The sequence below is a fragment of the Lynx rufus genome, unplaced genomic scaffold, assembly GCF_022079265.1.
Source record: "Lynx rufus isolate CCGP_SWC_20201006 ecotype Redwood Valley unplaced genomic scaffold, mLynRuf1.p SCAF_9, whole genome shotgun sequence".
NCBI lineage: Eukaryota > Metazoa > Chordata > Mammalia > Carnivora > Felidae > Lynx > Lynx rufus.
In genome coordinates this window covers 92,536,679-92,608,767 of record NW_025814897.1, presented here as the reverse complement: position 1 = coordinate 92,608,767, position 72,089 = coordinate 92,536,679, and the positions used below count along the sequence as shown (strand labels likewise).

Genomic DNA, 72,089 nt, shown 5'->3' with positions numbered 1-72,089 from the left:
CTGGCAGACAAGATAGAGGGGCAAAAAAGGGAAAAGATAGGTGATAGAGACAGATGGAGAAACCAAGATGGAAAAATGGCATTAATACAAGAATGTCAGGGGCACAAATCCTATAATTTATGAGCAGATCCTGTAAGTTAGGTATGGATGGTATTAAAATGATTACAATGCAGTAAAGATTATATTGCTGAGTAACTGACAGTGAAAGAGAAGCAGGCAGATATTAGCAAATATAGGAAATGTAGATATAAACAGAATGGAGGAAAATTGGTTAAAAATAAAAATAGAATGATGCATAAGCTTTATGTTTCCTCACTAGAACAGCCATATCTAAAACAGTATAAATAAAACCCGAGTCATGAAGATTGTCCTCTATGCAACAGCATTTAGATAAAGAAGTCCTTTCCCATTTAGATAGGCCCACATATTTTCTGTTAGTTAGGATTGGTATTAAATCAGTTGTAAACCTATGAAGGGGTAGCTCTGTTCTGCTTAAAACTTACCTGAATGTATAGGACAGGGTCATTATGAAAACCAATTTCTGAGCCCCCAGATTTCAGGGCAGTGCTAAAAATATGGTCCATGTCTGCAAGACACTGACCGTTAAAATATTTACTGAGTTATTACGACAGACCTGACATGGGCTTGGCATAGAGGATTGAATTAGAAAAAGCTGTGGTCTGTGTTCTCATGCAGCAATAGTATAGTGAGTGAGAAAGAAACTAGACAATTCCAGAAATAAGTGTACTTTATACAAATTGCGATAAAATCTGCAGGAATAATACAAAGTATCATGTGAATCTATAGCAAGGGAGTGGTAGGGCTAGATTTGGAGACCGGAAGGAAGGCTGTCCTGAACTATGTACTTTGATTCAAGACCTAAAGGAGAAGTAGAAGTGGGAGGAGAAATGGTAAGATGATAGGGGTTGGGGTAAGACAAAGCAAAGGTCCATGTAAGGCCTAGAGGTGAAGGTCTTGGAGAATCAGAAAGAAACCAGTAGGTTAGGATTGATGGAGTGAACGGATATAGGATCTAAGACTGGAGGAATAGGCAGAGCTAGATCGTGAAGGCTTTTGTAAGCCATGTTTCAATAATCGAGGCAATGACATGTGTACAAATTATAACGCAGATTAAAAAGCAATGTTCCTAAAGGCACTAGTACCATGCCCTCAGGAGAGATCATTCTTCCTGATAGTTCATTGAAGGCTTTTTGGGGGAGTTCACATCTGTGCAGGGTCTTGACAGAGGAATGGTATCATAATTGGAAGATTGAGATGAGACAGACAGGTGGAAAAGAACAGTTGTTACAAAAGCACAGGGGAAGATATAATGTGAATGATGAATAAAGAAAGGGCATTATTGGTGACACAGTTGAAATTATAGGCTGGAACCAGATCGTGGAGAACAATGCTGGTTACATAATTTTTTTTTTTTTTTACTTTATTTTATCCTACTCCGTAAGTAGTGAGAAATCTATCATACTACTTAGAACTTTGTGTTTGAGTTCCAGCTTTGTCACTCACCAGTTGGGCAATTTATCTAACATGTCTGTGCCTACTTTTTCAAACACAACATCTTTGGGATGATGTAAGGCTTGAATAAAGATTCATAAGATGATGTATATAAAGTCTTAGTTCAGTGATTTACATATAAAAGCTTCATGAATGGTGAATATTTTTACTATTACTATTAATAAAATAATTCACGTTGGCATGTAGGATACTTAGTAGAGAGATCTTTGGGCTAGGGATTGAGACCATGAAATTAAGATATGCAGCCTTCTGGGTGGCTCAGTTGGTTATCGACCAACTCTTGATTTAGGCTCAGGTCATGATTCCAGGATCCTGGATGTAGCCCTCCGTTGGGCTCCATGCTGGTTGTGGAGTCTGCTTCTCTCTCTCTCTCTGTCTCTTCCTCCCTCCCTCCCTCCCTCTGACCCTCCCCCTGCTCCCCTGCTCTCTCTCTAAAAAGAGAAAAAAAAAGAAATTAAGATATGTGGCAATAAGAGAATTTGAACTAAGAAGGTCATTTGCAGTGGAAGGGATGGCAGTGAGGTCATATGGACAAGATGCAGGAAAACAGAATATGGCTATGAACCATTTAACAGAATAAGGGCAGAATGCTGTAAGTCAGAAATGACTGAGATTAGGGGGGTGGGTTAGGCACATGGTGTTTGCCATGAATCGAAATCAGAGCATCAAGAGAAAAAACCTTTCCGGGGAATCAGTTTGTGAGTGTGAATATCATTCTCCGACTAGGAAAATGAGACATGTCTGATAAGAGACAATATATATTACCCATGACTCAAATCTAATTCACTCATGTATCTCTTTAAGAACTGTCCAACATAAAAACATTCTGGTTGAAATTTACCTCGTGATTTCTTGGAACCTGCTCTTGTAATAGCTTGATACGCACTGTAGAACACATATGTACACATACATACACGTACACACACGGATGTGTGAAAGTAGAATGTGGTGTTGTGTCCCTATCTTTTCATTTTTTGTGGAGTACAGTGTATGAAAAAATGTATGAAACATAAAGGTACAGCTTAACAGAGTATAAAGAGAATTGCTCAGGTAATCACATCCAGGACAGAGAATATTACTAATATTCAGAAACCTCTCTCCATACCCCTCTACTTCCCCCATATTCTTAGTTTATATTAATTACTTCCTTCCTTTTATTTTTACAATTTTGCCACCTAACTATTCATCCTTAGACCCATTCTTTTAGTCTTGCCTATTTTTAAAGCTTATGCAAATGATATCAATGATACTATGAATTCTCTTTTGCCTACCTTATTTTCTTCAAACTGTTTGTATAAGATTTATCTTTTGGATTGCTTATTCTTGTAGCTGTATAAGTATTTCCCTGGATGGATAAACCACTATTTATTTGTTAATTATATTATTCAAGGGCATTTGCATTATTTCTTTTCACAGGATATTTATATTTATAATATTATAATATTTTAATATCTGGTTTGAATATTTTTATTTAAGCCTGATAGTGCAAAATGCATTCACTTCTGTAGGGTAACCATATTGTAATAGAGTTGGGAGAGTTTGGCATAAATGTGTTTTTGACTAGACACTGGCAAACTATTTCCCTAAATAATTAGGACAGTCACCCTCCCATTACCACTGGATGCCATGGATGAGTGTTCCTGTTTTTACATATCATAATCTACCTTTGGCATTATTATTTAATAGGTGTGTAGTGGTATATCATTGTGAGTTTGAATTTTATGAAAATGTGTTGTCTATCTTTATTGATTGCTTATAGTTTTCTTGGTAAGTGCCTAAGTCTGCTGCCAGTTTTCTACTGGGTTTTCCATTTTCTTCCTAACTGATAAACAAAAAATTATTTATATGTTATTGTTATGATTTCTTATTAGCTACATATGCTGTAAATACCTTCTCCCTGTCTGAACATAAATTTTAATAACTCCATGGTGTCATTTGGAAAGGTAATTCTTTTTTTTTTAATGTTTATTTACTTATTTATTTATTTTTGAGAGAGAGAAAGAGAGAGCAGAGGAGGGACACAGAGAGAGGGAGATACAGAAGCCGAAGCAGGCTCCAGGCTCTGAGCTGTCAGCACAGAGCCCGATGGGGGACTTGAACTCACGAACTGGGAGATCAAGACCTGAGCCGAAGTCAGACACTTAACCAACTGAGCCACTCAGGCACTCCTTTTTTTTTTTTTTTTTAAATTTTGCTTGAGAGAGAGAGAGAGTAGAGACATAATTCTTAATATTTAATCAAATTTATTAAACTTTTCTTTATGGATGATACTTTATTCTCCCGCTTAATAAAGATATTTTCTTATAAAGCTAATATCTCTATATTTCATATTTAGGTTTACTTAGACATATCATCTGAGATTAGTGATAGAAATATGATTTGGGTTTTCTTTAAAGAACAAGATAACTCTATTCTATTTCTAATTGCTTCAAAATTTATTCCCATTTATTATGTATGTTCATAATTTTTTTTTCTTCTTTCTGTTAATGTGGTCATTCTATGCATTCCTTCCCTAATATTAAGTAAACATATGTGTTCCTGTGATAACCCCGACGTGGACATGATGCATTTTCTTTTATGTTGGGGTCCTATTTACTTAGTGGTATTTTTGTTAAGAATTTTGCATCTAATTTTATGAGTGACATTACAGTGTAATTTCTGTTTTCTTGTTTTTGTTGGGTTTGGGATCAAGGTTATGCTAGCTCATAAATGATGGGAGAAGATATATGGTTACTCTCTTTTCTGGGAGAATCTATAAAATCAGTATTATTGACATTATTTATTCCTTACATATTAGAATTCAACAGTGAAGTGGGGTTTTCACTGAGGCAAATTTTTTAATTACATGTAATTATGAAAATATCTATATTATTTATGTCTATAATATCTACAGAACTATTTAAAAATGTTTATTTATTTTGAGAGAGAGAAAGAGAGAGAGCATGTGCAAGTGGGCAGGGGAAGTGCAGAGAGAGAAGGAGAGAATCCCAAGCAGACCCTGTGCTGTCAGTGTGGAGCCCAACATGGGGCTCGAACTCACGAACTGTGAGATTACCACCTGAGCTGAAACCAAGAGTCAAGACGTTCAACCAATCGAGCCATCCAGGCACTCCTATAGAACCATTTTTAATATGTGGATTTTTATTGTAGTAAAATATTCTAAAATTGCCATAGTAACCATTTCAAGTATACGATTCAGAGGCATTAATCACATTCTCAATGTTGTGCAGCATTAACGCTATTTATTTCCAAAACTTTTTCATCAATCCAAACAGGAACTCTGTAACCATTAAGCAATGACTTTCTATTCTCCCCTCCCCACTAATCCTTGGTAACTTCTAATCTATCTTACGTCTCTATGAATCTCCCATTCTAGATATTTCATATAATAAAAATTATACAATATTTTTCCTTTGTATCTGGCTTCATTCCCTCTCCTATCGTCCCTTTTTTGTCAATGACAATGAATTTTTTTTTCACTTTTATGTATTTATTTGCACAAATTTGTACAAACCTGATCTCATTCACCAACACCAACCATGCAACCAGGACACATACACAAGATCTTAGAGAAGGCTGTCAGGTACTATGAAGGACAGAAAGGGGTGAATACAGTGGAGTGGGCATTTCATTTCAATTGCAGGGGTTTGAGGAGACCTCTAGTCCCACACCTGAGAAGTAGAGGTATGAGAGGCAATAAATAGAACCCTGGGCCCAGCCTGCTTTGGTACATGGTGGATCCATTCCTGAGCACCTGTCCCTGGCCCATGACCAATAGTCATGAGCCAGAAGCAGGGCAGCGGGTGCAGGCAGACCAGACAGGTAGCCAAAGGTCCTCCTCCAACAGCCCCCAAACAAGCCCTGCAAGACATGAAGACTGGACCAGGTTCTGCAGACCCTCGCTGTCAGTGCTGGAGGGCACTGCCTTTCACCTTGTCTGAACCTTCAGGGAACACAAGGTGCCATCTTGCACCGGGGGCTTCCTCTTGTCCACGTGCGGGCTCTGGCTGCAGCTCAGAGACTTCCTTTGGCCAGGCTGGTGGCTGGTTGCTGGTGGACTGCCTCTGTATCCCACTAACGTTCATCCTCTGTGTCACTGTCCTACAGGCTTTCTGCCCAGTACCTGATGGGTGGCCTGATTTGGGTTTTCTCTAGTTTTATTTTGATGGTCTATGTGTAGATTTCTTTACAGTCACCTTACTTGGCATCATAAAATTTCTTGAAATAGCAGACTGTCTGCATTTTGGTAAATTCTCAGATGCTGCCTCCTGTATTACTTCTGTCTCATTCATATGCTTCTCCACTTCAGAGACTCTAATTAAACATATGCCAGAGTTTCTCCTATATCCTCTTTGTTTCTTTTCTCCTTTATAAAATTTTCCAAATTTCTGTCTCTAAATGCTGCATCCAGCTTTGTTTGTTTTGGTCAAATTTCCAATTCATCATTTCTTTTTCACTTTCTATAATCTTCTCTTCAGTGTATCCATTGATCCCTTATTTTATTATATTATTATTCACTGCACTAAATTCTATAAAAACTTTTCTTCAATATGCTAAGTCTCTATTGTTTCCAGTACTCTGCCGGAGCTTAGCTTTTATCTTCTTTACTGCATAAATACATATTATCTTCAGTCTGAGCCTGATAATGCCACTATTTGCAATTTCTATGTATCTGCGTTTGTAATTTCTATGTATTTATTTTTTCTCATTTCTGAAGTTTATTCCATATGTCATCTCACCACCTTTTTTTCTTTGCATGGTTCATTTGATCAGGTGTGCTGTATATTGTCATTGAAAAAGATTTTATAGAAGAAACTTGAGGATTAGGATCATGTTACCTATGATACTATTTTACTCCAGAAAAGGATTCTCATTTACTTTTGCTTGTTATCTGTGGATTTTAGCAATCCTTATTTAACTCAATACAATTGCATGGTTTGAGATTTTCTGCTCTATTCATAGTATTCCGAACTGGCCTTCATTATGTATGAGGGCTAATTTCATTCTGCTCAACTTTGGAGTAGAGCTTTTGGAGACATAGGAAGGAAATGGTTTACCAAAATCTATTTCCTTTATTGGCCTTTGCCTCTACTTGTATTGTTTTAGTTCTGTGAGGTTATATGTTTCAGACTGGATGCTTAAGTCCTCCCAAAATTTGTATGTTGAAATCCCAACCCTAATGAGATGGTATTTAGGAGGTGGAGCCTTGGGGAGATAATCAGGTCATGAAGGTAGAGCCTTCATGATTGGGATTCATGACCTTAGAAAAGGACCCTAGAGAGCTTACTTTCCCTATTTTCGTTCTCTGTTATGTGGAACATAGTGAGAAGACAGTTTTCTGTGAGCCAGGAAGTGGGCCCACACCAAACACTGTATCTGCCATCACCTTGATCTTGGGCTTGCCAGCCTCCAGAATTGTGAGAAATAAATGGTTACTGTTTAAGCCGTCTAGTCTGTGGTAATTTGCATGGCAGCCCAAATGGACTAAGACACTGTCAAAAATAGAGTTCCTCTCCACTGCAGTACCCAGGACAAACATAATTTTAACGCTCTCAATCCTTCTTCTCTCCTTATTTGAAGCTGGCAAACGCTTCACTATCTTGTTAACTCTTTGGTTTATTTTATTAAAAAAGATTTAATTATCTGCTAAAAAGTAATTAGAAGTGGAAGTTCTATGATATTTTTTAATTAATAGCCCTTTGATGAATTTCAAACTCTCAATAATTGTCTTCATAGAAATACCTTTCTTTCTTATCCCTCAGTAAGGCTGACTTCAACATTACCCTCATCATTTTATTTCTAATGCAACCTCTCTCTCTATATTTTAGTTGAAAGCTCTTTCCTATTAAATATAAACCCATGTATTTCAAATGCATAAAAATATATAGGACATTTGTGGATTTTTTTCCAGAAAGTAAACCAAAAAATGATATTCTAGGCTTAAGCATTATATAAATATGGGATATTTTAAAGCTATACATTATTGTTTTGTTAATTTTTACATAGTATGATATAGCTTATAATATTCACCTGAAAGAGCAATATTTTATCATGATCAAAATCTTTGTAATCATTTGTAATCTTTGCTCCTTCTGTGGTAGGTGCTCTGCTAGGGTCTTTTTACACTCTCTAAAACTCATATTACATAACTGGAATTTAGGGGTTGAGAATTTAGTTCCCTTAACCCTTCAGGTTAGGAAAAGTGAGATCTACAAAGGGCAACCAACGTGCCCCAAGGTGCACACTGTGTTAAAATAATAGGGCAGACTTAAAAAATTATTTCTGCTTGACCCCATTAGAAACTCTATAATTAATGAAATCAAGTTATTAAAGAATAGTTTTAGTTGCTATTGGGTGAAAGGGAGAACGCAAAGTTAAATTGTACTTGAATAATTAAATGTGATTTTTAAAAAAAGAATTGCATTTTATCCTCTTTCTTAACTAGCAACATGGCTATATTTAAGAAACTTCTAGGGGTGTCTGGGTGGCTCAGTCAGTTAAGCCCCGACTTGGGCTCAGGCCATGATCTCAGAGTGCAAGCCCCGCATCTGGCTCTGTGCTGACAGCACAGAGCCTGGAGCCTTCTTCCAATTCTGTGTCTCCCTCTCTCTTTGCTCCTTCCACACTCATGCTCTGTCTCTGTCTCTCAAAAATAAATAAACATTAAAATAATTTAAAAAAATTCTATCCTACATGTTTTTCTCAAAAATTATAATAGGGTGCACTTCCTGGAAACTATGTTATTTTAAGATTTTGTTTTATAATTATTTGTCAATAGCAATGTTCACTGAAGCAGCATGACACAGACATATCAGTAACAGGACATATGTTTAAGACACATAAAAGTCAGATGAACTTTTTCTTCTTCAAGATTTAAATCTGAATCCCAATTTTATGTGAATTAGAAAATACTATCACTTAAAAAAATGAGAAAATACTATCACTTTATAGATCTAAATTAAAACATGGAAAGACCAATTATTTGCTTATCAGCTCTGTATTAATTTTGCCCTAAGTTTGTTTACGTGAATTATTTCAATGAAATCTCACAGTGGATATGTCATTCATTATATAATCGTATTTTTCCTTTTCCCAATGCAGCTCAGAAATGTTAAAAAAAAAAATGCCTTACATCACCAGGTGGCTATGAGGGCCAATTTTCCCATCCCCCAACTTCTACCATTGTGTCTTTCAAATATAGACCACAAACCTGTTCAAAAAGAAAAAAAAAATAAAGTTTGTTTATCTAATGTAGCAGCAATTTTTGCTTTCTGCATCCCCTTTCCCACCATTGCAAAACTATTGTTTGTAGCCTGTCAGTCATGATTTTTCTTCACCTCCTATTCAGATCCTTAATATAAGATTTATATAAATTATCAAAGAGGTAGGTTTATTTTCTATGTTTTATATGGAAACGGTTTCTCAAAGAGATGATGTTACTTAGTGAAAGCTAGTAAAAGAAGAATAGAACTGAGGTCTCCAAAGCCCGTTACTTTCCTACCTTATACAGATCAGGGTGAATATCAAGATCAGGCCAATTGATTCTTGATCTGATGTTGAGGCACGCATGATGGATATGGATTATTATGCTCCTCTTGGGTAGGAAGTAGATCTCTTTTATTCAAGATATCATTTCTTGTTGCTAAAAATCCCGAACATACTTTATTACAAAGCTGATGAAATCACATAACTCAAGCGATACCTCTTTCACCTCCGGATAAAATTACCCTCCTAGGTTACCAGTAGCAAAGAATATTTAGCATTTATTGTGCTAGTTCACAGAAGGAATATTTTACCTAAATAACTAAGCAAGCCCACCTTCCTTCAGCATGTCAGACTAATTATGCTTACCAGCTACAGTTTATGAGTGCTTTGTGTGTTTGAATTTCATAAGGGGTCAACCAGGCTTAGACAAAAGTGCAGTCCTGCCTGACAAATATTTTTCTTTGTGCCTTGTACTGAGGATAAAATGCAGAGGTGGATGCAGTCTCCATTCTTTAGGATATCTTACTCTGCTACAGAGATTTTCATTATTTAAAAATTCTAATAAGGATGGTAATAATTTTTATCTTAGAATAAGACTTTGCTTTATTAAACAAATATATAACTATGCTAGAGAACAGAATTTTGTTAATTTGTTAGTTTTATTTCCTGCTATGAACATTAACAATAGCATTAACAAAAGCATATACACAGTAGAATTAATTTTTGATGCTAAATCATATCTCAGAGCAATATAACTGAAAGCATTCTGCCTACCATTGGAGAGACCTAAGTTCTTGCTTCAGCTATGTTGGTAACTGGCTGTGTGATTGTGGAAAGTTATTGGATCTCATTCCACATTCATAAACTAAGGAACATAAAATGGATACTACTTAAAAATTTATTAGGAATTCAAAAGTTAATAATAAAAATATTTTAAATTGTTATTTAAATATTTATCAACATCTAAAGCCTACCTAATTGCAGTATATTCTCATTGCTATTTCCCCACATAAATTATATTTCTTAGAGGGGAGAATTATGTTTTCTATGGGGTTTGTTGTTCACTGTTATAATGTCTAGCACATTGCTGATTGTAGAATATGAGAATCAGACAGAACTATGTCCTCTTTTTGTATAAAGGAGAAAACTCTGATATCTTCAAAGAAAGACGAAAAGATGTTTGACATAATTTTCTCTGAACTTAATGACTTCATTTTTAAAATCAGAAAAAGCTCAAATTCAAATAAGCATTTTCAGTATAAGTGGGCTATTTTTCTGACTAAACAGAAACATCTTAATCAAAGTTTGATTGGAAATTTGCAAAAAAAATATACAAGTGGTTGCAAGTTTCAGGAGTAATGAAGTTGTTAAACTCTTAATCATTCTTAAAAGATACTTTGCCCTGATTAAAAGGATAGTGAATTTCATATCTTCCTAAAAAATATCCAGTATCCAGTATTTGTTGACATAGTGAAATGTGTGTTTTTTTATGTGAATTATATAAGCATATATATGGGGTATGGCTATATACATATAGTGAGGTACCAGATGTCTATTTCTGGGTAATGGATAAAATCTAAATCGAGCAACTCTGTAAATATATGACAAAAATAAAAAGAAAATATGGTATTTGGAAGAACAAAAACTCTCCAAGAACACAGAACTGGCATATTCAGAATGTTCAGGCACATTAATTTCTTCTGGTACTCTCTATGGTGTGTGGAAGATGAATGTAAGTTTGAATGGAAAATAATATGGTTTATTAAACTGAATATGTTCCTAAGGTTTTTTGCAAAATTGAAATAATGATCTTAAATTATTTTCAAATAATATATCAATATCAAAATACTGATATTTTGTGGACGGGGGAGGAGGCTACGTACGCATAAAATGTATAGTGGAATGGGAAAAATAAGAAAATCTTTATGTGGGAAAAAATGACAGGTATTTTAAGAAAAATAGAACTTGTAAATATATTATCATTAGTAAGTAATTTTATTTTCAAAAGAATCTGAAATTAATCTCATGGACCCACATGAAATTAAATATCAACTTGAATAATAATTTGAGTCAGAATATTAGCAGTAATATTTTAATAGTAATTACTAATGACTTAGGACTTCAGGTTTACTGTGAAAAACTTGCCTTCAAAGGATGAAAAAGGGGACTTATAATTCCCAGTTTATGTGAGAACTTTTTGTTTGAAGAACTGTCCTTATTTTCTTTAAAAAATAGTAGTAGTAGTAGAAAAAGAAGAAAAAGAAGAAGAAGAAGAAGTAATAAAACTAAATAGGTTTCTGGTAGCAATAAACTAAGTGGGATAGTAGTACAATTAGCATTAATAACATTTTATAATTTGGTTCACTATAGAAGGTTTTACATAATAACGAAGTGCATCTTACATCCTCCAATGTAACAAGTTCAATGTGAGATTGGATGGATAATCTCCCTATAATGCCTGTGATTTTATCAAATTCTGAGTGTTTTATTATTTTAAAAAATAATTTTCATTTGAAATGCTGCATCAAAATCTCCTAAGTTTTAATTTTGCTCTGAAATTATTTTTAATAGAAATTCAACTTTATGATATATTTTTCCACACTATTTGAACATCCATATCAAGTGGTGAACAAAGAATTATTCAGAATCCAGTCTTTCCCTTTGTTTGAATGACACCATGAAAATCAGAATGAAAAAAAAAATCATATCTCCAAAGTTTGATTTTGTTAAGCCTAATTCAACTGAAAAAACTACATTTCTTTATAATTTGAGAATTATGTTTTCAGAGATCTTATAATGTTGACATGCTACTTTTTTAAGACACAAGATTTTTTTTTAATGTTTTAAATATGTATCTCGTGTGTGTGTGTGTGTGTGTGTGTTTGGGGAGGGGATTAACTTAGTCTCAAAAAAGACATGAGGATTAGAAAAAGAGGAGACTAGAAATACCTAAAACATGCATGTCCATTTCCTTCTAGTCACCAAATATCTTTGTCAAAGAGAAGTTGACATGACATGTATATATCTACATGTATTGCATACGTAAAAGTGTTTATGTACAGTACATGTATGTGTGTGGAATATGGACATGAATTTGAAGTAAACTGAGAGGTGCACTGTAGCACATGATAAACAAGTCTAAATAAAATGCAGTGCACATTTAGGCATCCTCTGATCTATCACATCATCATCTTTGAAACTCCTGGGTCTCCTCACTTTTTATCTTCTTATACGATTTTAAGATTTATTAGGTCATCGTCTAGACTTTATCAATTCTTTTGTGGGGTAACACACGTGTAAGACTCGATAGTTGAAAATAAATAATGCATTTTTCTGTATCATATGGTAATTTCTGTACATGCCTATGTTAATCAAGAAACTATCATCCCTGAATTAAAAACATCCTGTCTTATTCTGTGTATTTCTGACTCAATCAAAATATATTGGTTGAACGTAGGGAAACTTCTGCACACTTGAAGATATGTGAAGCAATTCCCCTAACTTTGCATTTAAAAAAAAAAAAAGAAAATTAAACTTAAAAAAGGTGTGCAATGTTGGAGAAAATCATCAAATGGACATAGTTTTTAGTTGACCTGTGAGCTGGACTTAGGTAATCAGAGGCTCCTTGCCCTTCCCCAGTCCTTAGAATGTGTGCTCCACTTGCTTTCTTTGTGCTAGTAGCTGCCTAAGAACATAGTCTTAGGACAATAATGTGGCGTCGAGACCAGGGGCACAGTATACATGACAGAGCTCACTTAAGGCCTCTGTATTAACTCTTGGGATTTTTTAATGTTTGCTTATTTTTGAGAGAGTGAGCATGGGAGGGAGAGGGGCAGAGAGAGAGGGAGACATAGGATCCACCGTGGGCTCTGTGCTGACAGCGGAGAGCCCGCTGTGGGGTTTGAACTCACAAACTGTGAGATCATGACCTGAGCCCAAGTCAGACACTTAACAGACTGAGCCACCCAAACAATGCTAAACTTTTGAGGTTTAACACCCACTGAGCCACCCAAACAATGCTAAACTTTTGAGGTTTAACACGTGGGTGTGAAGATTTACGTGCCTTATCCTGCCCAACACAAACCTCATATTAAGTTCCCTTGCTTAGTAAACCTACCACCTATCAACTGGGAGTGGACTCTTTCTTTGGTTTCTCCAAATATATATTTCACTCCCCATATATGGGTCAGTTTCAGATTACATTCAGGAAGCTTCCAAAGTTATGAATCAACAATTGGCAGCCTGCCAGGAGAGGAGAGAAATAGGCCTTGGGAAAGGCAGCTGCGAGGCAATCCCAAGCTGGCCATCCACCTGTGTGTGGGGAGGGTGTGTTATTCGATGTTTGTGGATTGCCAGATGCTCCTGGCAAACTGCAGCTGATTAAAAAAACTTTTTTTTAATGTGTATTCATTTTGAGAGACAGAGGGAGGTAGAGAGTGAGTGGTGGAGGGGCAGAGAGAGAGGGAGACACAGAATCCAAAGCAAATTCCAGGCGCTGAGCTGTCAGCCCAGAGTCCAAAGGGGGCTCAAACCCACGAACTCTGAGATCACTACCTGAGTTGAAGTCAGACACTTAACTGACTGAGCCACCCAGCTGCCCCAAACTACAGCTGATTTAATGCATTTGAGTAACTGCACAGAGTGTACTGTAGCAAAGAAGGGAAACACATGGTTGTTGTGGTGGCTGGCCTCTACTGTAAGCAGTTTGTCTGGACACCAATGCCCAACCAAAGGCTAAAACTTGGGTTAGAATGTTGGAAGAAGAGCTTAGGTTAGAGAAGGACATGTGGGTGTCCACCACTACTCTGCTAACTTGGGAGGAAGCAGGGAGAACAGGATAATAAATTGGAACCCTTGGCATGCCATTTTGCCACGCAAGATACTATTAATTACGGTCCCAGAGCTTGTGACAAAACCTGATTGGGATGTGAAGAGGTGGAATCCCAGTAAAGGGAAGATGCAATGGTGATTGACAATGAAATGAAAGGAATGCCCCCATGCCATCCATCCCCCACCCCCCAAAAGGAAAAACAAAACACAGCAAAACACAGCAACCACAACCTCAGCCAGTGGGGCAGCCCCCGGTGCAGGAGACATTCATGATGAGAGACTATACTCCCACGGAGTTTATTGGTATAGCTGCCAAGTTCCAGCAAAAGGCTGGGGCAAGAATCCAGGCATGGTTAGTGCAGTTATGTGATACAGGGATATGGATTTCTCTGACTGGGCATGAGGCAGAGAAAATGAGCAACATCAGTGGGTTTAAGGTACCCATTCCCTTATAAATTGTATTATTCCAGCATACAGGGAGGCTTGGCTCAATGAGGGAGATCTCGCTAATCATATGGGACCCTGGAAATCTATGAAGGAAATACAACAAATTCTTAGGGAATTGAGATTGGTACTGACAATCTACACCCATCATTGAAGGCCCTGACTCGGTCACATTCACTGCAGGAATGAAAGTTGGGATTCTGCAGTCCTGCCCCAACACCTGACATGGAACACTGATACCCACACTGAGCCCAGCTGTGGGACAAGATATTTATGATGTTGGATACTCTATGGCTGATCCAGGGGAAACTGACAAATCCAAGGAATGGGAAAGGCTATGGGAAGACTGGAGACAGAAAGGAAGCATAGAAAGCCAAAATTTCCCCCCAACTGCTATAAAGAGTCTGATGAAAATAACCTGGAAGCAAATGCAGTTTGACGTCACTGCTGCAGGGACCCCACCTGGACAAACAGACTAACAGACCAAACAGTGTTGGTTGGCCTGTGGAAAGCCTTAAAACCTGAACAACAGTGCAGTCCTGCCCATTTGCCCCTACCATACCTGATTCCCTACCTATTCCAACAGAGGCTTCAAAGATACAGTTCTGTTCAGAGTGGGTGGAGCCTATGGTACACATATAAGATGCAGGCCAAGACTGTGTTCAAATGAGAACTATTGGAGGTGATTGGAGGCCTCGTAATGAGCTCACTATCAACTGGGCCTCCAGAAATGAACAAAAGGTGATGGTTCTGGTGGATATGGAAGCCAAATGCACTTTAATACATGGTAACCCTCAAAAGTTTTCTTGCTCCCTCAGCACCATCAATGGTTACAGAGGAGAAACAGTTATGGTCAGGAAGACCCTCTTGACACTACAGGTTGGGTATTCTCCCCTGCCCCACCCAAGAAAATGAGGTTTTTATCACTCTAACACCAGAAAACATATTGGGCATTGATATCCTACTAGGTCAAATTCTGGAAGTCTCTATAGGTGAAGTCCACCCCAGGGTTAATCACACCAGTGCTGAGGGAAAACACCAGCTGGACACTGGGAAGGTTGCTACCCTCATGACGAATGGTAACTGTCAAACAGTATAAATTGTCTGAGGGACAAAAGAAGACAGGAGAAACTACCAAAAACTGCACCAAATGGGTATTGTTTGCCCTGCGCATAGTGCTTTCAATAGCCCAGTATAAACAATAAAATGTCAGGTGACTCATGGTGGATGACAGTGGATTACAAAGAATTGAACAAGGTAGTATCTTTCCCTGCAGATCCATGTGGTGGTGCCTAACATTGCTACCATCTTAGATACTTGGCCATGGTCCTAAGAATATACTAGACTATGCTGGACTGAGTAAATTCCTTTTTCAGGCAAGAGATCTTGCCACTGAGTCACAAGATCAATTTACCTTCATGTAAGAGAGATAGCAATTATCCTTTCAAGTACTTTCCAAGGTTACCTGCACAGCCCCACCAGATGTTATGGGATGGTAACCCAAGACCTGTCCCGTTCTTCCTGCATCAGTAAATTAGGCCCAGTACATTGATGATGTAATGTTTACATCCGATGACCGCCCTCTGCCGCAGGCTTTGCAGGAACATCTGTGAAGAAGATGGACGATGATCCCACAGGAAATTCAAGGCCCAGGCACCACCATAAAGTTTTTGCGAGCTGTGTTGTGTGGTCAGGGGAGACGTGTGTTGTCCTAGAAGATGTGACTGACAAAGTGCAAGCCTGTCCAACTCCTAAGATGGTAAAAGAAGTTCAAACTTTTGTAGGGATTTTGGAGGACTTTTATTCCCCATTTGGTACAGTGCCTCCATTCCCTATATTACCTGGTAAAGAAAGAGCACACGTGGGGTTGGGGGTCGGACCAGCAAATCACCTTTGAGAAGGCAAAAGTACTAGGGAAGCAGATTAAAATTCTAGCCATCTCTCAAGCAGGGCTACTGCAAGTGTTAAAGCATGACTCCAAAATGGATGATTGGGCACTGGGGCAGACACAACAGAAGGAGAGAGCACTCCCAGGATTTTGATCTCAATCTTGGAAGGAAGTAGAAGTCCCATATAGACATATTCCCATAGAGCAAGAGTGCTCCCAGCAGTGTACTCAGCTCCAGGTAGAACCTTTTGTGAAGGAACAACATTTTCATAGTAAGAACGTCTTCCTTTCAAGGGCTGGGTTGAAAATATGATCAATCCGCCCACTTTTGTCAAGACTCACACTCCCACTTTGACTACGTGGCATGTGTATTTGCGGTAAAGGATTGCCTTGTCCCTAGCCCACTGTCTCTAAAACTACAGGTGCTATTAAGCCCTGAGGAGTATGTAGATGTTCCAGATGCCCCCACCCTCATTCTTGCATTCTTGTGGTGGTCCCTGAGACCTGTAAAATGGGAGTAGGGGAAATACCATCCTGTGCCTGGTATATAGATAGATTGATCTAGTGGAGGCAATCTGTCCACAAGGACTGCAATGGCTATTCAGCCCAACACTGACACCATCTGGGCAGAGACAGGAATGAACCTTAGCAGCCAGTGGGCTGAACTCAGCTGTTTGGCTGGTGATCATGCATGAGCCCTAGCCACTAACTCTTTGCACTGACATTTGGGCTGTTCTAAGGAGATTAACCCTATGACTTGGACAATGGGAAACTGAGGGATGGATGATTATGAATAAGCCCTTATAAGGTCAGGATATGTGGGAAGACATTTGGGATTGCCTGCAAGAGCCTGAGGCAGTTCTCACTGACTCATGAGACATCAGCATGCCCTGGCAATCAGGAAGCTAACACTCTAGCTCAGGGACAAGCCTTAGGAACTGACCCTTCAATAGATACAGCAGATTAGTTGCATATTGGCATATTGCCAAGGATGCTGGATGGCTTCTGAAATACAGTTACTTGGTTAATGCAGTAACAGCATGCCTTATGTGTTCTGAACAATGCCCAAAGAGCTGCCAAAGGAGTCTGGAGCCATCCTTTAGATTTCCCAACCAGTGAAGGATTGGCAAATTGTGGTGGACCCTCTCTGCCAAGAGTTCTAAATATGCCTTAGTTTGTGTGGACACTGAACCTGGTCTAACTCAAGCTTTTCCCTATCACCATGCAAACCAGGTTGCCTCCATTAAGGGATTAGAGAAGCTGAGTATGGTTACCCTCATTGAAGTGACTGGTGGTCACATTTCAAAGATCATGGTATACAAGACTAGGCAAAAGAACATGACATTGAATGGAGGTCACATCTCCCCCATAACACATAAGCAGCATGGTAGGTAGAAAGGGGAAATAGAATATTAAAGTGGTAGATTTAATTATTAACAAATAATGCCAGATTGGTTGGATTTAACTAAAGTACTGTCCCAGGCTCTAATAGATTTGAATGATCAACAAGTAGGGCCTGTTGCCCCTATGCCAGACTGGGAACTTCTGCTGAGACACCCAATACCCAATAGAAGTTGTAGGAGACAACCATTGCCCTGACTCTCACTGTAAATCAATATGATATAGTGCTGAGAATACCAAAACCAATCATATCAGGGAAAGGAAATTTCTCCTGGAATTTGCAATGAGATGTCCCACTGAGCTGGGTGGGTTACTTCTTACTCCTAGGTGAGGTGCAGCTACCCAATCTCCACTGGGATCCTGTTGTCACATTGCAAGCTGAACCTGTTGAAATCCATGATACTTGGAATGGAACATGCACCATGGAAAGAAGGGAGAAGAAGGGGGGTCCTGGTCCAGAATATTCCTCCATAATTCTATCTCCTCACTCCTGACAGTGCTGCCTCCTCCGGCTGACATGAATGGTATGCCCAACCAGGTCAAATTCCTAAAGCCACAACCACATTGACGTCTAAGGATCAGTCCACAGGAGCAAGAAGGGAAAGACTCCCCATCCATACAAGTTCCTACTAAATATCTGTCTTTTGACCCTAGATTTTAGCTACTCCTGTGGTGACCATTCACAGAATGGACACCCGATAGAAATACCTTTCCACAGTGGGTCCACCCATATGCCCAGCAAAGAAATCAATCCAACTGTTGGGTATGTGGGCAACTGCTCCTCTCTAGCTCATCAGGATTGCCATGGGGCATATCACCACTCCAGGGAGGGGATGAAAAAGCCCTAAAGAAGTACATTAAGGAAGAAAAAGCTAGGCCTAGTACTCTTAATTTATCTGATCCGGAAACCTAGATTGTGGTACACACTATCAATAACACTGGACATGGTATTCTTTCTATGACAATCAAACTACATAGGCAGCTCATCAAACTACTCACTGAAGTCCTAGAAATGCCACCATCAAGAGCTATGAGTGGCTGTGCTCAGAATTGGGATGGGTTTATCTGGCTTACCCTGGGTTATGAACATTTAAACACCCAGGCATCCCTATGTTGAGAAGAAGACAACAAAAATCACTCTAAACAAAACCAACCCAATTGTACTAGAAATATGGAATGGATATCATTGGAACTGTGTAGCTATTCTGTCACATTTAAAGGCAGTTGTTGGTTTGGCAATGACTGGTTGTGCTGCCTAGATATTTATTGGATCATTCCAGATGGAACCCGGTGGTTATGTGGCACAGATCTTTAGCTGTGGCTTCCATCTGGGTGATTAGGCTGCTACACCTGGGGTCTTCCCAGGGCACAGGGGAGAATCTGCTTCATGGTAACAATTGCCAACCTTACTTTCTCTATGGCCAGATGGGCATGCTCTGGTTTCCACTGGTATGATCATTTGACCATCATTTTTGTTCCCTCCATTGGCCTGGAAGATGTTATATCACACATAAAAGCCCTTACTATATTTACACAGTAGGCCTTAAATGACAGCTTGTCCTTACTGAATACTGAAATGCCTCGAAGAGAAATGTTGTCATCCAAAATAGGATGGCCTTCAATATTATCATTGCCTAGCAAGGAGGCACCTGTGCCATTATCCAAATGGATGTTATATGTTCATACTTGATGAGTCTGCTAATAAATGATCTCCATTTAATCACATGAGGACACAAGTGAATGCCCTGTGTGATCTGACCCATAGCCTAGGGGACTTAATAAGTCAATGATTTGGATCATAGGGCTCTTGATAGGAAAAGTTGCCACTGATTTGGGGAATCAATTTCTTAATCTGTGTTTCCTCTTGCATGTACCTATATTGTTGCTGTGGCATCTGCTCCACTGCAGACAGACAGCTGCCAAAGGAGCCACCTCCATGCTACCAAAACCTCTTGCTGACTTCTCAGGACACATTGCAACAGAGGGGGGCATATGAGATCATAAGAACTGCTCATAGGGTTGAAATGTCAGAAAAGATCATGGAGTGGACACGACTGCCAATTGGCCTGTGAGCTAGACGCAGGCCTTTACATTACCCTTACCTCTACCCCTGTCTTTGGAATGTACATTCTGTTTGCCTTCCTGTGCTAAAAGCTGCCCAAGACACAGCCTTGAGGTAGTAATGTGATGTTGAGACCAACAGAATGCTATACCTGACTAAGCTCAGTTAAGGCCTCTGTATAAGCTTTCAAGATTTAGTGGGCAGGTGCAGACATCTACTCTTAAGGCCATCCAAGTCAAGCCTGGTATGTAAGTTCTCTTGCTTACTAAACCTGCCACCTAACAAATCTACCTGGAGTGGCCTGCCTCTTTCTTCATTTTCTCCTAGCCCTCAACATACAGGGTCTGGTTTCAGATTATTTCCAGGAAGCTCCTAAGGTTTCAAACTAACACAAGAATACTACAATGACCATTTATGTACTATCATCTATATATTTCTCTCTCTTCTTATTGTCAACATTCACTATTGTTGCTTTCTTTCTCCCTCCTTTTCATCCTTCTCCTCTTTCTCCATAAGTGTGTGCTTGTGAGTGTGTGTGTGTGTGTGTGTGTGTATAGACACACATTATTTTTCCTAAGAGGGAGAGCATTAGGGTTATTAGTGAGGCATGTATTACCAATGAACAAGTATATTCTCCAAAATAAAATAAAACAATAAACACACTCTGTAATAAAATAATAAAATAAACACAGTCTGTAAAATTAACATATATGTAATACTTCTACTTAATCTATAACCCAGATTCTAATTTCCCCAGTTCTCTCAATAATACACTATAGCTGTTATTTTTTTTATGACCCAGGATCTGTAAGCTAGAATCATTTACTTTTACTTGTAATGAATTTAATTCTCTCTTAATCTAAGGTAATTTCTCCAAGAATTTTCTGCCTTTCATGACACTGAAGCCTTGCAAAAGTATACAGTTGATGTTTTAATAACTGCTTTTCCCATAGAAGCATGTTTTTGTGTGTTTCATACAAGTGGGAATGTGTATGTAAATTCAGAATATAAATTAGAATGATAAAGGCTAGTTCTTTCTAGTTTGTGCCCAATTCAGTGGATAACTACTTTAAAAATAATAGCACTGTTTATTTTCCTAAGAAATCTCATTTGTGCTTTGTAATACAATTTACTTAAATGTACAAGGTAATATGAACAGTAATATTTAAAAAGAAAACAGAAAAGCTTATCTCACCCTCTTTCTTCACCATTAAAACTTTTCCACAAAAATTAAGCCTGTTGATTCCATCTGAAAAGTAATAAAGGTTTTATTTTGAAGCAATTTCACTAACATATCTCAATGCTGAAAGTGATTAGTATGATTTATTATATACCTTCCTTAAATGCAACAAAATATAATTATTGGATTTTCTGTATTTTATTGTGCTTTAGTATGTAAAAATTGGCATGCATTTATCTACCCTGTAATTTCATGGTGTTACAATGTTATTACTCAATAATGACTTAGCAATTACTCTATAATTACCCTATCACTGAATAGTAATTATCACATAATTCAAGGATCAATTTCCAAAGATTGGAAAAATATACAGCAATTTGGGCCACATAAAGTGAGTGTAAACTTACATGTATTTATAAGATTATTGTTTGCATATAAAATAAAACCAATAAACATAATTTAGAATCCTATAACAAGATTGCAAGACAAGTTGAGGATTAAGTTCATGAAAAATAAATAGTAGTGTGCTTATATTAATGGAGCAATTATTCACTCCTCATTAAAAACCTATTAGTAAAACATTGTTGTTATTTATAATAAATAATGTGCACACTTGGAAAACAGTTGGTATTAGGAACTAATAAGTGATAGTTTTTATTAGTGGGAAAACAATAAATGAAATGCCACCAGAGAGGATTCCCTTCATATGTCATTATACAAAAATATTATTCACAAGCATTAATTGTGGTAACAATTTGAATAAAAATCAAAATAAGTATATATAAAATGAAATAATTTGAGTTTCATTGTTTTTGTTTTTTGCTTGTGCTGCATGCTACTGCTGGTAAGCCTTTAAATCAAAATTCTAAAGTAAATAAATTTCATTTAAATCTAATAAAAATGCTACAGATCCCCCAGATTATTAATTCTAGAATATTACACTTTTATTTTTGCTTTTTGCATTAGAAATTTCCTCGTCCTCAACCATCTATAAAGTGTTTCCTAGGAGGATTGATGAGTCTTTTGTTCCTGCCACAAAGGACTTCAATATTTTCTTCTTTTTTTTTAAGTTTATTTATTTATTTTGAGAGAGATGGAGAGAGAGAACCAGCAGGGGAGGGGAAGAGAGAGAAAGGGGGACAGAGGGATCTGAAGTGGGCTCTGTACTGACAGCACAGAGCCCGATGCAGGGCTTGAACTCACAAACCGTGAGATCATGACCTGAGCCAAAGTCAGACGCTTAACCGACTGAGCCACCCAGGTACCCCTTTCTTCTTTTTATCTTGAAATTCACTGGCAGTGTGAACTTTTGAAAGTATATTAATGGAGTTGTAGCATGGGCAGCAGGTACAAAGAACCAAATGGAATCTTACACAACCTAACCTCAGCAGACTCATTGAACTGTCACCTGTGTGTAGAGTATGAACAAGAACATAGTCCTTGCTTTCAAGACCTTTCCAGTCATTATTCCCTCTCTGGAACCTCCTACCCCTCCATGCATTAAAGATGTTTTCTTAAAAGCCAGATCATCTCTTTTGTTTATGGTCTTATTTTCAGCTAGTGTGTTATTATTAAGAAAAACCCTGTTCCCTCGATTAAACTCCTTAACACTGATACCAGCTACTTTTGAATGACAGACTTTGAGACAGACTGTGAGAAGCCTAAAAGCAGGTCTTGTTGACAGAAAATTGGTCTTGTTTACTTCTAGAAAATTGCTTTCAATTCACTTATTAACTTTCAATTTACCTATTTGCACTTTAGTTTCTTGGAAATGTGCTATGGATGTTATCATGTAAATGTACCTGATAGGTGAACAGGTATTCAAGAGTCTCTCAATGAAACAGAAAATCAGTAGAGGGCAAAAACCCAGTGGAATTAGTAAAAGTAGATTGAGAATTGATGAATTCTAAGGATGATAGGGTGATGTGGGCAGTGGCACGTCTCCCATGGTACCTTGAAGACCAGAGATGCTTAACTCCAACCAGCAGTGCTACAGTATCTGAGGAAAATTTCAGTTTTCATCTGCATGAAACATCTCATTCATGAGACCCATACTGTTGGAAAACAGCGAGGGCTGCAGTGAGTGGTGAGGGAGGAATGGGGAGGGTGGCATCCCCTCCTAGCACCTCTCCTCTGTCTAGGGACTCAAATCATCCTCTCAGAACCTCTTGATAATCCCAGGGGGACAGGAGAGTGGGATGGCAGTCCTCATTTTACAGATGGGGTAATGCCAATTTTAAGATGCCAAGTTTCTCCAAATTGATATACAGATTCAATGAAGGAGAAATCATTTTACACCGGAACTATTTACCCACATTAAGAGATCTTATATCTTATGGGGTGCCGGGGTGGCTCAGTCTGCTAAGCGTCCAACTTTGGCTCAGGTCATGATCTCGTGGTTTGTGGGTTTGAGCCCCATGTCAGGCTCTGTGCTGACAGCTCAGAGTCTGGAGCATAATTCTAATTCTGCGTTTCCCTCTCTTTCTACCCCTCCCTGCTCGTGCTCCGTGTGTGTATGTGTCCCTCTCAAAAATAAATAAACATTAGAAAAAATTAAAAAAAAGATCTTTTATCTTATGATTTTACCTATTGATGTCATTCGCTCAATCACATTATCATTCCACTGTGGCAACGACGCAGTCAATATTGGACATTTAATATATGCATCCTTTTATGATTATCATCTTTTAAAATAGGTGTTTTATTAGGGATCTTTAAATGTCTATTTATTTTGAAAGAGAGAGAGAGAGACAGAGAGAGAGAGAGAGAGAGAGAACCAGTGGGGGAGGGGCAGAGAGAGATGGAGAGAGAGAATCCCAAGTAGACACAGGGCTTGGTCTCAAGAACCCAGATCAGGACCTGAGCTGAAATCGAGTCAATTGCTTACTGAGCTGAGCCGCTCCAGCGCCTTGGGGTTGAATTTATACAACTCTCTATCTTCAGTGTCTTGCATTGTGATCTGCACAGAGTTGGTGCTTAATAGAGTCTGAGAGTCTCAGTGAGTTAAGTAGATTAAGATCAGAGTTATCTTTTTCTCTAGCTTTATTGAGGTGTAATTGAAGAAAATTGTAGTAATCTAAAGTATACAATGTGATGATTTGATGATTTGATATGTGTGTACTTGTGAAATGCTTCTCACAATAAGTTAATTAATATCCATCAACTCACCTAATTACTTTTTTTTTTTTTTTTTTGGTTAGAATGCTTGAGACCTACTCTTAGCAAATTTAATTTATACAATACAGTATTATTAACTATAGTCACCATGATTGTACATTAGATCCTGAGAGCTTATTTTAACTGGAATTTGTATATCCTTTAACCAACTTCCCCATTTCTCCCACTCCTCAGACCCTGGTAATCACCATTTTACTATCTGTTTCTAAGAGAGCAACTTTTTTGTTGTTGTTTAGATTTCTTGTATAAGTGATATCATGCAGTATTTGTCTTTCTCTGTCTCGCTTGTTCTACTTAGCATAATGCCCTCTGACTTCATCCATGTTATTACCAATGGAAAGATTTCTTTATTTTGTATGGCTGAAGAATATCCCATTGTGTCTATAGCTAAATCTAATTTATATATCACATTTTCTTTATTCATTAAATCTTCAATGGACACTTCATTGTTCCCATATTTTGACTACTGTGAATAATGCTGCAATGAACATGTGAATACAGATATCTTTTCTTTTTTCTTTTTTTTTAATGCTTATTTACTTATTTTGAGAGAGAGAGGGAGAAAGAGAGGGAGAGAGAGAATCCCAAGGAGGCTCTGAACTGTCAGCACAAAGCCGGATACAGGGCTCAATCTCATGAATGGTGAGATTATGACTTGAGCTGAAATCAAGAGTCAGACGCTTAATTGACGGAGCTACTGAGGCACCCTCAGATATCTTTTCAAGATACTAATTTTATTTCCTTTGGATATTTAACCCAAAGTGGGATTACATGATTGGATCGTATGTTTACTCTCGGAATGATTTTTTTAAGTATATAATGGCAAAAGCACTGACAACAAATGCTAAAATAAACAAGTGGGATTATATCAAACTAAAAAGCTCCTGCACAGAAAGGAAACAATAAAATGAGAAGGCAATCTATGGAATGGGAGAATATATTTGCAAACCATACATGTGATAAAGAGTTAAAATCCAAAATATATATAGAACTCATACAACTCAATAGGCAAACAAAATAAAACCGAAGCCAAAAACAAATAACAAAACTAAATAGCCCCATTAAAAATGAGTAAAGGGTGGAGTGGACATTTTCCCAAGGAAGATATACAGATGGCCAACAGACACATGAAAACCTTCTAAATGTCACTAGTCATTAGGGACATGCAAATCCAAAGCACAATGAGATATCACCTCACGCCTATTAGAAGGCTATTTTAAAAAAGACAAGAGATGCAGGTATCCGTTACTTGAGATACTTGTGAGGTGTGAAGTGTGGAAAAAAGGGAACCTTGTGCACTCTTGGTGGGAATGTAAATTGGTGAGGTCACTATGCAAAACACTCTGGAGGTTCCTCAAAAAATTAAAAGTAGACCTACCATATGATCCATCAATCCCAATTCTAAATATAAATCCAAAGAAAACAAAAATCACTATTTCAGGGAAATCTGTGCTCCTGTGTTCATTGCAGCATTATTCATAATAGTCAAGATATAGAAATCACCTCAGAATTAGATTTTAAACATCCATTTGTAATGTTTTCAAATAATAAAAATTCTGAAGAATAAATTTAACAGATACTTGCACTAAAAATGACCAAATGAGCAAAATTAAAGAATCATGAAATCCACGTAAAGATATATCATATTCATGTACTGAAAAGCACAGCATTGTTAAGATGCCAATTTTCTACAAATTGATCTACAGATTTAATACAAGAAAAATCATTTTCCCCAAAAAATATTTAATAGAAGCTGAAAATCTGCTTTTAAATTGTATGTGAAAAGGGAAGAGCTTATTATATACAAAGCAATTTTAGAAAAGAAGAGCAAAATTTGACTTCAAGATGTACTAAAAAGATACAATAATTAAGAAAGTATACTGGTACTGGTATTACCAGTATAATAATACTTATTATGAGTAAGTAGATAAATGAAACATAGGAGCAAGCCATGAAATACATCTAAACTAAAATGGCTATTTGATTTTTGATGAGGGCACCATAACCATCCAGTAGGGAAAGGAAAAGTTGCTATAAATGATCTTGAAAGAACTGGCTACCTATGAACAAAACCCACACCTCTATACCTACCTCACATCTGAAGCAGCAGTTAACTTCTAATAGATTGTGAGCCTAAATTTGAGAGAAAAAGCATAAAGATTATAGAGAAAAAGTCGACTAATTTCTTTGTGATTTGGTAATAAGCAATATTTCTTTAAAGAGGTCACTGAATAGGGTAGCTGCATGGCTCAGTCAGTTAAGTGTCCAACTCTTGATCTCAGTTAAGGTCATGAGCTCACGATTTGTGAGTTCAAGCCGTCATTGGGCTCTTCACTGATGACATAGAGCCTGCTTGGCATTCTGCCCCTAATCTGATTGTGCTCTCTCTCTCTTTCTCAAAATAAATAAACTTAAAAAAGAACCCAAAATTAAAATAAAATATATAGAGGTCACTGAAAACAATAAACAGAAAAAAAATAATCAATCTCCTTCAAACTTAGAAATGTCTCCTCATGAAAAGACATCAATAATAAAATGAAATTATTTGGGGTATATTAAAAATTATTATAATTAAATAATAAAATAAGTGAAAATGTAGTAAAAATTAGGCAAATGATTTGAACAATCAGCTCAAGAAAGAAGGTATAAACATGGACAATAAGCACCTGGAAAAGTGTTCAGTATTATTATTTATGATGGAAATTTAAGTAGAACCATAATGAGATATTGCTACACACCTCTCAGGGTGCCTGTCAGATGGACGAAATATAAAAATCTAATAACACCAAAGTGGAACAACTGATACTTTTATCCATTGTTGGTGGACATATTTAAAAAAATACTACTACTTTATAAAAAGTTCAGTCACTTTCATACAGAATTAAAGATATACCTAGCCTATGACTAGAAATTCAAATATTAAGTATTTATCCAAGAGAAATGAAAATATGTATTCACAAAAGAAGACTTATACAAAAATGATCATTGCAGCCAAAAATTTTAAATACCCTAAATTGGAACTAATAAAGGGTGAGAAAATGGTGGTATATTCACAGAATGAAGCATAACTGACACGATGAAGGTACAGACTACTGATTACATGTAACAACACGGATGAATCTAATCTTTGTTTTTAATGTTTACTTTATTTTTGAGAGAGAGAGAGGAGAGAGAGAATCCCAAGCAGGCTCCACATTATCAGTGCAGAGCTGGACATGGGGCTCAAACTCACAAACCTGTGAGATCATGACCTGAGCCAAAACCAAGAGTCAGATGCTTCACTGACTGAACACCCAGGTGCTCCTGGATGAATCTAATCTAACTTATCAAAGTGGAACAAACCATACACACAAGAGTGCATATTCTCTTTTTTCCTTATTTTTTTCTGAAGCTCTAGGACAGTCAAATGAAATCTATGGTTAAAAAAGAGAGTGATATGGTTACATTGGGCACAAGATGGTGGGAAGTAACTGGAGAGTAACAATGGAGAACTTTCCTGGATGGTAGTAATATTCTGTATCTTGACAGGCATTTTGTTTACATGGGTATATGCATTTCAAAAAACTAAGCAAATACACTAAGATCTGTGCATTTCAATGTATATAAATTTTGCATAGAATTGATAAATAAATACTGAACATTAGGTAAAAATGAACATACTGAAGTATTTATGGAAAGTATACAGAAGCCTGCAACTTATATGAAAACAAACAAACAAACAAACATTGCCTTTGACTTCATACCATACACATAAAAATAGAGCAGCCACAGAATGGAAGAAAATATTTGGAAAGCATATATCTGATAAAGGATGTACATTTGGAACAAATTGGGGAACTTCTAAAAGTCAACAACAGAAAAACAACAACCAATTTAAAAATGAGCCAAGAATTTGAATAGTCGTTTTTTCAAAGAAAATATACAAGTGGCCAATAAATCCAAGAAAAGATGCTCAAAATCACTAATCATTAAGTAAAAGCAAATTAAAAACACAATGAAACAGCACACACACACACACACACACACACACACACATAAAAAAGCTTGTATGCAAACATTCATGCATCATCATTTGTAATAGGAACATTTGAAACAATGTTAATGTTCATCAATAGTGCATTAATATACACATTTTTATACAGACCTAAAATGGAATAATAGCATTTTGCTATAAAAATGAACTATTGATTCAAAAAACTACATGGATGAATTTCAAAAGCATTATGTGCAGTGAATGCAACCAAGCAAAAATACGTACATACTATGATTCCATTTATATAAAGTTCAGGAAATTCAAGCTAATGTATAATGGCAGAAATCAAATAATTGCTTGCCTGTTGACATGAGTGGATGTAGACATAAGTTACAACAGGGCAAAAGAAAAATTGGGGGATGACAGAAGTGTTTATTTATTTGATTATTTTCATGGTTTCAAATTTTGTGTGCATTTGTGTGTGTGTGTACACATATATAAGTAAAGATTGATAAAATAGCACACTTTTAATATGTATAGCTTATTGTGCTTCAATTATACATCGAAGAGATATTTTAAAAGACATTGTTAATGAATTAAAAAGGCAAGTCAGATACTGGATGAAATTATTTGTAAAGCATGTATCTCAACTACAAATCATTTCTGGAATATATATATAAACTCTTAAAATTCAATAACAACAACCAAAGAAGACATTCAATAAAAAAATAGGTAAACATTTGAACAGACACTTCTGCAAAAGAGTTGCAAAGCTGAGAAACTAGTCCAGAAAAAGATGCACACCTTAGTTACCGAGGAAATGCAAATGAATTCTCCAATGAGATATCCCAGCACGTATTAAAAAGACTAAACGTAAAAGGACTGACAATGCCAAGTATTAGTGTGGATGTGGAACAAGTAGAACCATCATATATAACTGATTGAAAATCAGTTTAGCATTTTACTTAGAAAGTTAAAAATATGCTTCCCATCGGACCCATCTATTCTACTCCTTTGTATTTTTCCAAGATGACACATGTCTACACAAAGGCTTGTATGCAAATATTCATAGCAGCTTTATTCTTAGTAGTAAAAAATGGGAAAAACCTCAATCCTCTGGGAACAATAGTAAACATATTTTGGTATAACCATCAATTTATAACTTGGTAAAGAAATTGTGTTTTACTCAGACAACGGAGTAATACTCAACAATAAAAAAGGCTGCAACAATGTGAATGAATCTCAAAAGCTTTATATTAAGTGAAAGAAGCCAGACACAATAGGTTACATATTATATTATCCCATTTATATGAAATCTGAGGAAAGCCAGTACTAATAGAAACCAGATTAGTGGCTTCCTGAAGCTGGGATGTGGGAATGTGGTTGAATTTAAAAGGGAATAATGAAATTTTTTGTAGTTACAGAAATGTTACATATCTTTTGTGGTAGTGGTGATTACTTGACTGTATGTATTTGTAAAATCTATTTAATTATACACTTAAACTGGGGCATCTGGATGACTCAGTCAATTGAGTGTCCGACTTTTGATTTTGGCTTAGGTCATGATCCAGGGTTGTGGGATTGAGCCCCACATCAGGCTCCATGATGAGAGTGTAGTTTGCTTAAGATTCTCTCTCTCCCTCTGCCCCTCTCCCCAACTTGTGTGCTCTATCTTTCTAAAATAAAAAAATAAATAAACTAAATTTAAAAAAGAAAATAAATTGTACACTTAAAATGTAAAAAAAAAACTTATATAAAGTATAACTCAATATAACTGATCAAAATGAAAACAAAATATTACAAAATAATGAAGTTGAATTGGCACAGCATTGTCATCAGTACATATTTAGAGTTTTCTCCAGGTCTAGCTACATCTTCTTGTCATACTATTCAGAAGAGATTTGGACATCACATTGAATTATTAAATCAATGACCTGTGATGATGGGGCAGGACCAGCAGGAAGTGGCTAGCATGAGGGAGGCCTTGGGAAAACACATAGACCCCAGAAGGTTGAATGTAAGCTCCATGATTATTTAGGAGCCTGCAACATAAGTAAAGTTGTTAGAAGTCCAGGTGTTAAGAACATACTGGCACATCCCTTATAAATTGGGAAGATTTCCTGAATCGTTCATCCCATGCCACGAGGGAAGCAAAAATCCATGGTAGGCACACATAAATTCCCAAAGCATATATATGCCATATGTAGGAATTATGTTCCAGCCCCTATATTAATTGACACTGAAAGAATTTTGCATCAGGGCCAGGCAGAAGTGAAAAGAGTCTTGTCATCCAACCCAGGTGGTCCAATAAGGCTCCCATATGTCTAATCTAACTTGGCACCTGCTTCTCAGAAACACCCTAAACTAATAGGGCATGACTCCTCCCTCTCATGGGAAATCTTTGCGCCGGCACTTACTATTGGGTTGGTTGAAACGTTGTCGGGTCTATATTTGAGTTGGAGACTCTCCCTGCCCAACTTTGCTTTATTTCCTTTTTCCTTTGCAAGCTCCAGATCTGCACTGTAGTCCTCTGCAATCCTCTGACCCACCCAACCCTTTGTTTTCCATGGGTTTTACCTCCAAGTAGAGGTTTTGCACTCCTAACTCTGTCTCAGCATCTGCTTACTGGAATATCAGAGCTGCAAAACATGTCCATACCAGATTGATGCATGACTGCTCATAGCAGTTTCTGCCATAATAACTCCAAAATGGAAACAGTCCCATCTCTTTTATTGTTGAAAAGATAAACAAAAGTAGAATATTGGCACGGTGGAATAACACTCAGTGATGAATTTCATATACCCAGTAACGTGGATAAATTTCAAGAATATTATGCTGATTGAAAGAAGCTGACCAAAATGCATACTGTATGATTCCATTTATATGACTTTCGATAAAAGAAAAAAATATAATCTGGGGCACCTGGGTAACTCAGTAGGTTAAGCATCCACCTCTTGGTTTTGGCTCAGGTCATGATCTCACAGTTGGTGAATTTGAGCCCAGCATCAGTCTCTGTGCTGACAGCAGGACCCTGCTTGGGATTCTCTCTCTCTCTCCCTCTCTCTGCCCCTACCTGCTCTCACCTTCTCTCACTGTCTCCCTCCCTTTCTCAAAATAAATAAATAAGTTTAAAAATATATATATATAATCCATTGGGCAGATGCTCTGTGGCTGCATGAAACCAGGCATAGAGTCGGGATTAACTGGGAAGTGCCACAAAGGAACTTTCTGAAGTAACGGAAATATTTTATCAATTATGGTATGGATATATGAATGCCTGTATATTTTAAAAATTCATTAAAACGTTCACTTAGAACGTTTTATGATATGCAAATCATACTTAACTTTTTTTTTTTTTTTGGTAAAGAGTGTATGTCAAGGCAGTTTGTAGTTCACAATGGCAAATAAAACCATGCATGTATGCATACATATGGTTGACCCTTGAGCAACACAGTCTGGAACTGCATGTATCCACTTATACGTGGATTTTTATTTTATAAATACAGTACAGTACTATAAATGGTTTTTTATTCCTTATGATTTTAACATTTTCTTTTTTATTGTGAGAATTCAATATATACAAAATATGTGTTAATTGATTGCTTGTGTTATGGGTAAGTCTTCTAGTCCACAGTAGGCTCTTATTGGTTAAGGTTTGGTGGGCTCAAAAGCTGTATGCGATTTTTGGCTGCGTGGAGGGTGGGTGCTTCCTACGTTGATACGCAAAAGAGAGAAAGTCTTTATCCTCAGAACCCATACTTTCATGACAAATAGAGTTCTAGAGGTGTCATTTAAAGTGGGATGTTTATGGAAAGACACTCTGAGAAGCAAATATTGGAAAAAATACATGACTTTGGCTCAGGTCACGATCTCATCACAGTTTGTGAGTTTGAGTCCCGTATCTGGCTATCTGCTGTCAGTGCAGAGATCCTCTTTCCCCCCTCTCTCGGCCCCACCCCCACTAACATTCTCTCTCAAAAATAAACAGTTAAAAATATATATTTTAAAAGGGGGCCCCATCTCTTATTAAAATAGTATTAAATAATATAATTAAATAATATATAAATGAATATAATTAATATATAAAATAAATATAATTAATTAAAAATTATTAAATAATTAAAAATTATTAAACATATTAAATAAATATGTTATTAAAATAAAATATACAAAAATAAAAGAATTTCAAATTCTTGTTCAAAAGATATGAGATTCAAGAAGTCTCTGTTACTGGAAATTATTAGGATTTTTATGGCTTTGGTGATCTAGAATATTAGCTATCAGCAAGCATTTCTAATTACCTCTATATAGGATTAAATGAATACAAATCTCACTATAAAGCTCTACTAATTACTACATAAGCTTCCTTGTTGTATTTGCCACTCAGTTTCTCAAGAACCATTAGCTATCAAATCCAGTGATTAAACAAGAAACATCTAAATAGCCAATATCTCTAACAGGTATTACAGCAGCCTTAAAAACCTGAGGTTTATTGATTTTGCTCAAATATGATGGATATCGGAAGCTTCATTAATTCTTGAAAGGCCAGGGGAAAAATGTATTATTGCTTTAGGTACACAAGAGCTGAAAGTGTTCAAATACCAGTGAGCTTCAGAATATATATCAAGATAAAAATCAATGTCTTTCAGGTTAATCTTCATTATACATTTACAGTGGTGAGTGGTTTTCTAAGTGTGCCCCAAACCTTCCAATTCAGACTAAAAAGCGTTACTTTCGGTCTGGTCAACTCTCTCATAAGAGTTAAATTACACAGTGTATTGAATTTAGCTCTGAAATGAGAACACGAAAATTGATTAGAGGGTTGCCTTATCAGGAAAGATTAAAGGGAATACATATTTATAGCTCAGCTGAAGGGGGAATAGGTTAATTTGTACACATATTTGAATAGAGCAAATGTCAAAGTAAAAGAGGAATTATTTATTTTGGTATGAGGTATTAGACAGCTGAGAGTGTTGAGATGAAATATAGAAAAAGGGATATTTGGTGAAATTTGAACTGTAAGATATACACAGTCTTTGTAGGAAAGTAGTAAAACTAGAATGGACTGACTTAGTTCTAAGACATGTGTTAAACTTTACTCAATGAGTGGTGGAAACTGGACGTTTTATGCTTTCATTGCTACTGTTTTTACAACAATTTTGTGTGTATATATGCGTGGAGAGGTGGAGGTCTTTGAATAATCTCTGAGGATCTGTTCATTTTAGATTTTAAGTAAGATGCATCCACCAAAAAAAAAAAATAACATTAAGTAATATATGGATGGTCTATGATATGTCATTTGAATTGTAATAAAACCGCATTAATTAAGCTGTATTAAATACTTCAGTGTAAAGAATTCCAATATTTGGATTCAAATGAATTTCACTCCGCATTCCTTAAAAGAGAAAAAAAAAACAGACAAAAAATAATGACACAACAGCAAACAACAGCAATAATGACAACAATAGAAAAAATTATTTTAATTCCCTTATGCACAGGAGAGAACTAAGAGTGTAAAGTATGAATTAATTGCACCTTCATTAGACTCAGTTCATGGCCCTACCACAGAATAAGCCACACTGCACTCTGTGTAAGTCTTGTGTTAAAAATAACTTTTGGGATGGGGTGCCTGGGTGGTTCAGTCAGTTCGGTCTGCCTCTTGATTTTGGCTCAGGTCATGATCTCAGGATCATGAAATCAAGCCCTGCCCTGGGTGTGGAGCCTGCTTAAGTTTCTCTGCCTCACTCTCTCTCTCCTCTCCCCACTCATGCTGTCTAGAGTGTTCACTGTAAAAAAATTTTAAAAAATAATAAAAATAGCAAAAATAACTTTTTATATAATGCAGTCTAAATACAACCTAAGGGTTGCATCTGGTACTTGACTGAAGAAAGAGAGATCTCTTTCTATGATGGAAGAATGGAGGATATATTGGTCATTCAGACATGCGTAAGGAATTCGCTAGGGTGATTTTGGTCTATAGAGAATAATGTCCTAAGTATTGACTTCACGACTTAAATCCTGTATGAGATGCAACTCCACTCTATTCAAATTAGCTCCTTTGATTCTCACACCATTATGCAGACACTTTCATTGACTCTTAGGAAAAGGAAATGAATAAATACAGAACTAATGTAACTTGCCCAAGACCAAATTAGTAATCCAGGAAGTGGCAGAGACCTACCTTATCCAACAAACTGAAACATATCTGATGTTCAAGTCTGTGCTTTCCCCCGCCGCCCCAGCCTATGCTCTTATCCACTTTCCTGCAGTTCAACATTGTGATTTTCAAACTGTAGTGTGCATCAATATCATCTACAGGCAGTGGTATAAATCACTTCCCAGCTCTGGACCCAGCGATGTTACATTTGCATCTTGAAATTGACTGTGGTGGGAGTATTTATACCACAGAAATAGACAAATACTATAAATCAGGGTCTTTCTTCTTTTCTTAAAGAAAGATTTCTGGGGCCCACCACAAAGTTTCTGACTCAATAGGTCTTAAATTGGTTCCAATAATTTGCATTTCTCAGAATTTTTCAGGTGATGTTGTTGCTGATGATCTGGGACCAAATTTTGAGAACCGCTAATACAATTAATTTTTTAATCCATATATTGATAGGTTTATTAAAAAGGCCAAATAATATATTAAGGCACTATGAATTCATAAAATCATATTTATCTTGGTTTTTAATTGAATACTGAATGATGTTAATTTAATCTTTCACTACATTTTAGGAGACCACAGACAACGTTAAAAAGTAAAAGGGAAAAATATAAACTTTCATTAATGGTATGGGGAAAAATAAACTATAGCTTTATTAGGTGATTAGGTTGAAATATATATTTTTTTATTTTATTAGGTGATATATACAGTCTCTTTTTTAATGTAATGATTTTTATGAATTTAAATTGGACTAAGCATTTACTTAATACTAGAACAAATTAACCTATATCTTTCTGTAGGCTGGAAAAAAAAAAAAAGAGCAAGTTAGTACCTGAACTTACACACTATTTGTTAAGAGTTATAAGAGAAATAAAGTTAACATGTAGTCTCAGAAGTTTTAATTACATTCTTGAGTTTATCCATAAGCTTATTTGTTTCAATTTTTATTTTCCCAAATTTCAGTGATTCATTCTCATACAACATCCTCTTTAAATAAATTTTTTTAATGTTTATTATGTTTATTATTTATCTTAGAGAGAGATACAGAGAGTGATAGGGGGAGGGGCAGAGAGAGAGGGAGACACAGAATCTGAGGCAGGCTCCAGGCTCTGAGCTGTCAACACAGAGCCCATCTCAGGGCTCCGACCCACAAACCGTGAAATCATAACCTGAGCCAAAGTCAGACGCTCAACCAACCGAGCCACGCAGGCGCCCTCCCATACAATATTCTTAAGTATGTCCTTAAAATTATTTATCTCTGAATTATTTATCTCAAAATTTTTTATCTACACCAAAAGTCAAAAGAGGGGAAATCTAGTGTTGTGAAAAATAATAAAAAAATAACTAAATATAAAATAATTGAGTAAATTTATGAATATACTTAAAGAATCGTAATAATTTATAATGGTCATTAAAATTCTGGGTCAATTAGGGGTGTCTGTGTGGCTCAGTCAGCTAAGCATCTGACTTCGGCTCAGGTCATGACCTCATGGTTCATGGGTTTAAGCCCTGCATCAGGCTCTGTGCTGACAGCTCAGAGTCTGGGGCCTGCTTTGGATTCTGTCTTTTGCTCTCTTTCTGCCCCTCCCCACTCATGTTCTGTCTCTCAAAAATGAATAAATTCTACAAAACATTTGAAAAAAAAATTCTGTGTCAATTTTTTTGTTTTTACTATCACTCAATCCTTTATGAAATAACAATGTATTGAACACAATCTGGAAGCACCTTAATTTAAGTAACTTTTTTAAAAAAGATTTTTTATTTTTTTTTTTAATTTTTTTTTCCACGTTTTTATTTATTTTTGGGACAGAGAGAGACAGAGCATGAATGGGGGAGGGGCAGAGAGAGAGGGAGACACAGAATCGGAAACAGGCTCCAGGCTCTGAGCCATCAGCCCAGAGCCTGACGCGGGGCTCGAACTCACGGACCGCGAGATCGTGACCTGGCTGAAGTCGGACGCTTAACCGACTGCGCCACCCAGGCGCCCCGAGATTTTTTATTTTTAATCTCTGTATGCAATGTGAGGCTCAAACGTACAACCCCAAGATCAAGAGTCGCATGCTCCATTGACTGAGCCAGCCAAGAGCTCCTAACTGAGTGACTTTTTAAGAAAACATTTGCAAATTATAAAATTTATAAAATGAAACTTACATTAAATTAAAAATTATACATAGAAACTCTATTGGGCATTGTCAGCTAGGTTAAGATGTACACAGGATGCTTGGTTCTCTAGATAGATCGATAGATGATAGATAATAGATAGATAGACAGGTAGGTAGATGAGAGATGATGATTGATAGATGATAGGTAGGTAGGTAAATGATAGAGATAGATAGATAGATGATAGATAGATGATAGATGATAGATAGATAAAAATAGATAAATAGATGACAGATGATAGAATGATATAAAGATAGAGGGGCCTGGGTGGCTCAGTCCTTTGAGTGTCCAACTTCAGATCGTGATCTCAGGGTTTGTGAGTTTGAGTTCCACATCAGGCTTGCTACGGTCAGCATGGAGCCTGCTTTGGATCCTCTGTCTCCCTCTCTCTCTGCCCCTCCTCTGCTCACATTCTCTGTCTCAAAAATGAATAAACGTTTATTTTTTTTAAAAAAGAGATATAGATGTATAAGTATAGGTATAAACAAAGATATAGATGAAGGCATAAATACAAGTACAGATGTAGATACATCTATACCTATATCTATATACTTATACCTACACACACATCACATATATAATATGAGGGGGGAGGTAGGGAGTGTGTGTGTGTGAGAGACAGAGTGTGTATATCTTTAACATCCAAAATATTTAGGAAAAACTTTTCTGATCCTGTCTTCTGTGCATTAGGGCTACCACATTGCCAAACTCCAGGGTGGGGACATTGTACTCACAAGCAGTACCCAGGGTACTGGCAAACATGGTGGCCTTGCCATGTATTTTTGAATGAGATGCAATTATTGGAACTGCTCCGAGAAGATCGTTTGTAACTGTTAAAACTGCATGTGTGTCAAATACATTTTCAGTGTTAAATTTAGCTCTGTCATTCTCAGAGGCATAAAATGCTGCACACCATACCCTTGTCACAGATACACGCTTATTGTTACATAATGGATAGACCATATATATCCTTGTGACTACAAGGATTAGATCATCGGGATGTTGGAACTATGGTTAGGCTGGGATTTGCACAGCCATACTGCCTACTTGTTTTCTTCTTGATTAGTAAGTTTTACAGAATTTGTTTTTTAGGGGTTGCTAAGTGAATTGTTCCTTTTAAAAATAGTGCATCCTCAGGGAACTTGAAATGTTTCAAGAATTCATGGTAAAATCATATATAATACTTATTTGAGGTTCACCAATCACCTGCACTGAAAGGCATTATAAAACAGTTAAGCTTCTTGTGGTGATAAGAGATAAATAAAATATCTTAGCTCTTGGTTCCAAATGCACAACATGATATGAGCTGGAAAGGAAGGCAGACTCATTGCTTTCTTGCTCCAAATCTCTTCATTGCTGGCTGCTGTGAAAGAAGTATGTTTTGAGCAGGCAGAAATTGACAGGAATACATAAGCTGTTTTGGCAAACATATTTGCATTTGGCCTTTTCCAGCTGATGCACCAAGATGATGAAAGCCCCAAATAAATTAACAATCTTTTTTTTTTTTATTTCCCACCTTAAAGTCAATGAAAATATAGGGCAAATTGAAAAAAGATTCAAAAATGAAAAGAAACAGTGAGAAAAAGGGATAGCTAGAAGAATGAAAAAAAAAACATTAAAGCAAATTAATTTCCACCTGATATGCTGGAAAAATAATTTAACCCTTGTTTATTCAATGCTTACTATATGTTGGGCATTGAGCTGACAATTCAAATACACAGTTCTTGTTCTAATGAAGAGTCTAAGTCACATTAACAAGCACTTATAATGTTATGAATCCTGTATTAATTGTATGAACAAAAAACTAGAAGCACATAGAACCCAGTTAGTCCCTACTCTCCTCTGCTTTGCTGTGTATCTTTCATTGAGCAAGACATTTCTTTCTTTTTCTTTCCTAGTTTTTAATGTTTATTGAGGATTCTTGTCCAAATTTGTCTATATCATGATGATTACAAACTTTCAACTCTACGGCTCCTTCTAGTGCATTTTGGAAGGGGGAAAAAGTCTCATAATCTCAAAATCCATAATAAAACACTGTTGGAAACTGCCATGAAACACAAGACAAGTGAAAAACACATCTTTTTTCCTTTTAATCTTTTTTTAAAAATATTTATTTTTGTGGGAAATAGAGCATGAGTAGGGGAAGGGCAGAGAGAGAGAGAGAGAGAGAGAGAGAGACAGAATCTGAAGCAGGCTCCAGCCTCTGAGCTGTCAGCACAGAGCCCGAGGCGGTCTTGAAGCCACAAGTCGCGAGATCATGACCTGAGCCGAAGTTGGATGCTGAAGCGACTAAGCCACCCAGGTGCCTCAAAACACATCTTTTCTAAGAGTCACAGAACTATGAATTCAGGAAGTACACAAAAAAGTAAAAATGAAGCCAACTTATCAAATTCTATGCTTTAAATGTATAGCTTTTTGTGTTGATCACATCTCATTTGAGTGGTTTAAAAAAACAAAAGACTCATGCCAAAGAAAATCATTGTTCTGGCTTAATTCTGAGTTAAGAATATTAACAATAATCTGCCCACAAGGCATGTGGTCTGCTATAAACAATAGATGATTTTATATATACGTTTAAAAACCAAATACATAATATATTTCTGATTCAGAAGTAATCTTAAACATTTTTAAGTAGCAGAAACATACATAACAGTTACAAGTGGAAACAATACGGGCAAAGTGCCCTGTGTTTTTATCCCAGAGACACAGCACAGCAGTCTCAGGTTCTTAAGAAAACATCAAAAAATGTTGTTTTTTATATTAACAGTATGTTTTTGGGAGTGGGGAAAGAATAACTGCTTTCCCTTTGGTTTAAAATACTCAACAGTTTAAGGGTGTCTGGATGGCTCAGTTGGTTAAGCATCTGACTCCTGATTTTGGCTCAGGTTATGGTCTCATGATTCGTCGGATCAAGCCCCACGTAGGAGTCCACACTGACAGCTGGGAGCCTGCTTGGGATTTTCTCTCTCCTCTCCCTCTCCCTCTCTCTCTCAATAAATAAAGTAAAACATTAACAAAATACTCAACAGCTTGAAGTCAGGAAACTGAGAAGGTAGCCACCTCCCAAGAGAATCCCAAGAGAAGGGAGGTCCAGCATGGAAACACAGCTGTTTTCCACTTCACCCCTGCCATGATGGTGGCAGCTCAGGCTCCCACTTCAATTTCAGAAGGGTAAACATTTGGTAGTATGAATGACCTTTTATTTTTATTAACTGGAATGAATGGTAATTGCTGTAATGCTTTTCCAATTTCAAACATAAGAACCTCTGTATCCCAACCCACGAAGCCTCAGGCCTTGTTGACGTTCTGAGGATAACACCTGTAACCCACCAGCTTGTGTGTTCTGTAAGCAGGAAGCATGGGAGGTGTGGAGCCGCCTTCCATCCAGCTGTCAGTGTACTATGGAGTTGACCATGGTTCCCTTCCCACCGTTAATTATAATCACAGCATGGGGCACCTGGGTGGCTCAATCGGTTGAGCACCCAACTCTTGATTTCGGCTCATGTCGTGATCTCATGAACAGTGAGATCAAGCCCTACATTGGGCTCTGTGCTGACAGCAGGGAGCCCGCTTAGGACTCTCTCTTTCCCTCTCTCTCTACTCCTCCCTTACTCCTGCATGCTCACTCTCAAAAATAAATAAAAATAAAAAATTATAATCACAGATGTACCTCTTTTCCTGGTATTATAATCTCATTGAGGCTTTTCATTAATACTTTATTCTTCTGAACACATTTGGGGTACAGCATATTGTCCTCCAGGTGGGGGGGGCAGGTAGAAAATGGCAGGCCAGAAGCCAGAAGAGAACACATACTCTCCCATTTTTCAGGCACTCAGGCTTGTTCTGCATGAAATTGCAGGTGAACCCAACCCTCTGTGTCTTCAGGCAGACTTCTCCCAATGAAACTATCTGACACCATAGGCCTCCTGTGGCTATTCCATTGTCTCCATCTTCCCAGTCCTGGTTGCAGTTCTGGACCAGGAGGTAATCACAGCACCTGGGCCCAACATTGTCACAACAGTGGTATGGATTCCCTTCAGGAGGCAGGCACCTCCGACCCTTAGGGGGAGCAGCCACTTCAGGGGTGTGCATTCCATCAGAAGATACCTTTTTTCCAGAACTTTCCAGGGACATTTCCCTCTTGTCTGTCTTTGGTCTTCTTTCTGACTGTGAGATTCCTGGCCTCCTTTGTGGTGATAGGAACATTCTTATTTTGATCAGGGTAAGCATATTCACAGAGTTGCTTACGTGCATCTAATTTCCGGCCTTTGGTGCTCAGCTTTTGCTGTTGGCACCAGGCCCACAGGATGTCTCCACGAAGCAGGTTGGCTGGTGGAACTTCAGAAAGTACTGAAGGAATCAGTACCTTCTTCCAAAGTCTTACTCCTCCATTGCCTTGTGCTGTCTTTTCTGAACAGGAAGCTTTATCTTCCACAGATCTTTTTTGTTTGGTCCTATTCACTGAGATTCTTTGTAACTTTAGTTTACTAGAAGCCTGCTATTTTTCTTTGGCTTCTCCTGACACAGGTTGGGATTTGCAAGTCAGATATTCTTCCCCTGACTTCTTCATGGAGTTCTTTTATGCCCTTTGCTCTCTCCATATCCAAAGAGAAGTCAAGGGTGACAAAAAGAAAATTCTTACTTCTGAAATGTGAGCAACACATTTCTTATCCCTGTCCAACTGAATGATGACTAGAAGACAATGTAAAGCTCCCTCCATCTCTCAGTTTAGTGGAGTGAGAAACTTATCTCTGTTCTGTACTCTAAGGAAGATATACAGAATAGAATCATCAAATTAAGCACACACAGTGGTCAGCAAGAAAATAAATAGAATGGGTATACATCTGTGGGATATTCTAGGAACTCTGTTCAAATGGAGAGCATATGTTTCTTCGGAATGCATTCAAACTAAACAACGACAACAAAAAGAACTCCTACAGTCAAGAAGTGAGAGATAAACATGTACCAAAACAAAAAAAGCAAAAAAGGACAGTTATTAACTAAGTCTCACATGAATCTTACAGAATAATGTAGGAAGAGACACAACTGACGGAATAGTCAAAAAAGGTGTCACAGAGGAGATGGATCTTTGTTCAGCTTTGACAGATTAGTATTTAGAAGGTTCTAGAGGAACAGGGGATATTTTGATGTGAAAACCATGACTGATAATGTGCGCTAACTCAGAGATTGGAATATTCAGGGTTTTTTTTCAGACGAGTTTGAGTAGATTGGATAAGAAGGCCCAGAAAAAGCAGCTTGCAATGAGTTAAAAATATAGATTACGTTGAAATTTTATTGAAACTATCAATATAAACTTTAAATTATTAGGAAATGTTGAGGATGTAGGAGCTGGAAGTAATGTAGTTTTGTAAAAGTGACAGCTTGGATATAAAAATGTATTATTTGTCCAGACATTCTCTTTATATTAAATTAAATATTGAATTAACCATATTTAAAAAAATCAAAGCCAGTTAAAGAGATTTAGTGTTCTATTATTCTGTACATGGCTATTACAGGCACAAGAGGGCTTGAGCTACAGTAGAAAATTATTTAGCATGGCTTGAAGAAAGTTCTGCCTCAAAGAAAGGAGCTGGAGTAGAAATAGTTGGAGCTGATTTTAGATCTCCAAATATATGACTTTTGTCCTTTAACATGAAAATATATATTATATATGCATAGGCTATATTTCTTCCATGTATAATGGGGATTTCCAACTTCTAAAATTAAAAGTTAGAAATGGGCCATAGATGTGCATTTAAAAAGGTAGAATTATGTACAGTAATACTGACATATAAAATTTGTTCCACTAAAATGATCTCTTGTTAAAGGCTTTGTGATAGAGATTATAACGGTGCATTTAGAAATCTTTGTTAAAGGAAAAACTAAAAATTCACAGATAACTTTCTTGGTCATATTTCAAATCTTAGTTTGTCAAAAGAACTTATTCGGCAAATTGGCCTCCAACCCTGAAAGAGCTGCCAAACTCACCATATATAATCTATATGAAAGAAAATTATATTTTTAAAAATTACATTCCTCCTTTTCTATTCCAGGCTCAGAAGTGAAAGTATAAATAGTCTCACATATACTGATTTATTAAGATCCAGATGTGGTTTTCTTTCCAACCTGGTCGACGCTGTCCACGATTAAATGAAAAACAAACAAATTATATTAATTAGGAATGAAAACTAATTGAAGGGATACACGAGAATCTAAAAATGTAATATCAAGAGCAAATACTCGCCGAGGTTCAATTTAATTGAAGACTTCAAAGCCAAGCAATGAATCCATTCTGAGTGTTGGCTGCTCTGCTCCATCTCTACCATTACCACCTGGTCCACGCATCAGTGTTAGCATCCTCACCTGGACTACGCAGATAGCTCCCTAATGGTCTGAAGGCTGTCTTCCTTGTTCTTCTATGATCCATCTCCTACACAGCTGCCTCTCGGTGCTCCCGCCACAGGAACTTCTTTCCGTTACTGGAACATGTGCATCTCCTTTGGGTGAAGGGCCTGCTGTTCCTCTGCTGGGGGGCTCTGCTACCTGCTCATAGCCTCGGTTGCTTTTTGTCATCTGGTCTCTGCTCATAGATCACCACCTCTGCAAGTCATATTTGCATACTTAAATTGCTCCTCACCCAACTCACACTCACATTGTTCATAATCTTCATAAGACTTAATTTTTTTCTTCGTAGACTCATTTTTATTCAGGGAAAAAAAAACCCAAACAAAAAAGTTTTCCAACCACACACAGGAGGGGTGAGGGGAGGGAGTTGTCTGTGCATCCAGCCCCAGCCCCAGCCCCTAGCCCACGCGGTTTTGGCAGCAATAACGGATGTGGGGTAATGCCTCCTGCCAAATAAAAATGATGTATGTTCTGCATGGGAAGGAGACGGGTGGAAAACCAGTGGGGAGTAGTTGGGGAAAGGGACAGAGAGGTCAGCACTGGGAACATGGCAGGTGGGAGGCCACTTCATAACGTTTCTTGTTGATCACACCACAGGGGACACCTTCTTTGCCCATCGGCACGACTGGCGTCTTGGCAGTCGTGGTGATAGTGGCTCTGAAAGTGAGAGCTCCACCAGCCCTTCCGGTAGGAAGATCCGCGGTAAATTCCCCGTTCTGCAGCAGCGAGTCCTGGATAACAATATTTTTGGCCCCCAAGTGTCAGCTCATTCACGAAGAAAACTTGACCTGTCTTTTCCAACTAGGACACCAACCTCAGCTGGCATGATGCTGATCACGGTTTTCCCTGGGACTGCGGGCAGATAGAAGGCAAGTCCTTATAGCACACAACGGCCGCATCCTGGCAGGTGCCGGCTGCCCTGAGGTTGTGGGGGGAAGATGTTCCACCCGGTGGGGGCGCTGCTCCTGGGGCCCCGGGCTACAGGCAGCGGAGGCGGACCGCTTGGGGCACGCATCTCGGCTCTGCCAGCAGATGTAATTTTTTATGTCTATTTTCCCTTGAGTGAATTATAAGCTCCATGAGGGCAGGGTTTTCTCTGTATTATTTACTACTATGGTTCCAGGGTCTACAAAGGTATCGGCATGTAATAGACTCTCAACACTTTCCAAATAAAGGAACAAGCTTTTTCAGGACCATCTTAGAAAAGTGAGTATTTTTGTAAGATTTAAATAGTTCACTGATTCTGAATATTGTTAATCAAATTTTTAAATTTGGAAGATACAAAGCACAACTGGGGCTGTCTTTCATCACTTCTTTTGACCTTAGAATGTGCAGAAGCATAAAAAAAATATTAATAATGGTGATTATCATTAACACATTAAATGACTTAAACATAATTGCAGTGTTATGAATAGGTTTAAATAAGAATTAAATCATTTTTTCATGTTTTAAATATCTCTGTTAATAAAATCCTGGTAACTATGAAAAAAGTAAAATGCTCTCTTTCATTCTTTTTTTCTAATTTCTGTTTGTATAATTAAATGTCACTTTCCTATTTGCATGCTTAGTTTTATTTGGGTGTGAAATATAGTGACCCTGCTTCATTTGATTACATATTTCCTACTTAACCTATTTTAGAAAATCCATTCTAAATGACTTAAGAATATCTAATACAATGAATGTAATTAATATTTATTTGGTAAGTCAAAGAAATCTTTTTCGGGCACTTCTGAGAGAAAATCTCTACTCTTTTTTTTTTTTTATTAATGGTCTGTATTGGACAATTTGTTAAAAAACAGAAAGTGAATAGATACTTTTAGGAAGGTCAACAAGAACAGAAGACATGTATTAAGGCTACAGGGGATATAAAATATGTTTCTTTGAGTGAGACCTGGCAGTTTTAAATATTTGTATCCCCCAAACCCCAAACATTTATAGTCAAATGGATTATCTATGTGATGCTTGTAACTCTCTTCATTTTTCAAGTAGTTCACAATTTTAAACACTGTGATGAAATATTTCAAACACTAGCATTTTTAGAGCATAAAGTGTAGAAATACAAATTATTTGTTGTGTTGGCGACTTTTTAATTTTCAAGACTGCAAATTCTCTCAAAGTTGGGGATGCTGGAACCTTGAGGATACTGTCACTACTCAATATCAGCATATATTCCATGTGTGTTCAATAGAACTCCCTCTGCTTGTTTTTAATAAAACCTTTAGACACTCTCAAATGTCTACTTTGCATTTCATATGCTTCCTCAACATTAGCTCATTAATCTAGACTTTCTGACAAGTTATAGACAAGTGACTCTATTATTCTCAGTACAAAAATCCACAGTAAAAAATTAGCATTAAGTTGCTTGCTATTGAAAGTTATAGAAACTATGATGATGTTAAATAATATTATGGATAATAAAGTTAGGGATGTAGACCAGATGCCATTTTTCCCTTTCCCCATCCTATACTAATATCAAAATGATCAAGATTTTACTTTCATAGGAACACTTCCTTTTACATGTAGTAAAGAAATGGAAAACTTTGAAAAGATAACTGAGAAAGTAGTTAGGCATCCTTCTCTTCCTCTTCCCCATTCTCTCCCTCAAATCCTTTTTGCTTGTTTTTTTTTCATCAGCTTATTGACACATCTTTTTGAGAATCAGTATAATAGGATTAAGTTGATGAAGAGTTGATATTGACTATTCACTAAATATATGACCTCAAACAACTTAGTAATTTTTATTATTTTTAACTAATCTCTACACCCACAGTGGGGCTAGAACCTACAACCCCGAGATCACATGCTCCACTGACTGAGCTAGTCAGACGCCCTTACTTAATCTTTTGTGCTCCAGTTTATCATCTATAAAATGAGGACACTAGTTATCTCTTAATTAAATTCTAGTATAAATCAAATGGATTAACACATTCAAGTTTTCATAATCATGCCCAGCACATAGTGAGTGTTCAATAATTGCTAACCGGTATTTTGAAGCTAGAAATAGTGGTATTGGTAGTAATAGTAGTAATAATAAGCAGTAATAATAAGTACTAGTAGTAGAAGTGGTAGATGCCTACTATGTTTAAGAATTGTGCTAGTTACTCTATGTATAGTGGCAAATCAAGCAAACAAGACAATTCTTGTGTCAGTCTAGATATTTTCTGGTAACCTGTCTTCAGTTTCCTTAATTCTCTCTTCAGCTGTGTCCCTTTATCATATCCACTTAACTTGTTCTTAGCTTTCTATCTTGGATTTTCCAGTTACATGCTTTTAACTTTTTCTTCATAGATTGTTATTCTCTGCCAAAATTCTCCTTCTCATTGTCTGTTTTACTGAACATTTTAGTCACACTTGTTTTAATATTCCCACTTAATAACTCCAAACTGCTGGGCTAATTGTCATTAAGTACTGGAAAATTTTAATAAAATTTTATAAAGATTATTAGAAGTTCTATATCATGTTATCTTTCTCTAGAAGGGAAAAACTTCCAGTTTTTGAACTCCTCTAGGCCTGGCTTGTTTTATGAGGCCTTTCTACCTTTGCAGGTGTGATGCCCAATTTCTGTCTCTGCAGTCTAGTGGAACCACTAGAAAAGATTCATCTTTTCAGTCCCCTCTCCACATTTGGAATGTACAGATGCATCTAGAGGGAAAAAGGAGTTAAGTGCCATGTTCCTCTCTCTGTGTCTCCCTCCTACCTACCCTCTCAGATTTTGATTGTATGGAGAACCCTCAGACTCCTTAGAATAGTTGTTTAAGTTGTTAGTATTGGTCTGATACAATCTCACTCAACACATTCAGAAACATAAGTGATTTCTAAAAAAGTTGGTAAACTTCATATATTTTTAAATTTTATTTTTTTTTTAATTTACATCCAAATTAGTTAGCATATAGTGCAACAATGATTTCAGGAATATATTCCTTAATGCCCCTTACCTATTTAGCTCTTCCTTCCCTCCCATACCCCCTCCAGTAACCCTCTGTTTGTTCTCCATCTTTATGAGTCTCTTATGCTTTGTTCCCCTCCCTGTTTTTGTATTATTTTTGTTTCCCTTCCCTTATGTTTGAACATCTGTTTTGTCTCTTAAACTCCTAGTATTAGTGAATTCATATGATATTTGTCTTTCTCTGACTAATTTCACTGAGCATAATACCCTCTAGTTCCATCCACGTAGTTGCAAATGGCAAGAGTTCTGAGTAATACTCCACCGTATATATATACCCACACCTTCTTTACCCATTCATCCATCGATGGACATTTGGGCTCTTTCCATACTTTGGTTATTGCTGATAGTGCTGCTATAAACATTGGGGTGCATGTGTCCTATTGAAACAGCACACCTGTATCCTTTGGATAAATACCTAGTAATTCAATTGCTAGGTCATAGGGTAATTCTATTTTTAGTTTTTTTTTGAGGACCCTACATACTGTTTTCCAGAGTGGCTGCACCAGTTTACATTTCCAGGGAAGCTTCACATTTTTAAGAATGATAAAATTAAAATAGTAAAATTATTTCCACTAAAAGTGTCTGAGAATTCCATGTGTAAGAGTGAAACTTACATTTACACAAAAACTGCCTTTATTATCAAAGATGGAGTGTATGAATTCAAATGAGTAAAGTATTTGAGACAGCTTATGACCAAGCCTATAATTATCCTCTTGGGGGAAATCAACTTTTTCAGTCTTAATTTCTCTATGAACTACGATTATTTGATAAATGAGAAAAACACTGTGCTCCCCAGAAGGAGGGTGCAATATAAAACAAAGCATCTATCTAAAGGATTGCTATATTGGGTGATACGAAAACTTATTGTGATACAAATGTAAAATGATTCTATATTATTGGTCTGTGCCACCAATTGTGATATGTAAAATCTCTGTGCCCTCAGTATTCAATCACGTTTTTCAGATCTAATGACTTTCTGTGCAATTTTAATTATTTAGGAGTCCTAATTAACTCAGTTATCCCTCCATTTCATATCTGTTTTAATTATATTTCTTTTCTTCTTTCATGGTTTGGAAAGGTAGTGGTCTTGTTCACTCCTTTCATCCTTCTTTTGGTTCTAGGTTCTCAGATACTGGTGCCATAAAGCAGAATTTTTGGCAAAGTGTCATTGTCAATATCCTTTGTGTAGCAGGCATTCAAAAGCTACTTCTGTCAGTGGGTACATGCACTGCTAAAACGCACTACATGATTCTCTGACTGGAGACATCTAGCTCAATATGAACCTCTTCGCCAGCCTCTTACTTTGACTCTCATCATTTGATGCATATTCCACACTTCTTACTCTGTCAGCTCACATCAAATGGATCAAGTGGGTTGAGGCAACAGCAAGGCGTATCGATTACAGCTATATTCTGCAATTGCACTTCACCCATACAAAATTTCACCCTTGTCACCTCCTGTTGGGAGAGGAGTATGTGTGCAGGTTGTTCACTGACATCCCTTCTTTACATCTGGCCATCTCTGTCTAAATCTTTTTGCTGCTAAATAAGCACAGGAAACAGGTTAGCACGTCTGCATTAGTGAATGTTCAAATTAAAGACACCAGTTTCCCCTTTTTGCAAATACTTCCAATTCCTATCAGTGGCTCTTGGAAGCCTTCTCACTTTGGCTTTAGGGTAAGGCATCTCCCATGGGGATCAGGAAGGAAAACACACAGCTCTCCATTTGGCACAAGTCCCACAGTTGTCCTTTTTTTTCCTTCTCCCCTGTCATTTGCTTATTCAGGTGGCCAAAAAGGGTGTGGGAAAATTAAGTTGATATCTAAGTATACCAAAGCCTGTTCAATCATTTTTTAGTAAGTTCTTAAAAAGTTATGATCCCAATTCTTTGCAGCTTTCTTTAAAATACAGGTTGCAGGGCACCTGGGTGACTCAGTGGTTAAGTGTCCGACTCTTGATTTCGGCTCAGATCATGATCTCATGGTCATGAGATTGAGCCCTGCATCAGGCATAGAGCCTGCTTAAAATTCTCACTCTTCCCTCCCTCTGTACCTCCCCTGCTCACTCGCATGTGCTCTCTCCTTCTCTAAAACAAACAAATATAAAATAAAATAAAATAAAATAAAATAAAATAAAATACAGGTTGTATTTACATACTCCTCAGCTTCTCAATTTTGTGCTGCTCAATATTGGGCTGCCATCTTAGCCGTGGCATCAGCGAGAATGGGGGTGTGTAGATTATATAGAAATTTATAGGCTAGTCTATGTACTTTGACTGCCATTTAGAGTGAGACAGGAAGCCACCTGAGGTTGTGAGTAAAGATGCATCATGATTTGACTTCCTTTTAAAGGTTTTCCTTTTTAAATGGCTGCCATATTAGGAATAGACTACAGAGAAGCAAGAACAGAGCCAGAAGGGGCAGTAGGAGCTAATACAATAATCTTTACTCATCACTCTCATTTTGTCAAGGAGGAAAATGTGAGAAGCTCTGTAATAGGTCATGTCTCAGGTTCAGTTGGCCAAGATTGAGTTATCTGCTGACTCTTGAGATGCAAGCACATCTAGGAAAGGAAGTATCATTTTCAGTGAGTATTATAGGGGATAGGCTCCTCTGGCCAGAAAAATGGGAGGAATGGCTGTTGGTTGGGTAATCGATAATGTTTTTCATGGTGGACTAAGAGCATTAAAATGTTTTGAAGCTTTTAATGAGAATATTACATTGATAAAGTTTTATTTTATAATAGCCTTTCTAAATACCTAGAAAATAAACCAAAGAAGAGGAAGACTAGAAGCATGGAATCTAATTAGATGCTATTTCCATAATCAAGATAAGACATGGTAGTATATGATAGTGACCTGGGAATGATGGTGAGAAGCGAGGGTAATGGAGAGGAGGCATCAATGGTGTGCTCAGACTAGATAGTGCTGCCATTCTTTGAAATCTATACTTTTTGAAAAGGGGGATTGCGTTTAGGAAGAAAATTAGTTTATTTTTGGATATGCTGTGTTTAAGATGTGTTTGAAAAAATCTAAACAATTATGTACAGTAGACAGAGTCTGATAGGAAATATATCAAAGCTCAAACTATATATTTTAAGACTACACACACATGATTATGTTCAAAGTATAAACAAAACATTAATTCAGAAAAAAATGGGATTAGAGCAAGATGATGTTCTGAACATATACTTTTATTCTCTCCTGCTCTGCATACAATGAGATGAGAGAGTGAGAGAGAGAAAGAGAGAGATATATATAAATAGCAGATAGAAATTTAAAATAACATTTGAAGGAGAAATATTAACAATGGGCTTGAAATGTTTAGTCTCAGAATATAAAGAATATATACAATATAATCTTCAGAAGTGAGAAGAAACTACAATGTCAAAACACGTGAGAGAAAATATTGCTGCAGAATTAGAATTCCAGGAGTCAATCTGAGAATTTCTCCTTGAGAGGAGAAAGTATAAAATTATTGTCTCTAAAACTAGAAAAGGGAATTGCCAATGAAAACAAGTATTATTGACAGGCTCCTGTGATCATGCATGCCAAATTTGTAGTTATAAATTTAAAGGGAGGCAAATCAGTTTCAGTCCTTATTTCTGGAAGTTAGGTGAAGTTTTGCATGTAATCACAGTTGGGATTTTGCCAAGTGAGAAACCCAGAGGAATAGTGGGTTATGTGTCTTGATTATATTGAGCAAGAAATTATGGTGATGGATAAAGGAATATAAGTTGTGTACAAGAGTACATATCAGACCACAGATTGGGTATGCTGGTAAACACTTAAAAAAGTGATAAATTTGGGGTGCCTGGGTGGCGCAGTCGGTTAAGCGTCCGACTTCAGCCAGGTCACGATCTCGCGGTCTGTGAGTTCGAGCCCCGCGTCAGGCTCTGGGCTGATGGCTCAGAGCCTGGAGCCTGTTTCCGATTCTGTGTCTCCCTCTCTCTCTGCCCCTCCCCCGTTCATGCTCTGTCTCTCTCTGTCCCAAAAATAAATAAACGTTGAAAAAAAAATTAAAAAAAAAAGTGATAAATTTAATGGATTGTACGATTCAGGGAAAGAAAAGAATTGTTGAAATGTATGCAAAGTCAGTGAGTTGAAATGTTAGAAGATTAGGGGCTCCTGGGTGGCTTAGTTGGTTAAGTGTTGGACTTTGGCTCAGGTCATAATCTCGCGGTTTGTGAGTTCCAGACCCACGTCAGGCTCTGTGCTGACAGCTAGCTCAGATCCCGGAGCCTGTCTTTGGATTCTGTGTCTCCTTCTCTCTCTGTCCCTCCCCTGCTCTCCCTCACTGTCTCTCAAAAAAAAAATAAAACATAAAAAAATTTTTTTAAATGTTAGAAGGTTGTAGTAAGAGAGGATATTTTATTTATTAAAAAAATTTTTAATGTTTATTCATTTTTGAGAGACCAGAGAGACAGAGCATGAATGGGGGAAGGGCAGAGAGAGAGGGAGACACAGAACCCAAAGCAGGATCCAGGCTCTGAGCTGTCAGCACGGAGCCCAATGTGGGCTCGAACTCCCAAACCGTGAGATCATGACCTCAGCCGAAGCCGGATGCTTAACCTACTGAGCCACCCAGGGATCCCAAGAGAGGATACTTTAAATCAAGATTTGAGATGTCATATATTTATTGGAAGTAAAAAAAAATCTAGAAATTACTATGAGATGAAGTGGATAGACAGGCAAGAGGAAAAATTTATATCAAATAAATTTTAAATAAAGATGACAAGATCTGAAAGCCCCAGTGACATGAACCTTCAATCTACTAAATGCTGAAGACCATATATTAAGCAACAATTACAGGCAAAGAGGAGAATGACTCAGGTGTTAATACTTAAGTGAATAATTTCTATTGACTACAAAATTTCGAAATGTTATGTAGCATAGTCAGATAACGTGAATTTCAAAATAGTTGGGATTTAAGGGAGTGTTATGAATTACATGACTGTGTGTCCCCTTCAATTCTTCTGTTGAAGCCCTAACTCCAAGTGTGAAGGTATGTGGAGGCTGGGTCTTTAGAAGTTAATTAGGGTTAGATGAGGTCATGTGCAGGGTACCCTCATGATGAGTTTAGTGCCCTATAAGAAGAGACATGAGAGTTCTCTCTCTCCTGTGCACAAAAAACAAAAACAAAAACAAAAAACGTAGTGTGAGCACACAGTGAGATAGCAGCTACCTGAAATCAAAGAAGAGAGCCCTCACCAGGAAATGGCACCTTCATCTTTGACTTCCAAGCCTTAAGAACTGTGAGAAATACATGTCAGTTGTTTAAGTCACCTAGTCTGTGATGCTAAGCCATAGCAGCCCAAGCTTATTAAGACAGGGAGTGATGAGAAATCATTCGGAGCCAGGAATGAGAGCAAGTAGAATACTCCTCCACCTTCAGCCCCAGCCCCATGGAAAGTATGTAGTGTGAGAGAAAGAAGTAGTCACCCTTAAGAGAGCTTCGGGGCTTTGTCACTCCAATTCACAGAGAGGTGTTGTGGGAAAGAATGTTTGGAGTGGAGGCTTACAGTGTAGAAGATCTGTTTTAGACCACATGTATTAGAGGGCATGGGAGAAGGGCTCTAGGAGTTGGGGAAGTCTGAGATTAGGAGATGTGCACAGGGGACAGAAATCCAGCTGACAGCTTAGAGAGTTGGGTCAGAACTGAGGTAAAGAAGTGTGACAAGAATATCTTCATTGTCTTTTAATTAAGCATGGATAATTGATTCTAATGACAACCTCCTGCAGACTGGCTTCAGTGGTGAGTCTTCTGGGGTTACAGGTGGCTCAAGCGCTGGTCATCTTGGAGGACATGCAGTTCTGTCAGCATCCCTCACACGCCACCGAGTGTGACGGCAGAGTTGGGAAATGGGTGGTTGCACCACAGCACGAGACCTCACGGGTGTCACATCACCCCTAGAACATCTGGAACTTTGTAGGCTGTCTCTAAATGTATATTCGGGCTGATACTTTCACAGTAGCATTCTGTATGTTTAGTGCTAAATGACTGTCTTAAATATGTGTCCGGCTTTGGGGTTTTTTCCTAACGTGCCTATTAGTAAAGTGGTATTTGCTTTTGATAAAATTTTATATAAACCTAATTTTTCTCACAGCAGTTGTTTGAAACTCCTTTCAAATTTAAAATTATATATATATATATATATATTTTTGGGGGTGCTATGTATAAATACTTCATGAGGACATTTGTATAAACATTTTGGTGACAAAAATGAACACAAATAGTTGTACTAAAGTTGTTGTTTCATAAAAATCATGTGAAATATATGTAATACATAAAATAAGATGAATTTGTGACATGTAATAATAAGAAAAGCTAACATTTATTGAGCTCAAGGTATAAGCTAGATGCAATCCTCAGACTCTTACCTGTGTTATCTGATGTCCATAATGACACTATAAAGTACCTTTATCAACTGCATCTTTACATGAGGACATTGAGGCACAAAGAGATTAGAGAATTTACACAAGAACACTCAAACATTATGGGGAGAAGTCAAGATTTAAACCTTGACCCCAGACCGAATGCTGAAACATACACATATATGCACACTTATATTCCCGTATACTTATATCATATATACGTGCATATATATTTATATATCACATATATAAATAAATTATATATTTACATATCATATATAAAAATAAATTATATATTTATCTGCTGCATATATAAATTAAGTAGGTCCCATGCCATTTGAAAGAATTGAAGCACAAGGACAGTTCAGGAAAGAAGGCGATTACTTCCGAAAGAAAGGACGAGAAACAAGAGGAATTAACAAGCTAGAGCTGAGGTGAACTATGAATATAGAGTATGAAGATTTCAAGTAGAAGTGCCAACACGCACACACACAGAAAGTGCATATTTACAGAATGGCAAGTAGCTTCACTTTATTGAAGAGCTTGTGTGTATGCAAAACAGGTTAACAGTCAATAGGAATGGAATGATAAATTGGGACAGCATTACTGAAGATTTGCATTATATGCTCTTTTCCTGGCCTAACGTATAGTGGAGAAATGGAGATATCTGACCAGAGAAGTTTTGTTTTGATAATGGCCGTATTTTGGAAAGACTAATCTGGAAGAGGTTAATGATATCAATCAGCACAAGAATTGCTCAGTTCTAAAATCACCACAGGCATTTCTATAATAAATAATGAAAAGAGGAGGAAGGATCTTTTCATACTTTGCTATAACTTAAAAAGTAACTTCTGTAGCTTTAATTTTACAGCTATATGACCTTAGTTGGAAATTATTAACCTAACATTTCAAACCCTTAAAACTTCTGGCAAGAAGTTAAAGACAAAAATTAAACCTGAACTAACATTAAATTTTAAAGTACTAAATAAATAAAATATTCTTAGAATGAATTCCTCAGTTCAATTTTTCCCGTAATTTTCATTCTCTCTCTTTCTCTGTACTTCCATGAGGCTTATAATATGTGATAAATGTCACTTTGCTTGTATTCTAAAAGGAAAGAGGCAGAGATTAGAAAAATAACATGAAACTCAATATACCTGTTTCTTTCATTTGTTTAAATAACTGTTTAATAGACCCAACATAATAAGACGAACAGCCACGTTCTGCAAGGTGTTCTGCAAGGACACCTAAAGATCTTTCCAACCAAAATTGGTCATCGATGGTTACAGTTACCCCTATATCCACCCCCCATCTTTGAAAGTTTTTACTAAAACTTTTACGTTTTCTCATTTGAATGATTGACACATAAGAAATGAGGTATTTCTACATTATTGACAAATCCCAAATAGAACAACAACTTTGTGATGCAAAGATTCATGACATTAATACTTTTATATAATTTGTTCTATTATATTTTAGGTAACTCAACATCTTCTGAGAATATACTGACCTCAGAAAATGTATAATAATTTTCAAAATCTTTCATAGTTAAGAATTAATAATGGCTTGAAAAGTACTTGCAAGTAAAGTCACTTCTCTTGAAGGAAGATAAAAACCCACCACAGGTCAGCAGAACTGAATATTTCTTTTTCTCTCATTAGTGAGAAAGCTTTTATCTTTGGCCCATTTATTAGCCACAAACTTCTTCAGATTGCTCCTGCAGTTCGAGCTATTTTTATAATGGAAATTACTCCCAGGAAGCTGTACCTTTATTTATTATTATTTTTTTAGGAAGCTGTACCTTTAAAATAATCTTGACAAACCAAAATAATTTGCTTTGTAATACTCTATTATTAGATAAGCACAGAGCATAACAGAAAAACTTGAAGAATTTGTAGAAAAACAAATAAAAGTGGCAGATCTTGGCCAGACAACTGAACCATATACACTCTCTCATTCACTTCTCTATTTGGGATGAAAGCAACATGACATTCATTGTGCCTAACGTTGCTGTGGTTAAACATGCAATTTGAAAGTAAGAGCACATTATAAATAGGGCTAAACAAAACCCCCCTCCTTCATGTAGGAGGGGTAATTAGGCATATGCCGCAGACAACTCTGAAAGCCCCAAAGAGGGATTTTCTTCCCAGTAATCTAAAATTGTCAAATATATTTTTAAATGAAATGTTTTCCTGCTTTCTTTGTTTTAAAATTCAGAAAGTTGTTTGCATATATCAAGCCCAAATATCTAAATGTGTTGAAAATGATCTTTGCAGTATCTAAAACATTTGTTTTTAAAGCAAGCAGAACATGTATTTAAAATCAATCCGTTATTTCTCTTTTTTTGGTCTTTTTCTAGATATAAAAATTAAATTAGTGTCTTCCCCATTCAATACCCTTCAGCTGGAGCAGGATGTTTCTATACCAGTGTCAGGACTCTTTTTGGCACAAAGTAACTGTGTGGTTTTAATAATGAAGCCTAAGTTTTTTGCCTGTTTTTCTGAACTATTTTATAACCTCTTATGAGAGGAATTCATAAATTCTTTCCAGCCTGCCAAGATATTTGATGTTGCCAATGCTCGGGAAGTGCATTAGACACTTAGTTACCCGGGGTTAAGATTTCCTGCAAAACTGGCAAGTCAACTAAGACCCAATCTCTATGGAGATTCACCAGCCATCATCCAATCTTCTTTTTCTTTCCTTCCCCACCACCCCCCACCCAAACTACATCCCTTATTCTCCAAGAGACTCTTGACTCTTGCTCCAGACTTAACTCAATGATGCTGTTGTAATAATCTTAATGCACTTGTCTTGAAATATTTTCTCCCACAGTAGATTACGGACAAGAAGTCAGAAGAATTGATGGGAAGCTAAATTTAGTCCTAAAGATCCTAGGCAGGGGAGGTGAAGTGGGTGACAATGTGACCAAAGGTACCAAAAAGCAGAGACTCTACCACAGCAGGTCCTCACTCCCCTCGCCTCTCACAGGGTCACTATATGACACTCCGTTTAGTCACTTGTGTTTCTCGCAAGTGAGAAGTCATTAAGAAAAAAGCTAAATTTGGTTCCATATATTATGTTTAAAGAGCCATGGCTGCGTGTCAAATATTAGATGAGTATCTCTGAGGAGGGAAATGGGCTACTCTTTCTTTCAAACTGCCTGGCTTAAATGTGTTTTTAAGGAACTGCTGTCCTGGTAAAAGCTCGTCTCCCAAAGGCGGAAATGGAAAGCAGAGTTTGGGTTGAGGACACCATGTATTCAACACTGAGATTGGAATGATTTATCACTAACTGTGCTAAGCAACCAGTCGATGCTTCCACTTGGAAAACGGTTTTAGTATACATTGATGTTATCTGGCGGTCACAAGTCTGTAAATCGTTATGTCCGGATTTTACACACGAGGAAACTGAAGATCACAGAGGTGAAGGGAATCATCCCAAGTCACAGAGCTGATGGATGTCAGAACGTGACCATAGACACATTGTCATAAAAGTGCATTTGTTACAGCTTCCTTCAAAACCTGCCACTTCCCATTTTCCCAGATATTATACATATCAGTATGAATATCTGTCATATTATAGACTAGATAAAATTCAGCAATTTGATGAAAGTCACGGCTTACTACAGCAAATCATGTTATTCTTTTGAATTCTAAAATGAAATTGAAAATACTTTCCCATGGGAAAAACAATCTGCACTATCCTGAGTTTCTAATTCTTACCGGAGAAGCCTTCATTTAAAAGTCCTAGTGCCCCAACTAAGGTAGTACAAGAGGGGCTTTTGCTGGTTTCCAGGAATATAAAAAAATGTTGCACTCCTTCCTTTTTCAAATGGCTTCAATGTCATGGTATATCCCCACAAGGAAAGCATAGCGGAACAATACAACTAAGTGGTTAGGAGTATTCTAGAACCAGATTCTCTAGGTACACATCCAGCCCTTTCATTCCCTTAGGTTTGTGTCCTTGAGCAAATTACTTCCTCGCTCAGTGCCTCCTATTTTCTTCTACAAATGGGGATAATAATATTACTTACCTCATAGTTTGTTGTGAAGAATAATTGAATGTAAGCTCATTTACATGAGGTTAGGAGCCTTGTGTAAAATGTACTTTTCAGGCTTCAAAACAACCCTAAGATATAGGCATTTTTAATCCTTATTTTAGAGATGAGATCACTGAGGCTTAGAAAGTTAATTAACTTTCCCAATGTCAAACAGGTGTGTGTGGCAGAGCAGGAAATGAAACACAAGTCTGGTTATAAAGCGTCTGTTTAACCAGTATGATACATTTTAACCCGGAACTAGCTGATGTGTAAAATATCATATTCCCAAAAGTAGTGCATTATTTAATCAGTTCAGAAAACGCGGAATTCTATGAAATGAATTTTTCTTTTCCAAAAACTTGACATTCCACTGATTTCTTTAAAAAAATATATATATGTGTGTATATATATATACATATATATATATTATTTTTAGTTTCTTTTTAAGGGGCATCATAGAGTTCAAGGTTAGGTGGTTTACCAAAGATAACAGGGTATGGCAATGGCTGTCCTCAACACATCATATTAGTTACTGTTTATGAACATCTATTATATATCAGCACTTTTCATGCACTATGTCAATAACTGTGACAACAACATAACATAAATACCTATGTTTGCAGATGGGAACACTGAGGCTTGTGTAGGTTAAGAAATGTACTTGTAGTTATTCATATACAGAGTGGCAGACTTGTGAAATAAAATCAGATTTAGCTCCCAAACCTGTACCTTTTCTACTATGCAAAATTGCCTCTTATCATAAATTTCTGCCAGCAAAAAGAACAATATCCTTACTATGACTATCTAATGGTCATGTTTTCATTCATGGAAATAACACATCTAGTGGGCCTCCATATTCTTCTTCACTTATTTTTTTAAATATTTTTTAATGTTTAATTTTTGAGAGAGAGAGAAAGAGGGAGCGAGAGAACACAAGTGGGGGAAGGACAAAGAGACAGGGAGACACAGAATCTGAAGCAGGCTCCAGGCTCTGAGAGGTCAGCACAGAGCCGGAAGTGAGGCTTGAACTCAGGAACCATGAGATCATGACCCGGGCTGAAGTCCGACGCTTAGCTGACTGAGCCACCCAGGCACCCCTTCTTCACTTATTTTAGACTCAATAATATTTTAGTTTAATTCCTTTATTTATTTATTTATTTATTATTGTTTGAATGAGGAGGACGAATTCCCATAACATTTGTCTTTGAAAGCAAAAGGGGCCTAATTTCCTGAGCTCTTGCAAACAGTGGGACTTAAAACCTAGAATTTTAAAAACCAGCATGCTCCGCTCTGGTAGAGCCCTGAGGGCATCAGGAAGGGAGTCCCCACCCTTAAAAGACAGCAAGACCAGGGCACTTGGGTGGCTCAGTCAGGTCAGCATCTGACTTCAGCTCAGGTTGTGACCTCACAGTTCGTGGGTTTGAACCTCACAGTTCATGGGTTTGAACCCCATGTGGGACTTTGTGCTGACAGCTCAGAGCCTAGAACCTGCTTCGGATTCTGAGTCTCTTTCTCTGTCTCTCTCTTTCTCTCTCTCTTTTTATTTATTGTTTAATTTACATCCAAGTTAGTTAGCATATAGGGTATCAATGATTTCAGGAGTAGATTCTTTAATGCCCCTTACCCATTGAAACCATTCCCCTCCCACAAACCCTCCAGTAACCCTCTGTTTGTTCTCTATATTTAAGAGTCTCTTCTGTTTTGTCCCCCTCCCTGTTTTTATATTATTTTTACTTCCCTTCCTTTATGTTCGTCTGTTTTGTATCTTAAATTCCTCATATGAGTGAAATCATATATTTGTCTTTCTCTGACTGACTCATTTCACTTAGCATAATAGCCTCTAGTTCCATCCACATAATTGCAAATGGCAAGATTTCATTCTTTTTGATTGCCAAGTAATATTCCATATATCACCTCTTCTTTATCCATTCATCTGTCAGTGGAGATTTAGGCTCTTTCCATACTTTGTTTATTGTCGATAGCACTTCTATAAACATTGGAGTGCATCTGCCCCTTCAAAACAGCACACCTATATCCCTTGGATAAATACCTAGTAGTGCAATTGCTAGGACATAGGATAGTTCTATTTTTAACTGTTTTCCAGAGTGACTGCACCAATTTTCATTCCCACAGTTTAATTCCTTTATTCCCACATCATCCATCCATCCATCCATCCACCTCCATTTATCTTTTACTTTGCCCATCCGTTTAACAAATGATTATTGACCAACCTTCTCTGTGTTAGCACTCTACTTAGTATTTAGGAGGTAGATATTATTTCAATGGGTGTGTGTGCGTGTGTGCATGTGTGTGTGTTTCCCTGATGGACTAGTTTTTATATAATCTGGATTCTCCTGAATATATTTTGCAAGCATAATTACTTTCTCTTCTGAGTTCTTTTGTTTCAGATTTTTCCTTTTACATGTGAAACGTTGTTACAAATGTACATTCTGGTATATGATCTATTCACTTACCTATTCTTTAAAGAAATATTCATCATGTGCCTATCCTGTATCAGACATTCACTAAATCCTGTATATAGAAGAAAGAAAAGCAGACAAAATACTTTTCCTTCTATTACCTGTAGAAATAACAGAACATAAGCCAGCTGTGTGGTGAGACTGTGTTAGGTGGGACAATGGAGAAAATTAAGGCCAAGTGGTAACAGGACATGTGACTAATATAAATTAGATGATGAGAAAAGACTTCTCCAATAGAGTGGCATTTTAACTAGTACCTGAAAGAAATGAGTCATACTAATGTTAGGCAAAAGCCTTTAAAGCAGACAAAGTAAGAGCAAAGATCCTGAGGCAGAGACTTCCTTGTCATGTTCAGAAATATGGCCATGTTGCCTGGAACAAGAATCAGGGAGACAAAGTGGTAGATAATGGGGCCAGAGAAAAGGTGGGAGGTATTGAGGATGAAAGTCTAATCATTCTGGACATTAGAAACCATTTTAAGACTTTGATTTTCGATCCAAGTGAGTTGAGAAGATGGTCAAATAATTTAAATTAATAATTTAAGATGGTCAAATAAGAGTGACTTGGCTGGACTTCGATTTTTCAAATGTCATTCTGATGGTTGTATTGAGAATAAACTGTATAGAAAAGAGGATAGATAAGAGACATGGGTGCCTTAGGGCCAAGGTAATGGTAGATAGAGACCAGTATACAGAAAGTGGAACAAAAAAGTTTTCTGCGGACATGAGATGTGGTGTGTGTGTCAAGGACAAGAGTCAGTAGTAAGTCCACATCTGGACTGTGTAGCTGAAAAGATGCAATTGCCATTTACTAAGATGACAAAGACAGGAGATTCTCACAGGAAAAATCAGGAAAATCACAAGCAACACCCCTACTATATACCAACACTTTTTATATATCACCCCATTTAGTCTTTACATAAAAACATGCAGTTCAGTTATTAACCTCCACCTTTATAACAGAGGAAACCAAGAATAAGTGAGGTTAATTATTTTCCTAAATTCACACAATTAGGATAGCAAATCAGTACTCCAAATCATGTCTGTATCATCATAATGCCAGTGTTGCATTCATTATATGAGTCTATCTCTCCCACTACTTGGGATTATGTAAATGTTTGCCTGGTCTTTTCCTGACTTTCTGATCCAAAATTACAGTTGGATTACATGCCTTAGTGTAAATCTGGTTTCATTGTCATTTCCGGGAATGTTGTATCCAAAGTAAGTACACAGTAAGAGTTTAGAACAGAAGTATACCATGCCTTGACAAAGAAAATTAATTCCTATCATCCTGCTGGAAGCAAGATGACCAGTGTTGCCTCTGTGGCCATGATACGGTATTTAATTGTGTGAGTTTATCACTTAGAACAATATTGTTAATAATGGAATGTTGAAGTTGTGAAAATAAGACCTAGAAAACACGTGCATTGCACACATATACACAAACCAAATAAGAATCATTGAATATTAATGCTAGAAAGAACACAGCAATAACTATGTTATTATAGAAATGACAAAACAGGGCTCGGAATAATTAAACTATTTTTCAAGGTCACAATACTAAAGAATTTGGTTTCAGAGTTTCTTCATTTCTTTGCAAAGAGACATTTTGTGTTGCTCTATATTCCTAGTATTTAAAAAAGTGGATGAAAGTTTAAAAAGTATAATTTGGCAGCGTAGACGGCAAATATCAGTAACACAGGTTAATATCAGAAAGAAAAAATATGATGGATTACGTGTCTCAGAAACTTTTCTGCAAGGTTTGGTTTTCTTAGGATTAGAAATTTGGGTGGATTGGCTGCAAGTTTATCTAAGCGAATAGTATTTTTGTTTGGATAGCATGGCAACTTTGCTCAGGGAGTTAGTTGATCTCTGTGTCTCAGTATTCACCTGAAGTAAAATTTCCATAAAGGTTATTGTTTGAGAAATGGGTAGTTTGTTAGAATCTTTCAATTAGTAAGACATTGTTTGCTGATTCTGTGTCACTTGGAAGCTTCATTAACTCTTTCAATCCACTGGAGCCCTGTCAGGCAATAACTATTTCAGTGAATGAAGTAAACCCGCTAGATTTTGAAAACCATTCAAAAGAATGACTCCAATGAAGAGCTGACATGAGATTCTTAATCTCTATGCCACACATACTGCTTTCTCTCATTGCAGATGTTTACACATAAAATGTATGCATAACCTTCTGATGTCAAAATCATGTTACTTTTTGAACCAAGGACAGGTAATATATTTAATAGTTGAGAATTAGCTACTACCAGAATCCTATGTACACTCTCCCAACTTATTAGAACATTTTAAGGCAATTGTATCTAGAAATGTGTGTGTTTTGAGTAAGACTCAAGGTTAAGTGGTAATGAATTGCTTATTAAAGCAAGCTCTTTCATGTGACATTAATACCTTTAATTAAAACTGGAACATTTTTTAAAATAATGGAAATTTCAGATTGTTTCACCACTTTTTTTTTTGGCAAAAGTTCATGTCTAGAATGGAGGAGGAGGGTTGTCTGAGAATTTAGTGATGTAAGGTCCTCAAAAAACACATTAGGTAAATTAAGAAAGGAACTGGAGACCTAACATAATAATTCTTGTGTGTCTAGACTCAGTTGTCTAGAATGGATGCTTGAATATAGTTGAATCTTTCTGTTTTATTTTATTTTATCCTTGCGTTTTTTTATGTCACTATCTTTAGGTTCAAGCTGTATGGCAAATTTTCACCATTAAATAGAAGTCATATAAATAAAGTCAGGTTTAATTAACAAATGCATATCTTTTATGGAACAAATAACTCATTCATTGTGAATTATTCACAAAGGGCATTCAGAATGTCATAGAAATTAATCATTATGGTTATATTTGTGTATATATGTGTGTTTGTACATATGCATGTGTGTGTATAAATATTTCTTTGACTAAAGCTCTGAAGGTTAAAATACTGTTAGTGGGTTTTTAAATAATATTTTTAAGAAAAGTGATTAGGAATACTGGAATATATTAAGCATCAGCACTGCTTATTTTATTCTTTTAGGGTTTTGCTTATTGGAGCCAGACTTCCTGAGTTTGAAACTTGACTCCAATGCTCGTTAGCTGAGCAATTTTCTTATTCATAAATTGCTTCATCTTCCTAAAATGTTAAATGAAGGAGAAAATAATACTATGTCATAGGGTGGTTGTCATAATTTAGATAATGAATATATGTGAATTTCTTAGAACATTGTCTATAATTTAATACATGTGCAAATAATGTTAGCAGCTGTCATTATATTTTACTTTAACTGGCATTTGGCATTATTGTCTTGGATTTTTATAAAATATATTTGATTTGACTCTACTAGGTTATATCTTATGTTAGATTACAACTCTTCTATTTAACGTCTAAGATATTTTATGTATTTATAAAAATATTTATTGCACAAATATTGGAAATAAATTTATCAATAAGCAAGAAGAAAAATACATAATCTCATCAACAAAAATGATCACTATTTATATCTGGTGATTTGTGGGTTTCTTTTCAGTCATGTCTTTCATTAGTATTTTACATAGTTTAAGTCATTATCTACATGAACTTTTATATTATAATTACCTAGTTAGCATTTAATAAAAGCATTTTGGTATATCATCACAAAAAATATTTTAATGTGTGCATAATATTCCATATGGTAAATAAAGCATGATTTAATCATATTTCTATCATTGGTCATTTAGCCTATTGCCAATTTTAGCATTAAGAGCAAACCTATCGCATGACTTTGTTACATTAACATTTGTTAAATAAAGCCTTGTTAAATAGTTCAGGATGTAAAACAAAAGACCACAAGAGAAATTGATATAGAGAGATTTATTACTCACAGGTCACGGAGGAACCATTAGTCATGTCAGGGAAGTCAAGGCAGGAGGTAGGCAGAAAGAGCCATAAGAGTTGGGCCACATGATCTTATTAGGGTCTTATTAGGGTCTGTGGGTGGAGTGCTTTGGGGTGCCCCAATTAAGACCCAATTGGTCAATTCAAACCAAGAGTGGAGTTTGGGTAAACTCTAAGCAGGGGGTGGGGTCTTAGGGGCACACAAGGAGAAGGCCCAAGGAGGAGGGGAGACTTCAATCAGAAGGGCAATTGGGAAGTCATTTCTAGAACTTATATTTGCTTGTGACTCTGAGGGCTGTTATCTAGAGCATACACTTGCATGAGGGGTTTAGTGGCAGCTTAAGACTCCTGGGAAGTTACTGGCCAAACAAAATGGATGCCAAGGCAGCAGTACTATGGAGTAGCTTAGCTAAACTCTCGACATCCTAAAAATGGCATTATTATTCATACAGGTTTGTTTTCCTTTTGTATTTTTTATTATGAAACATTTCCAGAAGATTACAAGGACAATTTATATAAATGCATGAGGAGCTCAAACTATTTTTCAAAAAAAATCGAACAAAATTTCAGTACTACAAATGGCATCTCACTGATTCCTACCCATTTTTAGTGATACTCTAGAAAATTGTAATACTCTAAAGAAAATGGCAGATTATCCTTTTTGCTTGTTATGCAAATAGCACACATATCTAAAATAGAAATATAGATATAGTACAATAAAATAACACATGGAAACATACAATATAAAGTGTCTTCTATCCACCCCACATTCCCAGAACCAGATGGATAACCAGAGTAACAGAAAATGACCTCTAACTCTTTATTTGGGAATAGCCACAATCTCTCTCCACTTTTCTTTTCCCTTGCTCCCTTGTCTGGCTGCCAAGCTAGCCATTGGCAGTGTGAGAGAACAGCCAATGGATAATGGGCTTCATCTCTGCTATGTGATCATAGACCCTGAAAAATTGCAGTCTGCACCACACCAATACAAGATGCTTGATGTGTTACATCCCTAGCACAACTCAACAAGGTGACTGTCATCTCCTTTATACAACAAAGCAATCATCATCAACAACAAAACTGAATTGCTTGTCCAGTGTCCAGTTGGTAAACAGAGGGCTTAATTTCATACCCTGATCACTCTTGCCCACAGCACCACGCAAGTTGGAAAATGTAATCACTGTATAAATTCACGAACTTTTTTTTTTTTTAACATTTATTTATTTTTGAGAGACACAACACAATCGGGGGAGGGGCAGAGAGAGAGAGAGAGAGGAAGACACAGAATCTGAAGCAAATCTGCTTGCTGTCAGCACAGAGCCCGACGTAGGGATTGAACTCACAAACTGTAAGATCATGACCTGAGCTGAAGTCAGAAGCTCAACCAACTGAGCCACCCCGGCACCCCTTTGCTAACTTTTTAAATAAAAAATCCTATCAATTTGAATTTATTTAGTTATTACTATGCTTAATAACTACGTTTATTTTCTCTTGTCTGTTTTTTTAATTTATGTGAAGTCATATAACATAATTTCCTGTTATAGATTTGAAATTCACTCTACTTTGTGAAATCTAAAGTTAATTAATGATGTAACAAAAATAACAAATCATTTTGATCCAAGGAGTTGAGTAATTAGATAAATTTAGAAAAGTTACAGAAATATAATTAATATTTAGTCTAGATTTCCCTAAGAGTTCCTAATTTTAGAAAATATGCATATGTTATCCAGAGATAAATTTCTACAACATAATCCATCTGTAATCCAAATAAAAATGTTGATATAAAAAAGTAACTCTTAAAAATCATAATAACATGGAGGTCCTAATGACTGGGTATTTAGTTCCAGTGACAGGGCTGTATCTAGAGACAGTGACGGGAATTGGGCTGAAAGTATCTCCTATACATGTAATGAACACTGCATTTCCAAAAGTTGCCATTAATCCTATGCTTTCAGAGTCAGAATTTTATGTACATTGAATGTTTTATTTCTTATATTTTTATCGTACTAAGAACACTTAATGCAAGATCTAAGCGGTTAACAAAGTGTACGATACAGTATTGTTAATTCTAATCACAGTGTTGAACAGTCAGTCCTACTGAACAGCAAACTCCCCATTTCCTCCACCCCAGCTCCTGACATTCTACTACCTTCTATGAGTTTGACTCTTTGAAATAACTCATGAAAGTACAATCATGCAGCATTTGTCCAACTATGACTGACTTAGTTCACTTTGCGTACCGTCTCAAGGTTCATCTATGTTGTAGCATGTGGCAGAATTTCCTCTTCTTTTTTTTTTGACTAATATTCCACTGTTTGTATATATTACATTTTCTTTATCCATTCATCTATCAATGTAAATTGAAGTTTTCAAACATCTTGCCTGTTTTAAACAATGCCACAAAGAACACAGGAGTGCAAATAGGTCTTCTAGATTTTAATTCCTATGGATAAATACCCAAAAGTGGGAAGACTGTGTCACATTGTAGTTCTATTTTAAATTTTTTGAGGAAACTCCATACTGTTTATCATTCTTTTTTTTCAAAATTTTTTGATGTTTATTTTTGAGAGACAGAGAGAGACAGAGTGTAAACAAGGGAGGGGCAGAGAGAGAGGAAGACACAGAACTCGAAGCAGGCTCCAGGCTCTGAGCTGTCAGCACAGCTCATGGACTGTCGGGCTCGAACTCATGGACTGCAAAATCATGACCTGAGTTGAAGTCGAATGCTTAACCAACTGAACCACCAGGTTCCCCTGTTTATTATTTCTAATTTCATAATTCTACTTTCTGGACGCTATTGCTGATAAGAGATTAGAAGAAGCTGGATGGCTGTAACTGCTTTTCATGTTAAAATGACAAAATTTAGAAAAATTAGAAAAGAAATGACAAAAGTGCTATTTTCATTGTGGGACAAGCACTCATTCACACTTCAACAGTTATCAAAAGAAATTTTTTCTTGTAGGGTATTACTAAATAAAGTCAGGGATTACTAATGTCATATAGAATAATTTCCAGTGGATGGTTTAAGTTCATAGTCTTAATGATTAGGCCATAGGTAGTAAAAATTGGAAAAATGAACTTACGTTACTAGATAAATTAGGCTGCTGCACATCTGAAACTCATAGCAACAGTAAACTCAAACTCACATAAGTTCAGGAAGAACTAAAAAAATTAATATATTAACTAAGAGGTATGTTTTTAAAGAGTAAAAACATCGCATTTGGCAATAATGCATTTGCTAAATACATTATTAGTGTTCAGCGTACAACATTCCATGCACTTCTGTCTAAATATGCATAAATATAACAGCCAGATGGATTGTGCTAATGCCAGCATTGCAAAACATTACCTCAAGCAGAAGCACTCTATAATAACTAGATTAATCAGTAATTGCTTTGGTGTTCATCAAAATATCATTAATCCTTATAAATTAAATGGTTATTAATGCACATGAAATATGGATTTACAAAGAAAAAAATCTTTGTAATTATTGCCTTTATTGTTGTTCTCTCTGTTTACGAGTTATTTTAAAGGTAGGAATGCAACACTCTAGGTCCTTATAACAGGCACACTTTAAATCAGAGTATACAAGTTGTTTGTTTTAATTCCTCTCTGACCTCAGCCGCAGCAATTTCTTACTTGACACACCTCCAAAGGCAAGAGAATTAAAAGCAAAAATGAACTATTGGGACCTCATCAAGATAAAAAGCTTCTGCACTGCAAAGGCAACAATCAACAAAACTAAAAGGCAACCGACGGAATGGGAAAAGATATTTGCAAATGACATATTGGACAAAGGCTAGTATCGAAAATCTATAAAGAACTCACTAAACTCCACACCAGAAAAACAAATAATCCAGTGAAGAAATAGGCAGAAGACATGAATAGACACTTCTCTAAAGAAGACATCCCGATGGCCAACAGGCACATGAAAAGATGCTCAACACCACTCCTCTTCAGGGAAATACAAATCAAAACCACACTGAGATACCACCTCATGCCGGTCAGAGTGGCTAAAATGAACAAATCAGGAGACTATAGATGCTGGAGAGGATGTGGAAAAATGGGAACCCTCTTGCACTGTTGGTGGAAATGTAAACTGGTGCAGCCGCTCTGGAAAACAGTGTGAAGGTTCCTCAAAAAATTAAAAATAGATCTACCCTAGGACCCAGCAACAGCACTGCTAGGAATTTACCTAAGGAATACAGGAGTCCTGATGCACAGGGACACTGGTACCCCAATGTTTATAGCAGCACTTTCAACAATAGCCAAATTATGGAAAGAGCCTAACTGTCCATCAACTGATGAATGGATAAAGAAGTTGTGGTTTATATATGCAATGGAATACTACTTGGCAATGAGAAAGAATGAAGTATGGCCTTTTGTAGCAACGTGGATGGAACTGGAGAGCTAAGTGAAATAAGTCATACAGAGAAAGACAGATACCATATGTTTTCACTCTTATGTGGATCCTGAGAAACTTAACAGAAGACCATGGGGAAGGGGAAGGGGAAGAAAAAAAAATTAGAGAAGGAGGGAGGCAAACCATTAGAGACTCTTAAAAAATGAGAATAAACTGAGGGTTGATGGGGGGTTAGAGGGAGGGGAAAGTGGGTGATGGGCATTGAGGAGGGCACCTGTTGGGATGAGCACTGGGTGTTGTATGGAAACCAATTTGACAATAAATTTCATATTAAAAAAAATAATAATTCCTGGCACTTTTCTCTGAAGCACACCTTTCCTCTAAAAGAATATGCCTCTGGTATCTTTATCTTGCAAAACCCTAAATTTATCTTTATTCCAAGTAACACTTTTTTTCAATTGGCAGATGAGGCAAATTTCATGCTATTCAGTGACAGAAAGACATACCACCTTGCTTATAGATCTTTTAATTCCCTTTATCCCTATTTTTACATTTGCTTTTTAATTTTCTTTAATTAAAACATCATATATGTACAGAAAATTGCTTAACTTTAAGTCTATAGATCTATGATAATTATCACACATGTAAATACCACCAAGATCAAGAAATAAACTGTTACCAACACCCAAAAAGATAGACAAGGCTCCTTGTAAACACTGCCCTCCTTTTCAAACCCAGAGAAAGCATTCTTCTGATTTCTAACACAGTATATAAACTTTACTTATCCTTGAACTTTATGTAAATGGAATTATAAATTAGGTGGGCTTTTTTAAAACATTTGATATTTTGACCATTTTTTCATTACAGTTTAGTATTGCATTGCATGAATATAACATGATTAATTTTTTCATGCTACTCTTAATGTATATTTAGTTTGATCCCCATAGGGGCTATTAAATCTGCTATGACAATTCTTGTACATGTCTTTTGGCCACAGGTGCACATATTTCCACAGAATACATACCTGAATATATTTAGAATTTTATGTTTTTAATTAATTTATTTATCTTTGAGAGAGAAAGAGAGAGAGAGAGAGAAGGAGAGGGAGAGAGAGAAAGCAGGGGAGGGGCAGAGAGTGAGGGAGAGAGAGAAAATCCCAAGCAGGCTCCATGCTGTCAGTGAAGAGCCTGATGTGGGGTTCGATTCCACCACCCAAGAGATCATGATCTGAGCCTTGTTCAAGAGGTGGATGCTTAACAGACTGAACCATCTGGGTGCCCCATAACTGAGTATGTTTAAATTTAGTAGATAATGCTAATAGTTTTTCAAGGGGTTGTACCAATAAATCCATCCACAGAAGTTAATAAGAATTATTATTGTGTTATGTCTTTGCCACCACATTGCTTTTCAGTCTTTAAAACTTGAACCATTCTGATGATCATGTGGTGGTATCTCATTTTAGTTTTAATTTTCACTTGACAACTAATGAAATAGAGGTCATTTTCATATAATTATTTGATGACTTGGTATCTCTATACAGTATCCTTATTTATACACAAAATATTTATATCTATAAACATGTATATAGAGAGAAATATTAGGAAAAAAGCAAAACAAAACAGCATCAAACCAAGTTGGTAATTTAACATTCTCCAATGAATATTTTACTTATGGAATGAAATGGAGGAAAAAGCACAGATATTTTGAAATATATTTATATCTATGGGAAGAAGTTGTGAAAATGTTTTAATCAGAGTATTATTCCTTAAACATTTTTTTTAATTGAACACTAACTCCCTCATTACTAGGGCTCTGAGAAGTGGCTAGTGACCATGGGTAAGGAGGATGAGTAGGTTTTAGGCAGTATTACTCTATGAGATCTTCAATCTGATTCCCTCTGTCAATGACCAACAGTATCCACTGATGCTGGAAGAACTGAACGCAGTAGAAAAAGTCCAGGTGCAGGTGAGTGACTCCAAGAGCACAGTGGCCATTGCCTTCATACATATCATTTTGTACCACAGCATGGCCACCTTTATTGGCCTGTCCATCAAAGTCAAGCTTTTGCAATCCCTTCGTTAGCATTTCAAGAGGGATGTCCACATCACACCAAGGACCCATGCCTTGGAGCATGCAGTGAACAAGCGGCTGTGGACAAGGAGTGGGTGGCTGCTGCACTAGAGGAGACCCATGAGCTAGAGGTTGTGAATTAGTGCGTGATGGAGACTCCTGAGTCTAGCTTTTAGCCTCCAGCCCTACCCATGGCTCATGCATGGCCTTCGTTTCTTGAATTGATGACAGAAAGAAACTATTTTTTATTCTGTAATAAATCCTTAGTTTATGATTAAAAGTTCAAGTTTTGGGACCCTATTTCTTATAGGCTATTGTCCCTAATATTACTGCTTTGCAAGAGTTCTTTTTACATTCAGGATACAAACTCATTAGCAGTTACAAATGGGAAAAGTTTCGCCTTTTAAATAAATTATTGTAGGTCAATTAGATATTTGTATAGAAGAAGTTTGGCTCATAAATCATGACATATGCAAATAACAAAATCAGGAAGATTGAAGATCTAATGTAAATAATTGTGGGAAATAAAACAATATACTTTTGAAAAAGTATAATGTAAATATCTATGGATTTGGAACAGTGAAAGTTTTATTAAGCACAACATTAAAAAACTGAAATTTGGGCAACATTCACACCTATAGAGTTCCTTGGAGAAATAGGTAATTCTAGGACTGAAATAGTGAAAACACAAGATAAGCCTGGGGCATCTGTTAGTGCCAGACAGTAAGAAAGCACTAAAAAAATGTAAACAAATGAACACACAAAAATACACAACCAAGAGAGTATGTCAAAAGGGCACAGGAGCCATTTGAAAGAGCTCTCAATGACCAAAGCTGGAACAGTTTGAGCAAAATAAATAAATATTGGCTGGTCACCCGAAGTTTAAAATTACTATCTGTGAGTCCATACTAGCATAAGTAAATGATAAAATTGGGGCACCCGGGTGGCTCAGTCAGTTAAGCGTCCGACTTCAGCTTAGGTCATGATCTTGTGGTTTGTGAGTTCAAGCCCCTAGATGGGCTCTGTGCTGACAGCTCAGAGACTGGAGCCTGCTTCGGATTCTGTGTGATTCTCTCTCTCTGCCCCTACCCCAGTCGCACTCTGTCTCTCTATCTCAAAAACAAGTAAACACTTAAAAATATTTAAAAAAAATAAATGATTAAATACATAAATAACTAAATGGGGTTTCTTAGTTAATTTAGGCTGCTATAACAAAAATACCATAAACTGTGTGGCTTATACATAACATTTATTTCTCACTGTTCTGGAGTCTGAGAAGTTCAGGATGATGGTGCCGGCAGATTCAGTGTTTGCTGAGGACTTCCAGGTTCACAGACAGCTATCTTTTCACCATGTCCTCACAGAGCAGAAAGAGCTAGGGAGCTCTGTGGGATATTTTAGAAGAATACTAATCTCATTCATAAAACTTATCCATCCTCATGACCTAAGCACTTCCTAACGGTGCTACCTACAAATACCATCATATTGGATATTAAGATTTCAACATGAGTTTTGGGGAGATGCAAAAATCAGGCCGTAGCATGGGGGCAGAAGAAGCACATTTCCTATGGAGAAGAATTCCAAAACATGTATGCAGATACTCTGCTCTCAAGGACTTGAGTATATTTCCCTACTCTTTAAATATGTGCTGCTCATACTGACTCCCTTCCAAAGAGCATAGCATGAAAAGGGAAAAAAAGAAGTACTCTACAATGGAGAAAGCCAACAAATTTTAGCCAATGAGTCAAGAGTGTATACTCTTGATGTGTTAGAATGAAAATGGAACTTTACTTCTATGGACTTCCTCCAAAAATCACACATAATCCCAGCCTAATCATGAGAAAAACATGAAGCAAATCTCAGTTATGGGGCAATATAAAAAATATCTAACTCCTCAAAATTGCTAAGGTTATCAAAATCAAGGTCTGAGAAACATTATGGTCAAGGCTCAGCACACATGTCAGATAAATGTACTCTGGGATCCTGTATGGGATCATGGAACAGGAAAAGAACATTAAGTAAAAACTAAGGAAATATGAATAAAGTGTGAATATGATTAATGATAATGTGTCAACATCAGTTCATTAGTTATGACAAATGTACCATACTGATATATTTACAATAGGGAAAACAGGATGTGGGGGTATACAACAACCCTTGCAACTTTTCTGTAAATCTAAAACTATTTTAATGTAAAAATCTTATTGCAAGCATTACAAGAAAGTGAAAAGTCTAGCCATTGAATGTGA

At 36.8% G+C, this 72,089-nt stretch overlaps 2 pseudogenes; both read right to left on the bottom strand.

Annotated features, from left to right (window-relative positions):
* Positions 1–15,256: 15,256 nt before the first annotated feature.
* Positions 15,257–42,613, bottom strand: LOC124506019 (developmental pluripotency-associated protein 4-like; annotated as a pseudogene).
* A 621-nt stretch (positions 42,614–43,234) lies between these two features.
* LOC124506018 (profilin-1-like) lies at positions 43,235–53,078 on the bottom strand (annotated as a pseudogene).
* Positions 53,079–72,089: the final 19,011 nt, after the last annotated feature.